This window comes from Crocodylus siamensis, chromosome 4 (assembly GCF_052110815.1).
Source record: "Crocodylus siamensis isolate JL-2025a chromosome 4, ASM5211081v1, whole genome shotgun sequence".
In the NCBI taxonomy this organism is placed as follows: domain Eukaryota; kingdom Metazoa; phylum Chordata; order Crocodylia; family Crocodylidae; genus Crocodylus; species Crocodylus siamensis.
This window is the reverse complement of record NC_143398.1, coordinates 131,836,743-131,908,831: the sequence shown is the minus strand read 5'-3', so window position 1 is coordinate 131,908,831 and position 72,089 is coordinate 131,836,743.

Genomic DNA, 72,089 nt, shown 5'->3' with positions numbered 1-72,089 from the left:
TTAAAATTTTGTTACCAATTGTTGTGGCTGAATATGTGGAATTATGCAATCAAATGGATTATACAAGTTCTCTAAAATGTTGCTATGCCCGAGCTGTCTGACAGAATCATTGTAATAATCTTTACAGTGTCATATATTTCTAGAAATTGAAATGTAAAATAATAATAAACAAACAGATGATTGTGTTGATAAAAACTATCAGGTGGTATGAATTTAAAGAGTTTCCTGTAAAACTTCCATTCTACTTATTTAAATGAAGTATGAAACGTATCCGTAAAAAGGTGGTCTGAAATGGAAATTAGTACAGAAATATTCCTGTTAGGAGTGTTTTGTTTTACTTTATTTTTTAAAATAGACATTCAGGAGGAAAAACCCCCACCAAAATATAAAATCACTTTTATATATTTTTAAAGAGCAGGGAGCTGGGGTGGGCTCTCTCCCCTCTCCTTTTTTCTTTTCAGATTTCAGTTTTAGAAAGAAGTGAATACATTTCAGAAAAAAATAAAGCTATTCTAGTTTAGAAGTACGTGTATGTGCCACATGCATGTGTGTATTACTGTTGTATAGTTTCAGTAAATTTCTTTTAAAAATGAAATATTAATCTGATGGGCATGGTTTTTATTTCTTAAAAAACCCAGATCTTTAAAGAAAGTATAGAGGAAGGCAATGTTTCAGAGGAACATAGAATCATAGAAAATGAGGGTTGGAAGGGATCTCAGGAGGTCATCTAGTTGAACCCCCCACTCAAATCAGGACCATTCCCAACTACATCATCCCAACCAAAACTTTGTTTAGCTGGGTCTTAAAAACCTTCAAGGATGAAGATTCCACAACCTCTCTGGGTAACCTGTTCCGGTGCTTTATTACCCCCTTTGTAAGAAAGTTTTTTCTAATATCTAACCTAAGCTTCCCTTGCTGCCACTTGAAAGCATTGCTCCTTGTTCTGTCATTTGCCACCACTGAAAACAGTCTAGTTCTATCCTCTTTGGAAGCACCCTCCAGGTAGTTGAAGGCTGCAATTAGGGCTGTGTGAAGCTTTGGGTGCTGATTTGATTCAAAGGAGATTCGGCTGGATTCGGTGGCTGAATCTGCAAATTCAAATCAAATCAGGAGAGCAATGAAAAGGTCTTTTTTAAAGGGCTGGGAGCTGGGGCTGTCAGGACAGCCATGGGTGGGGGAGGGCTGAGAGAGCAGATGGGGTTGGTGATCTCATGGCAGAGCCCCCCATGTAGCATGGGGCAGTGGGGATTGCCCCCCACCTGGCAGTGGCTGGTGAGTGGGGGCTTTTTTTGTCTTGTTTTGTTTTTTCAAAGAACCAGGAGCTGGGAGAGTAGGCGGGGCAGCCATTGAGAGTAGGCAGGGGATGGGGCCAATTCAGAGATATGGCTGAGTCGGCCATGGCCAAATCTCTGAATCAGATTCAGCCAAATCAATTTGGGACAGTGATTTGAATCACAAAGGTGCCCTGTGACTAGTGGGTTCCCCCAAGGCTCTGTCCTTGGACCGATATTGTTCAACGTCTTCATTAATTTGGGGTCTCGGGGCTTCCCTCCACAGATGGGCTCAGGTGGCCGTAGCCGAGTCTGGCCCCAACTCTCCTCTTCGGGGCTTGCACCGCCACAACTACCTCCAGTGTACGCGACCCACCCTAAGGTGAGGGCTAGGGGTTAAGGCACCCCATCCCGCCTTTCACCGGGGTGATCACTGGCCTGGCGTTTCCTGGGGGCTCCCGTGCCACTGGGAGCCCCACCAGGCCACCCACTGCCAGCAGGGTGTAGTTTCAGGTCGTACCCAGGACCAGGAGCCTCCTACCATACCCTACAGTTCCTCCCTTACCTCCAGATGAAACTTAGCAGCCCTCAGACCCGGCAGTGTTGTTGTCTGACCTCTAGCAGCCAAACTGCCTTTTTATATAGGCAGCCCTGAGCCTAAAATGGCTGCCCTCATTAGGCACCTGGAGGCTGCCAGCTCCAGGGCCTTAAAGTGGCAGGCACACCTAGTGCCCTGCCACAGCCACCTATAAGTTTACCAGGGGTGACCACCAGTATCTGGGGGAATGTTTGTTCACCAGAGCGCCCCAAGGGATGACAAGGTCGAATGGTCACAAACTCCTGCAAGACCTTTTCAGGCTGGACATAGGGAAGAATTTCTTTACTGTCTGAGCCCCCAAGGTCTGGAACAGCCTGCCATCGGAGGTGGTTCAAGCACCTACATTGAACACCTTCAAGAGTAAATTGGATGCTTATCTTGCTGGGATCCTATGACCCCAGCTGATTTCCTGCCCTCTGGGCAGGGGCCTGGACTGGATGATCTTCCCTTCCAGCCCTAATGTCTATGAAATCTACGAAATCAGCCGAATCCAAGTCTGAAGCAAATACTAGCTGCTTTGCACAGGCCTAGCTGCTATTAATCTCCCTTTAGCCTTCTCTTCTCCAGACTAAATAAGCCCACTTCCCTCAGCCTCTCCTCATAAATCATAGTATTATAGTATCATAGTAGGTAGGGTCTGAAGGGACCTGAGCAGATCATCAAGTCTGACTCCCTGCCATGGCAGGAAAGTGCACTGGGGTCAAATGACCCTGGCAAGGTGATCATCCAGCCTCCTTTTAAAGACCCCCAGGGTAGGGGCCAGCATCACTTCTCTTGAAAGCTGGTTCCAGATCCTAGCCGCCCTGACAATGAAGTAGCACCTCCTGATGTCTAGTCTGAATCTACCCTCTGCCAGCTTGTGACCATTATTTCTTGTCACTCCTGGTAGTGCTCGGGGGAACAGGGACTCTCCCAATGCTGGCTACTCCCCCCTGACCAGTTTGTAAATGGCCACTAGATCCCCCTTCAGCCTTCTCTTTTGGAGGATAAACAGGTTCAGGTCCCTTAGCCTCTCCTTGTAAGGCCTGCCCTGCTGACCCCTGATCATGTAGGTAGCTCTCCTCTGGACCCTCTCCACGCTGTCTACTCCTTTCCCATAGTGCGGCACCTAGAACTGGACGCAGTACTCCAACTGTGGCCTGACCAGTGTCGCATAGAGGGGGAGGCTCACCTCCTTGGACCTGCTTGAGATGCATCTGTGGATGCATGACAAGGTATGGTTGGCCTTTCTGACCGCATTCATGCACTGTCGGTCCATGTTCATTTTGCCATCAATAATGGCTCCGAGACATTTTTCTGCCTCTGCCCTAATGAAAAGGGAGTTCCGCAGCCTGTAGGTATGCTGCTGGTTCTTCTTCCCCAGGTGCAGTACCTTGCATTTGTCAGTGTTGAAACCCATCCTGTTCTCATCCGCCCACCCCTGTAACCTGTCCAGGTCCAATTGCAGCCTATTCCTCCCTTCTAGCATGCCCACTTCCCCCCACATCTTAGTGTCATCTGTGAATTTGAACAGGGTGCTTTTTACCCCCTCGTCCAAGTTGCTGATGAAGATGTTGAACATTGCGGGCCCGAGGACCGAGCCCTGCAGAACCCCACTGCCCACATCCCTCCAGGTTGAAAATGACCCATCCACCATCACTCTCTGGGTGTTGCCCTCCAGCCAATTAGTGACCCATCTGACTGTGTAGGTACTGATGCCACAGTCTCCTAGTTTTTTAAAGAGAATGGGATGAGAGACAGTGTCAAAGGCCTTCCTAAAGTCCAGAAAGACTATGTCCACTGCAACACCTGCAGCCAACCATTTTGTGACCTTGTCATAGAAGGCCACCAGGTTGGTCTGACAGGTCCTGCCTCTAATGAACCCATGTTGGTTGCCCCTAAGCATAATCTCCCCTGCTGGCCTCTCGCAGACATGCGCCAGGACAATTCTCTCAAAAAACTTACACAGGATTGAGGTAAGACTAACAGGCCTATAGTTTCCTGGGTCCTCCTTCCTCCTTTTTTTGAAAATGGGAACCACATTGGCCCTTTTCCAGTCCTCTGGCACATCGCCAGAGCACCATGAATGCTCATAAAGCTGTGTCAGGGGTCCCACAATGACCTCTGCTAATTCCCTCAGTGCTCTGGAGTGGAGATCATCAGGACCTGATGATTTAAATATGTCCAGTCCCTCCAGAATTTCCCTGACTAGGTCCTCTCTGACCCTAGGCCTGGGTGCGTCTCCCCTGCTGAGAAAAATGGAGGCAAAGAAATTGTTAAATAGGTTAGCTTTGCTATGCTGCAATGACCAGATATCCTGGCATGTCCTGCAGAGGCCCCACGTTACCTGGTACTTTCTTTTTATCCACTATGTATTTAAAAAAGGACTTCTTGTTGTCCTTGATCCAGGTAGCTAGTCCCACCTTGACCTTCCTGACTGCCCCCCTACAGCCCCAAGCAACCGAGGTGTAGTCCTCCCTGGTGATGGCCCCTCCCTTCCATTGGGTGTACACCTCTTTTTTAGCTAGGAGACATTCTCGTATGCTTTTGGTGAGCCATGGGGGCTTTTGTGCCCTCTTGCCCCCTTTGATCCATGTTGGAATTACCTCCCTTTGGTCTTGAAGGATTGTTTCCTTAAGGAACAACCACTCTTCTTGGACACCCAACTCCCCTCCCCCCTGTGACCTCAGTGTCTCCCCAAATATTCTCCTTACCTCATTGAAATCTGCTCTCCTGAAGCCCAGGGCTGCTGCCTTGCTGCAAGCCTTTGCCACCTTGTGCTGGATGGTGAATTCCAGCAGGCGATCATTGCTGTCACCCAGGTGGTCAAGCACCTGCAGACCCCTCACCAGGTCGTTGCCTGTGGCCAGGTCCAGATCCAACAAGGCATCTCCCTTGGTGCCCCAACCACCTAACCATTTTCATTGCTCTCCTCTGGACTCTCTCCAATTCTTCTACATCTTTTCTGTAGTGGGGAGCCCAAAACTGGACACGGTACTCCAGATGTGGCCTCACCAGTGCTGAATAGAGGAGAAGAATCACTTCCCTCAATCTGCTGGCAATGTTCCTATCAATGCAGCCCAGCATGCTATTAGCCTTCATGGTAACATGGGCACACTGGGCACATAAGGGCAAACAACACAGGAGGCTGCAAGTGACCTGAGGCTCTGCTCCCTCCTCTCCCTTTCCCTCAGTTAAAAAAAAGGGAGGGGAGAGTCAATTGCTCCAGAGTGCAAAGGTAAGTTGGAGAGGGGAGGAAGAGCAGCTCCAGATCCCCAAAACCTCCATCTCTCAGTTAAGCGGGCTGGCAGAGGGGACAGCTTTGGCTCCAACTCTGGCTCCAGCTCTAGTAGTAATGAAGCTAAACAAGAGGCTTGCAGAGACTGGGTTCCCAGCAGAGGTTGTGCAGGGGAAGACCCAGTGGAGATCTGGCAATGTCCTGGGACCCAGAGCAGGACTAAATGACCAGACAGGTCTCCCTTCCTGTTCCTGTGAATAAGTAACAAAAAGTAAAATGTTTCAGAGTAGCGCTCATTTAAAGAGATGCTATTTTGCAGTACTTCAGCTGCTTTTAGAACACTGAAAGGGCACATTGTGAACGAGCATATCGCTCGCCTGTCGGTTTGGTCCCAGTGTCCGTTCTTTTCTTATAACCAGCCCCTCCGCTGTCCCCTCTGTGCGTGCCGTGCTCTCCTGCCATGACTTTGATGTTTTTCCCGGTTCAGTTGGATTTTTGTGCGGCGTGTGCAGGAGTGTCCAGAATTGAGACTGGTGGTCCATGGGACTTCTGAGGGCTCCTCCTCCCCTACACCCTCACCCGGTCCTCCAGGATGAGCATCCTTATCGCTCTTCTAAGCAATCTCAGTCCTTCCTCACCAGAGGTGTTGAGGGATAAGGTCCCTGGTACTTCGGACCTTCGTCTACGAAGTTCTGGCCGTTTCCTTCCCCCGGTCCGCTCCTCTCCCTGTAGCTCTTCCAGAGGAAGGGTCCCGCGTCCCTCCCCTGCTCTCATATAGTGGGGTCACCACCTGGAGTCCATCTGCCTTGGCAGGCACCGGGGTTCCGTTCTGCCCTTTGCCCACTGGATCCTGCGGCTCCTGCACGCCCCCGTCGCCTGACTCACCGCCAGATCCCCACTTCCTCGCCGGGTGTGCCTGCGCCGCTTTGCTGCTGCTCCAGAATGTCCGGGCTTCCTGCTGGGTGGTGCATATCCACTCCTCCACTCCCTTGTTGGTGGCTGGTGGCCACGCCGACAGCTTGGGCTCCGCTGCTCCACACTGGGCGGAGTGGATCTGCCCCTCTGCTCCCTTGCCGGCGGCTGGGGTCCACACTGGCAGCTCGGGCTCCGCGGCCCCACGCTGGGCAGAGTGGATCCACCCCGACACTTCCGGTCCTGCTGCTCGCCGCTCTGGGTCTGATCCCAGGCTCTCTTTTAACCTTCTCGCCTCATCCGGGTACCTGGAGCGGGTAAGTGGTTGCTCTGCTCCCTGCGCCTGGGCTGAAGGAGCCTCCTGGGGTCCCCTAGTCTGGGTAACTCCCGGACACACATAAGCTGGTCACTAATCAGGTGGCCACTTTAAACATGTCAGTTGTTACTGCCTTACAGGGTGGAGACGGAAGTTAGTCACAAGACTGCTTCCATGTCTCCCTGTTGCCCTAGAGAAAAAGTGAACAGTTTCAAGGTCTATACTGGTATATATATGCCAGGAACACACTGGAAGGATGGAGCCTGCTCTTCACCCATATCATGCTATAAAGTAAGGGTTACCTGCATGTCCCCACTACTTGTACCTGAATCCAAGACAAGCCATGATCTAACACCACTTCTGAAGATTCTTTTAAATGCCAGTAATAACCAAAATATATTTCTAGTTTTTTTTAACCCACTTCTTCCTACCTCTACTTTTTCTGAACTTGGAGCCATGTCTCAAATGGAGGTATTAAATTTTATTTCCAGTGATTCTTTTAATCTGTTCAGTGGTGCTCATTCCTTCTGCCAAGTCTCTCTGTACTAAAAAAAAGATCAAACAAGAGGCCTTGAAATACAGGTGAGAAGTACAACAGAATGAAGCTCTAGCTCTAAAAGAAAAAAAAAATCACAAAAAGGTTTCAACATATATAATAACCTGAAACTAAGAACATAATTAAGCTCTTTTTGGAGTCCAGTTTAAACAAACAAAATCTAAGAAATCCAATAACCTGCTGCCCAGGAAAATAGAGTAAAGCACACAAGAGAACAATAATCAAAACACTCCCCAAACTACTACTTGGTAAGTATTAACAAAACTAATATTTTTTTCCTTGAGCAACAAAATAATTCCTCATTTTTATAAAAGGAAACAAGCAAGCTTCTTTGTTTCTCAGAAAGGTTAAATTTAAAAGCAAACATAAAAAGCCATAGCACATTTCAGGCAGTGCATTATATAAAGTACAAAAACACTTCTTGAGTACTGGAAGCATTCAGGCTTCAGTCTCATGCTTGTACAACGGCCCCATCATGTGTTAATGATTACATATATTCATTCACTACCAAAAATAGTTTCCTTGAGAATTATGCACAAAGAACATTTGTCCATGGTAAGTTTCAAGTCTGGCTATTCTGCTTAGGTTACAGTTTCTGATTCTACAATAGTAAAAGAAATGAAAGGATAAAAATCTATTGTGCACTGGCAGTTTACCTTCTTGTCAGAATATTATACCCATTTATTTCCCTTTTCATTTTTCACAGAGGTCAGAAAATTAGCAGCACTAAAAGTTGATATTTGCACTTTATCCACAGAGAAGGTTAATGTAATAGGTAGGTCACAACCAAACCCTAGCTAGTTAGCTTTTTAATCCACTCAAGCAATTTAATGTGGGCTGTTTGTGATTATTTCCTTTATATATGGAAATGCAGAAAAATCCAGAAAAGTTGAGAGTTTGAGTAATTATACCATGATAGCCTGATTGTTAAACTAGCTGTGAAGGGAAAACATGGAACAAAGTACAGCTTTAAAATAGTTTGTTGCATTATAACAGCAAAATAAGAATACCCATTTTTCTAATTAGACGTTGTCAGGTTAAGTCCTATATTAACCAAGATGTACATATATTTTGAACACACAGCTAAGCACATGGAAACCTTTAGACAATTTCTCATGCTGCTTTGAAGCCCCTTTTCTTGGATGTGATGAAAAATTGCTCCATTCCTGCTTGGAATCCAAAGGAGAACAGGAAGGAACGTCTGAGCTCCATAGAGATTCATTTTTATTTACTTACAGGACGTGGCGGATTCGAAAACTGGCTTCATTTTTCAGTATCCTTAAAGGACCTAACTTTTTTTGGCAGGGAGCTTTGTTGGAACTTCAAGTTCAGCCAAAATAGACAATAAAACAGTTAAGAGGCATAATGCCAAAAATGCAATGGCAGCAGCATCCAGAGTCTAATTTCCCCCTCCCCCAAAAATGATTTACACAGGAAGATGTAAAAAGCAGAAAATTTCTCTTTGTCCTAGAATGAACTCTTCATATTTTAAAACAGCTTTTGAACATATCAGACCAACTGAAAGTAAATTAAAAGAGTGAAACTGCTCCAGTTTAGCTGACAGACCTTTTTTTAAATCCACATGTTTTATCATTATGTTCTTTTGCATTTCATACTGTTCTTCTTCTTGGGATTAAACCTCCCCCCCCATCTTGTATGTGCTAACAACATGTGGAATCTCTCACGCAACACAATATGAAATTTAGGTTTAGTAACTTTTAAAAAAAACAAAAAACTTTTTCACAATGCCCAGCCTTAAATCATTCTCCTTGTTGGCAACAAGCCTATGCTAGTCACAAAGCCAAAAATACCTCAGTAACAGAAAGCTTAACACTCTCATTTTGTTGTAAAAAAGGCTTTCTCTGCAACTTTGCTTTTTCAGAAAGTCAATACTAAACTATGAACAATACCATAAAAGTAAGGGCCAATGACTTAAAAAAAAAGGACTTCTTTGTGAGGATACACACAATTTTTTCATATATCTGTAACAGAAAGCCAGGCAGGATGGGGTTGGGAAGTTTAACCGAGATTTACAGTGAAAGAGGGAGAGACAGAGAGCAGTTTTAGAGATGCCATTGTCTTCCTTATTTCACATGCAGTTTGAACCTGCATAATTAGTGGAAAAGGAAAGTGCCAAAAGACTAGATAAGACTTTCAAATTAATAAATACCTGAATGGAAGAACAGCACCTCCAGAAACCTAACTGCAACTAAATGTGATACAAAAAATGGCAGAAGGTAGGCTGGCTAATTAATTAATTCAATGAACAGTTCCTTTTGTGAGTAAGGAAATAGGATAAATATAGGCATTACAGTTAGGGTAAGATTACACATTAATAATCAGGTGCTAATTCTAAGGAATGGTAGTCTCTGTTAAGGTTAACTGGTGCTAGTGATCAGTCACATGTTCAGGATTAATACCTTCTCTAACGTGCATTGCTCAGACTTGTTGCTAGAGGGTTGGTAAGTGGGGCTATGGCTAAGGAATGCAAGTCTGCTTCATGCCTGCTCTGCTTACCAGCTCTCTAGCCACAGTCTAGGCCAAGGAGGTGTGGGGGAAGAACCAACTCCCCCCTTTCCCCATTGTCATTTGGAGCACTCCCTCTGGCCCCCAAATCACCCTGCTGCTCCCCATCAGCCACCAGATCCCCCTTCCATCCCTGGATCTCCTTTTCACCCCCAATTTCCCCTTCGCCCCAGATCACTTCCCTGCCACCCCAGTCAATCTGAGAGCATAGGTGGCAGCAGCAGTGGCAGGGGGAAGGGATAGTTTCCCTCCCTGTCTGCTCCCAGACTCTCTGCAGTCCATGCTGCCCCTGCACACCTGAGTCCAGGCCCTGCAGCTGCCTGGCAGCTCCTTGCCCACCTCTCCCTCCCTCCAGCTTCTCCAGCTACAGGACCTGGCAGGGACTGGATCTGGGCACTCAAGAGCAGTGAGGTCCGCAGGAACCCCAAGAACAGGCAGGGAGAACAAGCAAGGACAGGAAACCCCCTACAGCACCTCCACCACTCTAGGGGTGGCAGGGCAGTAAGCCAGGGGTGGAGGGGCATAATTTGGAGGTAAAGGAGGTGATTTGTGGGGGGAGGGAAATATGAGGGGCAGAGGAGGCAGTAGCTCCCCACCCACTTACTGCTCTCTTCCCCATTCCGATCCTGCCTGTCTTCATCCCTCCCCCATGATCCTTCTCCCCCTGGCTGCTCTACCTCTTCCACCCTTTCTCCCTCCCTACCCATATGTTCCAGGGCTGTAGAGTCCTAGATGATAGCTAATCCACTTGAGAACAGTTCCTCTTAGGATACTGGAGGACTGCAAAGTGGTGGTTTTATCTCAGGTGAACAACAAGAAGTTAACTCAACTCAAGCTAGATAGTCTAGTTCAAAGATAATCCTGGCTTAAAGTGTCATAATTTTAAGCTGCCTAAAAGGCAATAGTCAAGCAATAGTGGGCATGTCTACACATGTATTTACGTGTGACTAAACTTAATGCACCTTTGCTTAAGGCGCATTAAAGTGATTTAGGCACATGTCTACATGTGGACGTGCTAATGTGCATTAAGTCACACTAAATTTAGGTGCAAATAGCTAAATCATATTAGCCTATGTGCAGATGCACTAATGCACATTAATGCAGTTTGCATTAATTGACCGCATGAATGTGCATTAAACATCTACACATGAACTAATGTGACTTAGCTAGTCCCACCTAAATTTGATACTTGCTTTGCGCAGGTATCAAATTTAGGTGGAATTAGCCTAAAATCACTAGTTTTAGGGTGCATTAAGGGCAAGCACGTGTGGACATGTGCCCTTAATATGCCTTAAAATGGCAATTTTAAGCTAATCACACTTAAAAGAGATACGTGTAGACATGCCCAGTGAGCCTTAATGTGTGCTCATTCAAGTTTTAAGGGCTTTTAACAGGATCTAATGTAATGTGTAATCTCACCCTTAGATAGACATAAACTTGATTAGGCCTATCTAAATCACAGTTGAGCAAAATATGGCCTGCGGGCTGGATTTGGCCCAACAGGCCATTTTATCCAGCCTGCAGGGCCCCTAAAAAATTTGGAAAATTAATTTTATCTTCCCCTGGTTGGAGTCAGGTACAGTAGGACCCAAAGGAAACCATGGCAGGACCCTGCAACAGAAAGGCCTGCCTGGCCCTGCCCCCTCTCCCTCGCCCCAGTCTGAAGCCCCTGTCTAGCAGAGGCTTCTGGCCTGGTTCCTTGGGGCTGTTTGTGCCTCCCTACACTGGAGTGGGAAATTCAGATAAGAAAAAGGGAGGCGGGGAGGTAGGGGAAGACCAGTTCTTGGGGCCAGGCTGGCTCCTGCTGAATCCTGCCATTGTGGCCATGCAGCTGAGACCCAGGTGGTGCAAAGCGGCTGGCGGGTGGGCAGGAAAATGGGGAACATGGTGTTGGGTGGCAGGGGGAGTGGAAACAAGTGAGTGGGCGTGCGGGAGCATAGGGCCTGCGCTGGTGTCCCAGGACCAGTGTCAGTGGGGCCCAGAGTGGGATGGCAGGAGCTCAGGGTGCAGGCTGTCAGGGGTCTATGAAGATGTGCTGGGCTGCACCAGTAGGGAGAGAGGGGATCTGGCCCAGCTTCATAGAGCCCCTGCCAGCTGGGACCCCACACTCCTGCTGCCCCACTGTGGGCCTTGCTGGTGCTGGCCTCAGAGCACTGGAGCAGGCCCTATGCTCCAATCCAACTGTCACTGGCTCCCACATATGCACTCACTCCCATGTCCCTCCACCCCAGCCGTGCGGTACAGGCAGGGACCAATGCACGCAGCCCCGACCCTGTATGCCCTACACTCATGCATCTGGGCTGTGCAGTGGTGGTGCAGGACAAACTGTTGCTCTGCATGGGGGGAAAGTGGCCCCCCCCCCCCCGTGTTTGGTGCTACCTGTGGCAGCTGCTTGGAGTCTGTGCGCATCTGTCCTGCATCTCCACTGCATCACCACTGCCTCTGGGCTGCCCTGTGGGGCAGTGGTGAAAGTGCAGAGCAGACACAGGCAGCCCTATGTGGGCTCTGAGTGGCTGCACAAGGAAGCACCAGTAGTGGGAGGATGATGGGCCACTTTTCTCCTGTGCTGAGCAACGGTTTGTCTTGTGCTGCTGCTGCTGAGCCCGGGCCCCACACCGGCTCCAGGCTTGCCCATTGGGGCTGAGCAGCAGCAGCTGGGCAGGTACTTCTGCTTGGTGTGGGGAAAACGGCCCTTTCCCCCTTGGTGCTGCCAGGCAGTTTTTGCAGCAGCTGCCTGGAGCCCATGCCACCCGGAGGTGGCTGCTTTCGCTGCCACCTGTGAGCTGCCCTGTGGCTGCTCCACATTGTTGCTGCTGCCACACTGGGCAGCCCAAAGACAGCAGTGAAGGAGCTGCATCACAGTCTACCATGGCTCAGGCTCCAGGCAGCCGCAGCAAAAACTGCCTGGTGGCAGCAAGGGGAAGGGAGTGCTTTCTGCATGTTGAACAGCAGTTTTAGCCCAGTTTCTGCTGCTGCTGATCAGCCCTGATGGATGAGCCCAGAGCTGGCACAGGGCATGCAGGGTTGTGGCTGGATGTGCTGGTCCCTACTGCTACTATGCAGCTGGGCAGTGTAGAGAAGGCTCAGGGCACTCTGGGGCTGCATGCTGTTGGCAGTGGTGGGCAGGCACTGCAGAGCACGTGGGCTCTGGACTGTTGCAGGGTGGGAGTGGGTACATGCAAGGAGCTCCCATGAACACCCCACATACCCTCAAACCCTTCCCACAAACCCCACAGCCACACCCTCCTGTACACACAATCACACACCCCACAAATACCATACCCACACACATATCCATACATCTCCACCAACCCCACACCCTCCCACCCATACCCCCAACACCTCTGTATACCCCTGTGAGGGGGCCAGGACCCCGGGGGACCCGGCTCGAGCGAGAAAGCCCGGGGTTCCGTCCAGCTTCCGGGATTCGACCCGGAAGTCCAGCCGGGGATTTAAAGTTTCCCGGAACATAAACCGGGCCGGTGTGGGACCGGCCCGGGCAGATAAAAGGAGCACCCCTACCCTGGTTAGAGGAGGACGGAGGATCCGGCGGAAACCTGCCCCGGGACCAGCGGAGCCGGGCGCGGCGCGAGGAACGCCAGCAGCAGCGGAATCAGCGGCGGCGGATCCGGAAGCAGCGGAGCCGGGAGCGGCGCGAGGGACGCCGGCGGCAGAGGCAGCGGTACCGGTAGCAGCGGAACCAGGATCGAGGCAGCGGACGCCGGCTGAAGCGAAGCCGGGAAGTGCAGAGCCGGTAAGCGCCGAACCGGGAGCAGCAGGGCCGGCGAGAGCGGGGCTGACAACGGCGGAACCGGGAGCCACGTGGCAGACTCCGGCTACAGCGGAGTTGACCGCAGCGGAGCCGGGAGCAGCGGGGCATCCCGTCGGGACGCAGGTACCAAAGGGATCAGAGGCGGTTCCGCCGGAAGAACCCGGGAAGGGAGCCTCGGCCGGAGGGGCCCTTCTCCGGCTACTGGTGGCCAGTTGGCCACGGAAGAAGACCCGCGGGCAGGGAGGCGGACTTTGTAGCCCCCCCCGGGTCTAGAGACTCAGGCCCTTGAGGGCAGGACAAATCCTGACCGGAGGGGCCACTGGTACCAGGGACACTAGGTGCTGGGCGGACTCCGGGGCGGGTCCAGCAGCAGGCGGGTACCCTGCCAGACTTGTCCGTCAACAAGGGAGCCCCAACGGGGTCCCATAACCCGGAGGCTCGGGCGAGGGTGTAGGGGAGGAGGAGCCCTCAGGACCCCTGGACTTTGGAGTCTGGGTACCCTTTTCTTTTGGACCGTCAGCGCCCCATTTGGGTGAACCCCTTGATCCATCAAGTCGTGGCAGGAGAGATTAACGGCAGCACGAGCGGTCCGGCGCGTATCCACTCCTCTCCAGGGGCCATTCGGGGAATTGGGAAACTCACAACCAGGTGACCTACCCCAACCCCCCACAACCCCACACACTATACAAGAGTAAGATTGCATTTTGAGCTATTATGCAATACATATACAGCACAAACACACATAAATCAGGACAAAAATATATTTTAAAATTGAATTAAATATAGTATTATGGGTGTTTGATTTTTAATATATAATTTGGTTTTTTTCCCTCTTCTAAAGATGGCAAACTCTCTTCTTCGAAAGGTACTTTCAGGGGCAAAGGAAGGGACTTCCGGTGGCAAAGGTTAGAGGTTAGGGGTAGGACTTCTAGTCCCAAGGTGATGACAAGGAGGTGGGGATACCTGTCTAGGGGCAGGGTTACCCATCCGGCCCTCAACAGCTTGCCAAAATTTGATAAGTAGCCCTCTGCCTGAAATAATTTCCCATCCCTGATCTAAATGCCCAGCTGTGCAGGTGTTCAGAGGTGTTAAATTAATTAAAGCTAAATTAGTTCAGTTGAGTAGGTGCACTAATTTAAAACAATACTGTATTAATCTGATTTAGGAAAGGGTTAACCTGATATCCAGAACATTTGTATGTGTTTGCAGTGCAGCCCTGGGGAAATCCCAGCTGCTTGTCTCAGCTCCAGGGCTGTGCTTATCCCACCCTCCCCAACCCTGACTGAGCTATTAAGGCCCCCCGATCTCTTCTCCCCTGTGGATCTCCTCCCCTTCTCCCCATGATCCTGCCTGCACCTCCCTGAACCCCAACCTACTTACAGTTTCCCTGTGTGGCTCCTGGAAGTGGCAAATGCATATACATGCAGCTCCCCAGAGCGGTGAATTGCTGCACATGTCCACTCTCTCAGTATAGGTGCAGGTAGTTTAGAGTAAACCACCTAAACCTACATTGGGTATGGTGAACGCTTCTTTGCATCCATAAAGTGCAACTAAGGGATTGACATTAAAAAGATTAAAGAGTATGCCATTCCAAGGAATAGACTACATGGATGAGCATGCTTTTAGTTAAAAGGCACAGACACCCAAAGAAAGAACAAAAGCATTTGTCAATCTAAGCAGTACAAAGAAATTGTCTGGTTTTTGAAAATACAAATAGGGAACTTTTGGAAAATTTTGCCTGAATTTAGTCTGGAACAGGTTTGGTGCAGCTAACACAGAATTATATGTGCAAACATGCAATTCAGTAAGAGTAGTCAAATCATAATGCAAATAAGTAAAACAAAATTCAAGGGGGAAAAAAAAGAAAAAAAAAGGAAGAAGCATCATAAAATTGCCATATGAGGTCAGAATTCAAGGAGTTAGAATGTGGCAGCTATGATGAGTGAAAACATAAGACAAATGATATATGGCCAGCCAGTAAAAGCATGTGCTGGCAATATGAAGGAAAAGGAGAAATATTAAGAGTCAAACCAAAGAAATTGAGGAAATAGCCCATTGGACAAAATTTTGCAGCTAATTCAAACCCAATCTGCTATTTAGTATTTCAGTTTTACATGAATTCCTTAAAACAGCCCAAGGAAGTCTAGAATTTAGCTCAGGTAAATACCAGTGAGGATCTAAATAAGCCATTGCCAGCACTCGGCAATCCTTACATTTTTCCTGTGTTTCCAATTTTTCAGCTTTTTCAGATGATGCCATCTAGTTATAGTCCCCATGGAATGCTGCTCTAGTTACACAGACACAACTGGAAGTTCATAGCAAAATATTCTAGGTAGTTTTCAGGTACTGATATAGGTGAGATAAAATAGATGGAAAGATTGTATATTGAATGTACAGTGCAGCATGATCTTCATCATTTCAATCTTGTGACAAACATAAAACCACTAGGATTGATAATAAATAGTAAAAACCTAGCATGTCTTGTATGCCAGATATTGTCTGTGCACATCATGAGTTTTAAAATCCTACTGGAAATATTCAACAGAACAACCCAAAGGTGGTTGACTTTTTCCTCAAGGAAGGTACTGGTGATAATCAGATTCTCCAGATGCTCTGGCTGATGAAACAGCACATCTGAGTGCCAATTGGACTTATCTCCTCTCTTCACTACACAAATTGTAACCAATGAACACAGCTACAAACTATATACAAGTTACTAAAATATGGTTGAAGCAGTTACTTTACAGGAGCCAGGGCCATTGGCCTTGCAGAATGATATAATAGAACTAAGGAACACCCACTGAAATTAGCACGGAAGGTTTTAAGTCTAGCAAAAGAAAGTACTTTTTTACATGGCACATAGTTAACATGTGGAACTCATTATCACAAGGGGTCATACAGGCAGATAGCCTGGCTAGGTTCTAAAAAGGAACCGAGAAAATCATGGATGACAGATCCATTGATAGCTATTAAATAAAAAACCCAGGGGTGTATCTTCTGGCATGTCTAAAGCAAGATGGTGGATACCAAGAACTCCTACCACGGTGGGAGACGGGCCTAGTTACTGCCCAGGAAACTGTAAGCCTCCGTTATAAAAGTGAGACTGCTAAAAGTGCAGTAACAGGATTCTTAGGATAACAAAAGAGAAAATGGGTACTAGAGTGAATGTAAAGGCTAATGAGTGTTTTGAGGGGTGGGGGAGGGACATTAAGCAGAGAATACCAGCCAGCACCAACTGCCCCTTGAATGTCTCCAAGGAGCCTGTGGACTCTGTGCCATGAAACTCTGCTTGGAGATGTGCATAGAAGAGCGACAAGAAAAGAGCCCCAGTCACCCTGGTTCTCCCTAAGTCAAGGCCTCCTTCCTGGTCTGGTGGATGGCATGAAGGGAGCGGACTATGGGGTCCTGGGACTTGGTGGGGCCATGTATGAAGAGTAGTTAAAATAAAAGATGTGGAGATAAATGCAGCCACAAGTTCAGAAGGAGGTCCTTGAAGAGATGGTGAGGGGCTGCAGCTTAGCATACTCAAGGTAGGTGTGTGCCAGGGTCTCCCTCTGTCGACAGAAGGGGCAGGAGTTGGGGGAATCAATGAATTGTGCCAGATACAGTCTTTGTGCAGATGGCTGCATAGAAGCTGTCAACCTACAGGCTGGGCCCTCCCTCTCCCCAAAGGTACCTCACCATTTGGTGTCTGGGCAGGATAGAAGGGCAGGATAGTAAATGATGTGGATCGCACATGTGTAGAGCTGGCAGTGATAGGCTTTTCAGAAACAGACCAGTTGTATATCTGCCAACCTGCACAGGTGATATGCTGTGGAGTGGAGTGCCATGGAGTCTGTTAACACAGGGGCCTCACAACAAGTTTCACAGGCCTTGGGGATATGGGCAGTTGGAGACTGCCCTTGAGAAGGACCTCTTGGATATAGACAAAGTAAGTGGGTAGCAGGATGGCCTTGATCTCCTGAAATAAGCAACAGGACACGTGTAGCATGGCCAGTACAGAGGGATCTGCCCACCCCTGCTTGGCGAAGTCTAGGAGGTCACTGATATAGGTGATGGCCAGGATGATCCTTCAGTACACCCAGGGCATTTCTGTCACTGGTACCACCAGCTACATTCATTTCAGCAGAGGCTTGGCTAGGAGGTTTGCATCTTAGGCCACTGTATTGTGATCTGGAGGAAATAAATCTCCAGACCCCAAGGAGGTCAGTTAAAACTCTGGCAGTTTTCCAAAGCCTCGTATGGGGAGAACACTCAGGTAGAAGTGCTGTTGATCATCGTGGAACCCTCTGAGACAATGTTGCGTCTGATCAGGCACCTGACTGCTGGCACTGTAAACAAGTCTCTGCTGGGCCTGAAGACAGAAGGCACAACCTCTGAGTGCAGATCAGCCCCTGCCTCCCTTTATGTAGGGGGAGGCCCAAGACACCTTCAAAGACCCACTGTCTTCCTGACAGACCTCCAGTGCCCATCTCTGGAGACTGACCAGGACATCTGTAAGCACAGGCAGAGTGTTGAATTGCTGCCAGAGCATGAACAAGACAAGCTGGTTGATGACCACCACCCTCTTGCAGAGGGAGAGACACTGGAAAAGCCCTGTCCATGCCAGTCAGATACTTCAGCTTCTAGTCGGTCCCAGTGCTCTGATGGGAAGGAATGGTTGAGGGACAGGTAGATCCCCAAATACAGTAGTGATCCTGCGCTCCACTAAATGACTCAGAGTGCAAGTAGAAGCAAGCCAACCTGCTACCTGTCATTCATTGTTAAGCCAGAGCTCTTGACCTAGTTGATGCAGGCAGAGGAGGCTGATGAGTAGATACATTAGCAAGCCTTCACCTGTAACAGGTTGCTTGGTTCCTGGATGTTGAAGAGCATGTCAGTAGTGTATATCAAGACTACCACTCTCATAGGTGGCTGCACAAGCACCAACCCCATCATCAGCTTCAGTAGGAAAGATACTAAGCATTTGGCAGTGATTGCACAGATCTGGCCCAACAATGAGCAGCCTTGATGCACTTTCTGCCCGAAGGGGATAGGCTCTGTCAGCATCCAGTTAACTTTACAGCAGTTAGAGAAACTGTATGAAGTAGGACCAAAGCTGAGGGCTCTCAGGGTGCATGAGAGGTACCCATAATCCATTCAAACACTGTCTCCTGGTTAAAGGGGCAAATAACAAAACAGCCTGAGAGTGAACTTGAGCAGGTCTCAGACCAGGTACAGGTTGTCGAAGATGATGCACCTTGGAACTGTGTATGCCTGGTTGGGACCTCTACATCCACCAGCATGGACTTTGACTGCAACAAGATGGCTTTGGCCATGACCTTGCGGTCTATGCAGAAAAGAAGCTAGTTCCTCATTTTACAGGGGTCCCCCCTTTTGGGGCAGCAGAGTCCTCCTGACTAAAAAGGTTGCTCCTTGTCCCCTTTGTACTTGGCCCAGCACTGGGCTCTCCCCTCTGTATGGGAGAGGGAGGGTAGCTAGCTGGGAGAGTTAGTTAAGGATGTCTCCTCAGACTGCACCGTGAATGACAATGTTGGATCAGGGGGCTGTGGAAAGTGCTGATAGGGCTGGTTGTATATGTTGGGGGTAAGGGGCAGGGAAAGGAGCTGGGGATTAAAGGGCTGATGACCAGCACCCTCTGCACAGAAAAAATGCAGACACACACAGGAGTGGGTTAAGGCTCAAAGCTGGCTTCCTCCGATGAATTACAAAAACTGGGACGTGGGGGAGGGGAGCACAGAACTTACCACAGAAGGGTAGACAGAAAGATATTACAGCAGCAGATTGTGGTGAAGAGGCCTCGCTAACATTGCTGGAGGGACCCCTCAAACTGGAGCTCCAGTGAAGGGAGAGGAGGCTTCACCTACCAGCCAGGAGGGGAGGGCACTATGGGTCAAAGCCCAGCTGGGAAGCAGAAGCCAGCAGCTTAGAGATCTTGCTCCCAGGTTCAGCCAGCCAGATTACAAAAAAACCAAGAAATAGATCTATGACCCTGGTAGACATGGTCCTGCTACCATAGTCTTATGGAAGGGACAGAGTAAAGCCACAAAGAGTCCTAACAAGAAAGAATCGTTGAATTCCAATAATCCAAGCTAACTAAAAACCAACCTCAAGGACAAAGGATAACCACTTCTTGGCAGGTGGGGAAGCCAATCTTATCCATGGTCTATAATTTGCTGTCAAATATGAATCCTTATAATATAAATTAAGGAGGGGAGGATGTGGTATGTATACATTTTTTAATGTTTTTAACAGGAATCCAAACAAACAGAAAGGACTTGGGGTGTAGGAACAATGAAACATGCTTTAATTTTAGGGCCATTGCACAGTCCTTACTCTAATAAAGTGGCTGTTCAGAGTTAGAAGAAACTGAATTTTGTGTGGCTATTTAGCACTGTCACATTCTCCAACCCAAACACTGAAAATGGTAAAAGTCCATTTCCATTGCTTTTTTATTTACCAAATCATATAAGCGTGTTGCCAAAGTGACAGTAGAACAGTAACTAGTCTAGTGGGCCTGTACCCAAGAAAACAAACTAGGACCAGAGCAATGGCAATCAAGCCAGTTGTCTGGACAGCAGGCAGAAAAAGCAGCCAGCCAAATTTAAATCAGCTGCCTTTACCCATTTGTAAAGTGAATGGTCTGATTGTAGTAGCCATAGTAACACATATGTGTGATTGAAATCGGTTGCTTAATTATAATTTAAAAAGAGATCAACCTTGTCCCATTTCCATATTCATACTGGGATGCCCAGATTAAGAACTATATTCCCAAGACCCAGAGAGGCTGTTTCAAGTTTCTGGGTTCAATAAGTTCCCCACACCTCCTACCTGTATAGACTCTCCAGGTGTCCCACCATTATAATTGTTTCCTATCTTTGAGGGGGCTTTTCAGATACAGATACTTTTCCCATGATGGGGAGCAAGTTATATCACCCCTTCCCTGTGGACAACTTTATAAAATAGTGAAGAATTTGTTGAATTTTTTTTAGTGAACATTATTTACTCAATGGTAAATGATGACCACTTTGATATTTATATATGTATTCATGTTGTACTCATACAGAATAAATTTAAGCTTCTTCTTATATGCACTTAGGTGTATATGCTTTGATGAGACTATGCATGGTAGTAAAGTATATGTATGAATGCATGGAGCACTGGTTATTTAAAACGTTTATTATTAATAAAATATGTATTCATGATTCTAAAACAGTCATACCAGCCCTACATAGTTTCTATACACTTTTCACCAAAAAACAAACTAATAAAAGGTAGAATTGGGAAGCAGACCCTTCCCCAGGATTGTATATTTCATTACACGTTTTTTTCTGGTAGAACACGGTACAGGCCATGAGACATCTTCTCTAGCCTTAATGGCATCACAGGGTTCTTCTATAGTCTAGCCAAAATGAATACTGAAATTTTATTTTCAATACATTTTAAACAATCACCACAAAATGAAATGTAACCACACTTTTCTTGTATTTGTTTCTTATCAAATATTCCAGTGAATGGGTTTACTCACATTAAGGTTCATAAAAGCATGTTCTAAATAAATATAGAATATTCAGAATTAATAATCGCAAATGTTCACAGTGGAAAACTGATGTGGCAGAAACTGTGATTTTATGAGCCCATTAAAAGTTATTTTCACATATTGAATATTATGCCAAGAGTTATCTGCAGATTTTTTTCAGTGATCAAAAAAAATAAAGAATATGATTAAAATTGTGTTTGCTTCATAGATAATCTACAAATAATAGCAAGTGAAATGCATTCAATAACTTGTTATGAATTAATTCTAATAAGCCTCGTCATATGCCATACACCAATTTTCATTATTTTGGAATTACCATATAAAGGATGAATAGAAAAATTATGTACTGTACCAAAAACTTGGATATTTAGCACTGCTCTACAAATATTTGGCATAAGATTTTTTTTAATGGAGAGCTGTATTGACAAAAATATGAGCAATAACTTTATATAGAACCAATAAACTAGGGTAAAGTTATGTTAAACTATGGAGCACAAAAGTGCACACATTAGTTGACCGTATGGGAATAAATAGGGCTAGTACAAGGTGGACAGGGCTTGTACAAGGTCCTCCACAATGAAGAAATTCTACATATGGGTTTGCCTGGGTTTCTATTGCTCTTTGTACCAGCCCTGTCTAGGCCAGTATGGAAGAATGCATTATAGGAAACCAAAAAAAGCCAAATAAGGATCACATATTCACACTTACATGGATCCAATTACTCAGTATCCTGTGCAACTGGCACAGCAAAACTGCTGTAATTTTTCCATCCATTTTGCTGGAACAGCAGCTGGAGAGGACAGAAGAAATTTTGCACAAGCCACAAACATTAGCCCTCAGTTGAGGAATGCTAGATTTAACTTCATTTCTCTAGTCCATTTACATTCAGTGCATACAGGCCATGTCTACTTGTTTATTGCTATTGACTGTGGAGTGAAGCATCACCATCTACAGGTGTGATGGTATTAGGCCACAGTAAACTAATTAATACTGCCATCAGGGACAGGACTATCTTAGAGTGAAGTAATTAATTGCAATTCAATGTACATGTATGCACTTTCAGCACTCTTGTGCCCCAACCAGCCCCTCTGCCACCCATAGCCCAAGGCAGAGCAAGGCAGGAGGGACCCTGGTGTAAACTGCTCTGCCATGGCTCAAATTGCTACTGTCCCCAGGTGCATGTGTAGACACTGCACCTAGAAGTAATTTACTGCTGCAGGGTTTATTGCTTCAAATTAATTGTACGTATAGGCACTGTGAGGGAGTCGGGCCTAGGAGCGGCTGTGAACTCCCTAGTGCCCCCTACCGTCATGTAAGGTGGACTCAGCACCCTCGGATTCTTGCCCGCCACGACCTTGATGACCATTAAGTTTATATGGGAGGCTGCCTTTATCCCCCTGGTGAACGGTACGTATGTTCCTGCCCCTACTCCATATGGGGTACCTCTGTATGCCCCTGCCTTAAGGGCTATGTGTGCCTCCAAACCTCCCCTTTAGCATGCCCCAAGCCTCACAGCTGTTCTCCGGGATGTTGTGTGGTCCCCTGCCCTCTGGTGCTCTCTCCAGCACCCCGGGCTCGTCACCCACCTGGCGCCCCTGGGCCTGGCTCGTAGCCACCGCCCCGTTACCGGTGCCCCTGGGCCTGTTACACTCTTGGGCTACTACTCAGCCCGTTGCCCCACTCTGGGGCCTATCACTCACCTCTGGGCTTCCCTACCCCTCTCGGTGCCTCTGCCGTGCCTCTAGTGCCTCTCGCCCCTCTCGGGGTCTCTGCCGCACTCTCCGTGGCTGTTGCCCCCCTTCTGGGCCTACGCCGCACTCTTGCACGTGCTCGCCACCCCTTCTGGGGCCTAGCCCTCTTGGGGGCCTATGCCGTGCTCTCCGCGGCCGTTGCCCCCCTTCTGGGCCTATACCGTGCTCCTCGCGCTTGGGGCTCAGGTGGCCGCAGCCGTGCCTGGCCCCTTGACCCTTCTCTGGGTCCTTTGCCCCACTGGGCAAAACACCGCCCTTACGGGCTGGGGTCTGGAACCCTGCACACCGTGCCTCTCCGGCGCAACACCACGCCTCTCTGGCGCAAAGAGTAGTGCCCCACTGGCACCGCTGACTGTGCCACTACTGGGCACCCGGGACCCCCAGGTTATTGGGGAGCTCCCGTGAGGCCTCCTCTCACCCCTACAGCCTCACCCGGTCCTCTGGTGACTATAACTGAAACCTGGGCCACCTGGCTACAACATAAACAAAACAGAGCCTCCCCGCTCATAAAGTAAACTCCAAGCCCCTCTAGGGCTTGCAACCCTACCTCCCTTTAGGGTGTTCTCCTCCCTAGCATCCTTGCAGCCAGTCAGTGCGGCAAGGCTGCAACCACCAACTCAGACTGCTCAGCTCAGCTCTGCCACGGAGCTCCTGCTCCTGTGGCCGCCAGAAGGGAACTGCTGGTCAGGCTCTGGCCTGGGCTGTTATAAAGGGCCCGGCCCTGCCCCCTTCCAGTCACCTGACCAGCTGGTTGCCATAGCAACCCACCGCTGCACTGCCCTGTCGATTGGCAGCTCGGTTCCTTTTACTTACATGGCACAGGACACCCTGGTGCTCCTGTGACAGACACACGCACAGATTCTAAAATCCTGACAGTGGATTTCTTTCTTTGTTCACTAGTTCGGTGCATTATTGTGGAACAGTAAGTTAAATATAAAATAATGGAAAAAGAGGCAATGAATAAGGACTTACGTTCTATTTCACTTTAAATTCATAAGAGGAAAATGCTTAAATTTTCAATATCCTATGGAAGTTGATTCCTACTAGCCACAACTTTCACTGCCAATGAAACAACTGGAGAAAAGGTAAAGAAGGGAAAGTAAAGAAATTTAAATAACATAGTAAAGGAAATTGATATGCATTTGGTTCCAGGGATACATGTTAAATGCATAGACACGTGCTGGCAGAAGGCCAGTTCCTAACAGAACACAAGCCTCAAAAGATTTGAGTTCTGTTTCTAATTTCAAATCCATGAAGTTTAAGTGGATTTGAAATTAGGCAAAATATGTTCACCCATTCCTATTTATAACAGGAAAGAGACACCAGCTAGTTTCAGTTTGGGGTTGGGAAGAGATCAGGGGCCACATCTACAAAGCAGCTGACTGTGCAGTTATTTTTGTGCAAGTCATTTAGTACTTGCTTAGCTAAGTACTAAATGACTGCACAGTAACCAGTGTTACCATGCAGTCCCACCACCACAGGGTTATTTTTAGACAGTACTGCGCAGTAGCTTGTTATTATTGAGTTGGCCTGTGAAGTGGCTAGTATTCGCTTTGGATTTGGATTCAGCTGATTTTGGGGACAGTGATTCAGTTTGGTGATTCAAATCACTGTCCCAAATTGATTGAGCCAAATCTGATTAGGAAATTTGGCTGCTACCGAATCTCCGACTCACACAGGCCCCATCCCCTGCCCACTGCCCCAGCAATGGCTGCCCTGCCTGCCCCAGCTCCCAGCACTTTGAAAAAAAAAGCCCCAACTCACTGGCTGCTGCCTGGTGGGGGGGGAGTGATCCCTGCTGCCCCCCACTGCCCCACGCTGTGTGGGGGGCTCTGCATGAGCCCCCTGATCCCCCCTACTGTCCCAGCCCCCTCCATGTTTGCCTCACCTGTCCCAACTCTGGCTCTTTAAGAATAAAAATGAAAAAAACTCCATCCTCACTGGTTCCTAATCAGTGGGGGGCAATCCCCACTGGCCCCCACTGCCCCACGCTGTGTGGGGGGCTCTGCACAATCCCCCAGAAGCCCCAAGGCTGCTGCAGGTGTTGGTGAGTCAGGGCTTTTTTGTTTTTGTTTTTTGTAAAGGGCCAGAGCTTGGGCAGGCAGAGCAGCCATGGAGGGGGATGGGGGAGCAAGGCAGCTATGGGGGGGGGCTGGGGAGTGGGGGGGTTGGGAGGCTCATGGCAGGGCCCCAATGGAGCATGAGGCAGTGGGGGGCAGCAGGGATCTCACCCCCACCAGACAGCGCCCAGTGAGTGGGGACATTTTTTTAAAGGTCTGGAGCTGGGGCCAGGTGGGACAGCCATAGGGGTGACTGGGGAAGCGGGCAGGGTTTGGGGCACTCGGAGGGGCTGGGGGAGCAGGCAGAGGATGGGGCCTGGCAGGGGTCCCCCCATGTCTCCTCCCCACTCCTCCAGCCTCCCATCCCCCACCCCCTACTTAACAGCTCTGAGTCCGGCTCCAGCTCCCTGCTGCAGTGGGCAGGAACTGCCCGAATTGTTGAAGCTCTCCAAATCTTTTCTGAATCGATTCGTAGAGCTTCGAATCGATTCGGGCCTTTTTATTGGTCCCCTGATCTGATTCAGATTTGGAGATTCAGCCACAAATTGGGACAAATCTCCTCTGAATTGAATTAGCACCTGAAGCTTTGCACAGGCCTACTGCTGAGCAGTAGTCTTGCCATCATGGTTTATGCCTAATGATATTGCAGCACTGTAGCAAAAAGCAATGGTACAGTAGCATGTTGTGTGGACATGCCCAGGGTGTAGTAGAATTCTCTCCTAATCCACAATATGAAACATGGCAATGCGTGCTGTACCATCCTTCAAGTAGAGCATAAAGGAGCAGTAGCCTGTTTGCTTGTCTGTCCTGGACAGTCATAAAATATGATGGTTTTCTGGTTGCCCCAAAGGCTTGCAATTGCTTGTGGTGGCTTAAGTTTAAAATGGGACAGGGGTCTGTTCAATATGCAATCCTTTTTTAGAAAACAAGCATGTCAGAACTGTCAACCAGTCTGGTGCAACCAAACACAAATGGCCTTTTATCTTTTTTCCCTTTTTTGTATGTCTTCAACCCATCCCCAACCCTCTTTGTACACTGCACATCTGTCAAGACCCCTTCCCACCAACAGCCCCCCAGCCTGACACCCAAGAGAAAAAAACAATATATAGTCCCCTCTGAGAAGTTTATTAGTGCCACTGCTCAAACTGACCATAGCTTCTACACTATACAAGATTCTTCCACAAAGACACATTCTCTAGAATACCTTGGATCAACAAAGGTCCATGTAAAAGTGCATATTTAGTGTGGTAAACACAGAATGCCAGGTTTGTTAATGATAAAGAGGAGCAAGAAACCGTCATTTCTCAGCTCTCTTCTTTTAGTTACTGGTATTTCAATCAGAACAAATTCTTTGGCAAGAAAGTCACCAAAATGATCCAAGAACTCATGCAATACATCTGGCATTCTGCCATTGTATAAAAGGGAGGGGAGGGACAACAGATTTGAATTAGAAGGATTCAGGGCAGTGTTTATGCCAATAAGAAGGTGCATTACATTTTGCGAATAACCAATGGGGAATTTCTGTTCTAAAACATTTTACTCCTTCTCCTGCCCAGAATATATTACAAGAGAGAAGAGGAGGGGCATTAAGGTTCAATTGGGAGATTTTTTTTTTCTTCCTTGACATATTTTATCTCTTCTATGTCCTTTTTAGGAATTATTTTAACCAATTCATGGGTTTATAAAGTTGCCCATTGGATAAAATGCAGAAAAAACCCTTAAATACCAAAAATACCAATACTTACCATTATGAATGGGAATTAAGTTAGCTTGAAACTACTCAAAACCATGAAATGGTTCACCTAGATCACATTGCGAGTTCCCAAGCTACATGCACTTTCAATGTGTGTTTTCACATCATCGCAAGAGTCATATTACAGTTTATAATGCCGTGAACCTTCAATTGGACGCAAGGGGTTTGTCCAGATGAGCCCACACATGCCTCTTGCCGCATCTCAAAGCAGTTTGAAACTTGGCAAGAGACATGCAAGGAACAAAAAAACTGTTCCCCATGCTGCATATTTGCAGCACAGGCTCAAAATTTGATACCTGGATATCCAGGTATGGAAAAACCACCCTGCAAAAAAAGCATGGGAGGTCATGGTCCATGAGCAACTGGAGGCTCAGGTCTCATAGTTTGATAGTCCTCCAAAGAGATGCTTTCATAGCCAACCAGACAGTCTCTATGCCTGCCTCTTGCTCCGAAGCTGCAGCACGCTGCCTGCCCATGCAGGGCAAACAGTGATGCAGGCTGCTGCCACATGGACCTGGGCTTCATTCCAGGGAAGTAGAGGGTGGAGAGTGGTTGAAGCGGGGGCACTGTGAAGGTGCAGGGGACTGTGACAGGGGGCAGCTTGGGAGGGGTGGGTCCCCTGCCCCCCCACAGGGTCCACATGTTCCCCCTGCATGGCTCTAGCCTCCCCCCCACACAGCCCACAGCTCACCCACAGCAGCAGCAGCAGCAATCAGGGTGCTCAGGACCTGCCTGGCACAGTTCCCCCTCATGGCATGGGGCAGCACAGCTCAGCCCAGGCCGCCTAGCACCAGATGCTGCCTCTGCCACATCGCGTGGGCCTGGCCTGGCTCAGTGTGACAGGTGGTCCCTGAAAGCAGTGCGGGGCCCTGGGTGACAGATCAAGCAGCCAGGAGCTGCCCAAAGGTGCATGGCACCATGCTGAACTGGGCTGGGATTGCACAATATGCTAGAAGCAGCGCTGGGTGCCAGGCGGCTCGGGCTGAGCCACACTACCCCATGCCATGTGGGAGGTTGTGACAGGAGGGCCCCGAGCACCCCAATGGCTGCTCCCAATGGACACTGCTGCTGCAGGTGGGCTGTGGGCCACATGGGGTGGCTGGGGCAGTATGGAAGAGCATGTGGGCCATGAGGGGGGGCTGGAGCCATGTTGGGAGGCATGTGGGCCCTGTGGGAGGGGGCTGAGGCCCATGTGGGCCCTGTGGGGTAGCATGTGAGCCCTGCAGGGGAGCATGTGGTCCATGCAGGGGGGCTGGGGACATGTGGAGGGGCAGGTGGGCTGCCTACAGGGGCAGTCCATGTGCTGTGTGGGGGTCTGTGCCCTGTGGGAGGCAGGGGACCCACCCCTCCTGATCAGCCCCCACACAACTACCCAAACACCTCAGGACCCCCACACATCCCCCCACACCATTTCTGCAAACCCCACATCCCCACATCACACACCCATCATGCCCAGCTGCCAGACAGGATGAGACTTGCTTGCAGGAGCTGTGGCTGCAGGGCTCCAGGCACCACATCATAGTTAGTGAAGGGGTCATGGGGACCTCTAACTGTTCTATGATAAGAAAACCAAAAGCAAACATCAAAACATACATTTAGAGTTTATTTTATTATGATGATAGAGACACTGGTAGGCTTCCAACACCTCTGTTGCAGCCACGCAGTCCCCATCTGGGTCTGGCAGGTGAGCATCTTTGAGGCCAGATGCTGTCACAGGTGGCAGCAGGTCATAGCCAGGCAGCATCCCCCTGCAGACAGACTGCTGCAGCGGGTAGAGGGTGCAGGGAACTTTTGGTTAGGTCTGCTTCAGCAGTCCATCTGGCACAAGGGGCTGATTCCTTGGAGTCTGTAACTAGTGTCCCTAGATACCAATTGGCTGGACCCCAGAAGGTCTTGTCTATTTTACTATCCAATTACCATGGGCAAGGCCCACCTGGCTAACTAGCCCCTGTAAAAAGGGGCTACGAATGGAAAAATGGAACAGCTACATTCTTGGGATTACTAATGAAAAAAAACAGGATAGGAGTGTTGTGCGAGTCAAAGGGTCAAAATGTGAAAAGAAGTGCTCCTGAAGGGGACACCAAGCAGAGTCCCCTGGGCTGCACCCACCGGTCCTCAAAGGCATCCAAGGAGTTGGTGGACACTGCCCACTGGTAGTTGCCTGGAAGCAGCACAGACAAGTGAAAGGAAATCAGTCCCACAGTCTCTGGGCACCTTCCTGGCCAAAGCCTCCTTCCTGGTCAAGTACAGGGCTCACTTGGCCAGGGCCAGGAGGTGGTTGACCAGGAGGTCCCAGGACTTCGTGGGGCCATGGATGGGGTGATCAAAAACAAAAAGGTGGGTGTGAAATTTAACCAGAACCTCAGGAGGAGGTTCTGGTGGTGGAGGTGGAGGGTCTGCAGCCTGGTGTACTCAAGGTTCATGTATACCAAGGTCTCCCTCTGCCCGCAGAAGGGGCAGGAGACCATGTTATCTGTGAACATGGAGAAGCCACCAGCTAAGGCCCCCAGTGGCTTGTGGGATGAGGATAGAGTACAGACTCAGCCACTGGGGTGTCCCAGCCACACCCCCACTGAGCAGGTCCCGCCACGTGGTGTCTGGGTGGGATGTGAGGGCACTATGATGAATCATGCAGCACATGAATATGTAGAGGTGGTGGTGATGGATGGTGGATGTCTGGGAGTGGCCCAAACTGGGAGATCCTGGGAAGCCCCTTCACCCCGGAACTGGGGGGCGGAACGAACACTCACCTGCCATAGGTCCCCGGACGGCGCGGCCCGCTTAAAGGACGGGTCAGAGTCAAGCCCGGGTAGGAGAGCGGTGGGACCGGGGGTGCCAGGACCGACACCGGCTGCCAGCAGGAGAGCAGCCGGACTAGAAGTGCCAGGAAAAACACTGGCTGCCGGGAGGAGAGCGGTGGGACCGGAAGTGCCGGGACCGACACCGGCTGCCAGCAGGAGAGCGGAGGGGCAGATGTACACCGCCTGACATGGAATCCAGACGTTCTGGGGCAGTGGTAAGACACCCCTGGGGTGATCCGCGGAGGAGCCGGGGTGCAGTGGAGAGTCGGCTGGTGAGGGCGTACAAGGGCACCAGGTTCCAGCAGGGGAAGGGCGGAGGAGAGCCGTGGAACCCACCAGAGTGCAAGGACCCCAGGCGGCAACCCAGCTAAAAGAAGACGAAGAAGGGGCATGAGGCCCTTCCCTTGGAGAGGCAACAGCGGTGGCATCAGACTTGGAGGAGGAGACGAGTGGAACTCCTCCCACAAAGACCAGAAACCTACGGGACGTCGTCCTTCAACACTTTTGGTAAGATTGGATTGATATTTGACTTAGAGTGAACAGGACGTTCACCGGAGGCACGGGCGAGGGTGTAAGGGTGGAGGAGCCCTCAATTAGCTCAAGGACCACCAGTCACAATTTTGGACAATCTTGTACGTGCCGTACAAAATTCCACCGAGCCGTGGAAAACATCAAAGTCATGGCAGGCGAGCTCGGCACGTGCAGACTGAGATGGAGAGGGGAGTGGCTATGAAAAGAATGGACCTTAGAGTAACACGGCCAGACAATTGACATGTCCACAGTGGAAAAGCAGACCAGTCTAGTTTCCTCCAGCCAGCTCAGGTGGTGGAGCAGGGAGTGCCATAAGGCTGGGTGAGGCACCGTCTCCATGACAAACTTTGGTGGGCTGGAGGACATGGGGCAGGGGGCACGGGGACTGCCAATGTGCAGGATCTGGTAAACAAAGGCAAGGACATTGGGAGGTAGGGCAGATTTCACCTCCTGGACCAGATAGCAGGTTGCTTGCATCGTTGGTAGGCCCATGCAATGAGGTCCACCCACTCTTGACTATTGTAGTCCAGGAGGTCTCCAATATGAGTGACACCAGAAAGGATCAACCCATCAAAACCGGGGTGCATCTGCTGTCAGCACCTCCAGATGGGGGTTCCAGGGGAGGGGCTCGATGAGCAGGTTGGTGCCCTGGGTGAGTGTTGCAGGGAACGTAGAGGCAGAGACCAGGCTCCAGACCCAGAGGAGATCCTGGAAGAACTCTGGCAGCCCTCACAGGTCCTGCAGGGTGAAACCCTGAAGGCTGAGGAGATGCCAGTCATATTGGAGCCCTCGGAAGAGGTGGAGGAAGGCATGCCCCAGGAAGTTCCATGTCATGTGGCTACCGACACCATATAGCAGTTGGTTCAGGGCCTGAAGGTGGAATTTCAGGACTTGGCTGTGGAGGCAAACCAGGCCCTGGCCACACTCCCACAAGGGGAGGCTCAGGACCTCCACAACAACCCAGTGCCATCCTGGCCAGAAAAACTCCAGTGCCTATCTCTGGAATCCTGCCAGGACCTCAGGGGGCACAGATAGGGTCCATACCAGAGCATGGACAGGACAAGATGGTTCAACACCAGCACAATCCCACACAGGGAAAGACACCTCCGGAGCCCTGCCCATGCCTGGAAATGCTCCACCACCCTTGCCTCCAGCTGGTGCCAGTTCTCTGGTGGGGAGGGATCTGTGGGGAACAGGTAGACCCCCAGGTACAGCAGCGAGCCTGGGCTTCAGTGGATCCCGTGGAACACGGGTGGGAGTGAGCCCACCTTCCACCTACCATCAGGCCAAAGCTTTTGACCCCATGGACCTAGGCAAAGGAGGCTGTTGAGTACAACATCGGGCAGGTCTCCACCTGCTCCAGGTCACTTGAGCCCTGGGCTGCAAGGAGCATATGCTGACAGGACCAGCTATACTGCTGGTTTCTGGAGCATCAACCCCACCACTTGCCTCCTTGGGAGGACAAGGAAGGGCTCCAGGGCCAAGGTGTACAGCTGGCTTAACAGTGGGCAGCCTTGACACAGCCCTCTCCTGGACAGGATGGGCTCTGTCAGGGTCCAGTTGCACTCTGCAGAAGCGTACAGCACCTGGAGAGTCTGCATAAAGTGGGGACCAAAGCCAAAGGCCCTCAGCATGCCTGTGAGGTACCTGTGATCCACTCTGTCAAATGCCTTTTTGTGATCCAGGGATAGGAGGGCAAAAGACAGCCCTCTCCTGGCACACTAGCTCCAGGAGGTCCTGAACCAGGTATAGATTGCCGAAGATGGACCATCTGGGTGCAGTGTATGTCTGGTCAGGATGGATCATGTCCATCAGCACAGACTGAAAGTGCAGCGAGATGGCTTTCACTGCCACCTTGTAGTCCATGCAGAGGAGGGACATGGGATGCCAGTTCCCTAGGTCACGGGGATCCCCCTTCTTTGGCAGCTGAGTCAACATGGTCCTCCAGCATGACAGGGGGACCACACTTCCCTTGAATTCAGTCCAGACCACAGCAAGGTTCCAGCCAAGGATGTCCCAGAAGGCCTGGTAGAACTCTGTGGTCAGCCCATTGATGCTCGGCACCTTGTTGCCAGGCATCAGGCGGAGGGTGGCCTAAAATTTGGCCAGGGTGAGAGGAGCCTCCAGCTGGTCCTGGTCACCCATGCTGACCTGCGGATGTGCCTCCCACAGGGTATGACAGGCTTTGGCATTGCTTGGATCTGGATAAAAGGCTCTTCATAGAAGGCCCATGTGCACCAGTGCATCTCACCTGGATCCATGTGGGGGGGTGCTGTCACCTGCCAAAAGATAGGTGATGTACTTCTTGGCCCCCCAGGGGCAGGGAGGGCAGGAGTAATCAGTCAATTAGGGAGTAATTCAGTGCAGGTGTGATGTTGAGTGGTGCAGGGTGGTGCAGCAGGGAATCTCCCTCTCTCCTGAAAGGGGACAGCAGCAGCACAGACAGCAGCAGCAACAACAGCAGTGGTGGTGTCAGCCATCCAGTTCAGACATGCAGGGTGTGCTTCAGGTAAAAGTAGAGGTGAAGGCAGGGGGTGGCCTGCTAAGGCAGCTGGGGCAGGCAAGGCACCTTTAGGCTCTGGAAGTGATGGTGAGGGAGGGGCCCCACACGCAGTGCTGGCTCCCTCCCCAAGCTGTCCCCCAACTGCGACTTGGTGGTGGGCTCGGCAGCAGGCCAAAACAGGGGTGCAGAAGCTGGAGTGTGGTGCTGGGGCGCAGTGCAGTGCAGTAGGCCCCTCTCTGAGGCGGGGGGGCAGCAGTGTGCAGCAGAGGACCCTCGGGAGGCAGGGGCAGCAACAGCAGCAGCACAAGTCCAAGGCAATAAGGGGTGCAGTCAACTTACTCCCAAAAGCTCTGTGAACAAGCCAGCAGTAGCCAGAGGCAAGAAGGAGCCTGACCATCCTCGTCTCGGAAGCTCCTAAGACCAAGCAGCAGCAGCAGCAGCCTGGGACAGGAACATGTATGGCTAACTTCCCTCCAGAGGCTCCTCCCTCAGAAGGCCCTGAGGCTACTTGCCAGGGAAGGTTTTTAGACTGGGGCCAGCACAGGGCAGGTTTCTTTATTGCTGAGGTCAGCACAGGTGATGGCCCCAGGCTCTAGCTCCCCTTCATTGCAGATCCGGGAGGAGCTGGGCAGGGTTATTTTGTCCCAAGTGGCACAACTTGCCCTACACCAAAGTGCATGTCTGGTCACCTGCACTGAGGCAAAAATCCCCAGCTCAAATTTGTGCCACATTTGGCTCATGCAGATCAGAACTGTATACTCAGAAAGATATCAACTAACTTTCAGGGACTCCCTATGGAAACACACAGATCAAGACTGAAGAAATCAGCACCTAAAGAACAAAATCATTACTTCAACATTTTTATGTCAGTTTATCTAAAAATGAGTAGAATTCTTCAAAATGTTTCTAAATCTTCAGATCTGATGACAAAGGCCTTGAAAGAAATAGCAACCCATGGAAAATGTTTACTCTGCAAACTTACAATAATTCAATGAACAGTACAACATGTAGAGGACAAAATGATAAATTTTGAAACCTTAATTTCTGAACTTTCTATCCTACCAGTGAGCGGACGTGGAAGACGGCATGCAACGTGCATCGCAGAGACCAACTGGCGGCTTTGGGAATGGTGTCTTGAGGCAGGCTTTGGCTTCCTCGACAATGACCAGCACATCATAGTAAGAGACATGCTTGAATGGGATGGGCTCCACCTTTCCCCTAAAGGTAAGCATGTGCTGTCTTCTAGATTGGCAGATCTCCTCTGGTGGGCTTTAAACTAGGCTGGTTGGGGGAAGGGGAAGATGAGGGCGGAGGAAACATCGGACTGCCAGACCAAGCAACATCCACAAGTACAGCCCAGCCTAGGCTGATAAGGAGAACATATACACAGGTAAGCAACAGGGGCCAGGGTAATGCTGAAAGTAGGGGTCCAGTGCACACGTCCACAGGAGGCCTCAAATGCCTCTTACACAAACACTCGTAGTATGGGAAACAAGCAAGAGGAACTTACCCTCCTACTAGCTGACACCAACCCAGACATAATGGGGATCACTGAAACGTGGTGGGGCCCAACGCATGACTGGGTGGTGAATGTCAAGGGCTATAGGCTGTACAGGAGGGACAGGATAGGAAGGAAAGGTGGGGGCGTGGCACTCTATATTAAGGAGGAATATACATCCTCGTCAATTAGCAAAGAATCAGAGGAGGTGCTCTGAAGTGCTTTGGGTTAGAATACAAGGCAGTCGAGGGGAAAGAGACTTAATGGTGGGGGTCTACTACAGACCTCCCAACCAAGGAGAAGAGCTAGATCAGGAATTCTTAAGTCAGCTCACAGAGGTAGTGAAGTCAAAGGGGGACCTGAACTTCCTGGACATCTGCTGGGAAGAGCAGTCAGCCAGGTCTGACCACTCATGTAAGTTCCTAGCCAGAATGCAGGACCTCCATACAACCCAGGAGATGCACAGCCCCACCAGGGGAGATGCCTTGTTGGACCTGGTGCTGGCCACGGGAGATGACCTGGTGAGGGGGCTGCGGGTGCTCGACCACCTGGGTGACAGTGATCATCGCCTGCTGGAATTCACCATCCAGTACAAGGTGGCAAAGGCCTACAGAAAGGCAGCAGCCCTAGATTTCAGGAGGGCAGACTTCAATGAGCTAAGGAGAATAGTCGGGGAAGCACTGAGGTCCTGGAGGGGGTGGGGAGCCAGGTGTCCAAGAAGAGTGGTCACTCCTTAAGGAGATGATCCTCCAAGCCCAAAGGGAGGTAATCCCAACGTGGATCAAAGGGAGCAGGAGGGCACATAAGCCCCCAAGACTCACCAAAAGCATCTGGGAATGTCTCCTAGATAAAAGGGAGGTGTACACCCAATGGAAGGGAGGGGCCATCACCAGGGAGGACTATACTGCAGTTACTCGGGGATGCAGGGGGGCAGGAAGGAAGGCCAAGGTGGAGAGGGAACTGGGACTAGCTTCCCCGATCAAGGACAACAAGAAGTCCTTTTTTAAATAAGTAGGGGGCAAAAAGAAAGTTCCGGGTAAAGTGGGCCCCTGCAGGACACGCTAGGAAATTTGGTCGTTACACCAGACGACAAAGCCAGCATATTAAACGATTTCTTTACCTCCATTTTCCTAAGCAGGGACCAGAACAGTCACCCCCCCGCTGGGCCCCCCTTAGATCCCAGGGGAGGTGCACCTAGGCCAAGGGTTAGTGAGGAACTAGTTAGGGAACTTCTGGAAGGACTGGATGTATTCAAATCAGCTGGTCCAGACGATCTCCACCCTAGAGTACTGAGGGAATTGGCCGAGGTCATTGCGGGACCCCTGGCATGGCTTTACAAGCACTCGTGGTGCTCTGGTGTGGTGCCAGAGGACTGGAAGAGGGCCAGTGGTTCCCATCTTCAAAAAGGGGAGGAAGGGGACCCGGGAAACTATAGGCGAGTTAGTCTTACCTAGATCCTGGGCAAGCTGTTTGAGAAAATTATTCTGGCACATATCCACAAGGGGCCAGCAGGGGAAATTATGCTTAGGGGCAATCAACATGGGTTCATCAGTGGCAGGTCCTGTCAGACCAACCTGATGGCCTTCTATGACCAGATCACCAAATCCTTAGATGCAGGGGTAGCAATGGACATAGTCTTCCTGAACTTTCGGAAGGCCTTCAACACTGTCTCTCATCCTGTTCTCATTAAGAAACTGGGGACTGTGGTGTCGACACCCACACAGTCAAATGGGTTGCCAACTGGCTGGAGGGCCACACCCACAGAGTGGTGGTGGATGGGTCATTTTCAACCTGGAAGGATGTGGGCAGTGGGGTTCCGCAGAGCTCCGTCTTCGGGCCCGCACTGTTCAACATCTCCATCAGTGACTTGGACAAGGTGGTAAATAGCACCTTGTTCAAATTTGCTGATGACACTAAGACGTGGGGGGATGTGGGCATGCTATAAGGGAGGAATAGGCTGTAATCAGACCTAGACAAGTTACGGGGTGGGCAGATGAGAATAGGATGGGATTCAACACTGACAAGTGCAAAGTGATGCACCTGGGGAGGAACAACCAGCTCCATACCTACAGGTTGGGGAACTCCCTTCTCGTCAGTACAGAGGCAAAAAGGGATCTTGGAGTCATAATTGACTCCAAGATGAACATGGGCCGGCAGTGTGGGGATGCAGTCAGGAAGGCCAACCACACCTTGTCATGCATCCACAGATGCATCTCGAGCAGGTCCAAGGAGGTGATCCTCCCCCTCTATGCGGCACTGGTCAGGCTGCAGCTGGAGTACTGCATCCAGTTCTGGGCACCGCACTTCAGGAGGGATGTGGACAGCATGGAGAGGGTCCAGAGGAGGGCCACTCACATGATCAGGGGGCAGCAGGGCAGGCCCTACGAGGAGAGGCTACAGGACCTGAATCTGTTCAGCCTCCACAAGAGAAGGCTGAGGGGGATCTAGTTGCCTGTTACAGACTAGTCAGGGGAGACCAGCAGGCATTGGGGGAGTCCCTGTTCCCCCGAGCACTGCCAGGAGTGAGCAGGAATAACGGTCACAAGCTGGCAGAGGGCAGGTTTAGGCTGGATATCAGGAGGCGCTACTTCATGGTCAGGGTGGCTAGGATCTGGAACCAACTTCCAAGAGAAGTGGTGCTGGCTCCTACCTTGGGGGTCTTTAAGAGGAGGCTAGATGAACACCTTGCTGGGGTCATTTGACCCCAGTACTCTTTCCTGCCATGGCAGGGGTCGGACTTGATGATCTGCTCAGGTCCCTTCTGACCCTAGAAACTATGAAACTATGAAACTGTACAGATAAAGAAGGAGGAAAAAGTCCATTATCTTAAAATGTAGTTGACTTGGAAAACAGACGATGTATGAAATGAGCTTTTGCTGGGTTTCTGTAAAATGTGAAACCCTAAAAATTGGGTATTATGTTGTAGTTAAAAATACAAAACCTATCAACTCATCTCTACTCTAAAACAATTAATACACCCACCCCCAATGAAACCATTAGAATTCATGGAAAGATCTTCATGGAAACTATGTGGGTGAAATGAAACAAAAACTAAGCACCAGAATGAAAGATCAAAGAACAAAATAAAGGACTGAACATAGGTAGGAGAACATGTCTCACAGAGAAAAAACCCAGTCTCTGTCCTCACAGTCTCTGTTCTCAAGGGAAACTTACAAAGTTCCTTCAAAAGAGGGCCTGGGGACAACAATTAATTACAGGATGCTGAGAACCAGGGATGTAACACAGATACTGGAGTATATGGCCTATTATAAATGTACTTGATGGCCATTAATCTCTGCACTCCACAGGTAATAACGACCCTCTTGAATGGTCTCACTCTTCCACTTAACAGGTGATCCTTTACACTGCCTTTCTCCCTTCTGTCAGTTAGCTGAGTGTCTCTTATATCCTATTTTTATTTACGTATGGAATTGTGCACAGGTTTTTGTTCTATCTGCTATATAGCTTAGGCTGCATCTGCCTTTTTCTCAGAGACCTGAAGAAGGGTATTTGGTACATGAAAACTTGGTACCATGTAGTTCACAGATTCATAGATGTTAGGGTTGGAAGGAACCTCAATAGATCATTGAGTCTGACCCCCTGCATAGGCAGGAAAGAGAGCTAGGTTCAGATAGTTTTAGTTGTTCTAATAAAAGATATTACACCCACAAAAATCCTTGCATCTCACACATTTCCTGGACCATTATGGCTACATCATTCCAACACTACCAAACCTTAAAAACAATTTAGACAAATCTTATTTAGAGGGGAGATGATTTTATCTCTTGTTCGCCCATCAATAAAATATATTTGTTAACTTCATATGCTCACATAGTTTTGAAAATTTATAAGATGACTGGAGTGTGCAGAATGAGTCTATGGAAAAACATAGCAACACCCAGAACTCCTGTATAAAAATTCCTCATACCCATTTTGTTTGATCAGACCAGCAGCTGTGCTCAGATTTACAAACAAGCCAGGAGACATTAACATTAAGCCTATTTTGTTCTAGCCAGCAAGGCCCAGATTGGCATATACTTTGGCTTCTCCAGAGGAAGTTAATGGCTCCAAATGCTCTTAATTAACTTATAGGAATAATGGCAGAAACACGTGACACCTAAACTGGATGAACCAGATTTGAACACAGAATGAGACTTGCCTTTCTGAACCTGTTGGCTTTTTAAATAGGCCTGTTCAAGTTTTTTTCCATAGTTACTTGTAGTCATCACCATGAATGTTGCCCTTGTTGAGACAGCAAACTCCTTGCAACTGGATCAGCATCATCCTTTGCATTTGGCAGAACCTGATCCCAACTGGGGCAGCAGGATACTACTGCTACATTTAGGTTAAAAATAATTTTAGATGGATCACATTATAAACATCATCATTAGCAGCAACTTTATGTTATAAAGTGGCAAAAATCTCCAAAAGAAGTTGAGGTTCTATTAGGCTAGGTGATGTATAGACACAGATATAGTTTGTCTTGGACTCTCAGGTCCTTGTCCAGGAAAAAGTGTGTGTGAGTGCATATGGTGGTTTTCAGAATTTTAAAGATGCAACAAACTGAACAAACAATGGTTAAGAAAATACAAATAGAAGGAAAAAGAGGGCAAGGTTAATGATAATAAATATAATCATGAAGTTAACTTCAGGTTTTCAACTATTTTTTATTATTAACAATAAGTTTAGTAAAATGTATTAAAACCAACAGTCTACTAGATAAATTTAAAAGCTATTATGCTGGGCTATACCATGAAATAGCCCCACTATCAGTTAGATAAGGGGTGTCCAAATAGTGGCTCATGAGCTTCATGTGGCCTGCAAGGGGTTAGTATGCGGTCTCCAGGGTCACACCCGGCCACTATTGCACCAGGGTTCAAGGGCTCCCCCTCCATCCCCCGACTTCTGCTGCATGCCTCCACTCCAGGGGACAGCAGGGCACAATATGGCCCACAGTACTGAGGAAGTCAGTAGCCTGGAGCATCCGTGGGGTGTGGAGCCACAGGGGAGTCTGCAGGCAGCTGAAGATAAGGCATGGTGCAACAGTGCGCAGCGAAGCACATGTGGTACAGCAGGGTAGGGGAGAGCAGTGAAGGGGAGCACCCTCTCACATGCACACAAGCAGGGCACAACTGAGAAATATAATTCTGATATTGGGTTCAATTTTTTATTTTGCTACTTTCTCCAATAATTAACCTTATGAATAAGAATTAAGTTAGCTTGAAACTGCTCAAAACCATGAGATGGTTCAGCTAGATCACATTGTGAGTACCCAAGCTACGTGCACTTTCAATGTGTATTTTGATATCATAGCAAGAGTCATGTTACAATTTATAATGCCTCGACTCCTCAATCAGACCCATGCAGGTCAGAACCCTGTGCTCAGAAGAGCACCAACTAACTTGCAGGAACCCCTATGGATACAGGAGTCCTTCCAAGCAGATCAGGTTGCAGAAATTAGCACCTAAATTTAAGAACAAAATATGGTTCAACATTTGGTTCAACATATTTTATATGTCATTTTATCCAAAACTAACTTATTAAAAAAATAAACATAGGCTTTTTAGCCAAAATATCTCTGTAAGTGCTTTTTACAATCTGCAGATCTAATCCATAGGTTCTCAACCTGAGGGTAGCAGGATAAGAAGGAAAGCACAAACAAGTTGCACAATTTCTTCCTTTGTAGCAAAATAGGGGGGAGTAATCCAAAAACTACTGTAATATGGAGTTATAGGCTGCAAAAGTGTTATAAATCCCAGTTGCACCTTATGAAAGGACCATTATACTGTCAATTTAATGAAATATCCATCTCAACCCTCAAAAAAAAAGTCCTTTAGAAAAAAGTGAGCTCTTCTACCATTTCAGTGCTTCTACTCAACTCATATATTCATGTCTCCTGACTCTAGTAGCTTGCTTTCACTTCTCCATATTCATGCTTATAACCCCTTCAAACTCACTATCTCATAAAGTATCTTTGAACCCCTGAATATTGTGTTCCCTGACTAATAGGGAAGAACTGGTGAAGGATGTGAAGGTGATGGAAAACTTGGAAAAAAGCAATCGTCATATAATAGAATTCTACATCCGAAGATGGGGAAAGCATGAGATAGTCAAAACCAGAACTCTAGATTTCAAAAAGGCATATTTCACATGACTCACGGTATGTCTACACGTGCAATTAATGCGCCTGAATTTTCTTTGCAGAAACTTCAGGCTCATTAAAGTGCTCCTGGATGCACATGTACATGAACACCCCTGTCAGGAGCAAATTGTTCCTGACAGGAGCAGCCCAATCCAGGACTGCTTCTGCCCTGCTCTGTCCCCCCGCAGAAGCCAGAAGAAACTCCAGGATCCCCCACATGTCGGTCCTGGGGCTGGCAGTAAGCATGGGGACCAGGCCTGATCCCCATATGGCTGGGAGAGCAATTCCTACTCTGCAGGGATATCCCCACATAGCTGGCAGTAGTGTCCCCACCAAGCGGGGATGGCTGTCCTGGCCATGTGGAGATTGAATCAGGACCTGATTTCCATGTGGCTGAGATGCAGTAGTCCTGGCTGCTTGGATAACTCTACCAGCCACATGGGGATTGGGACAGGTCCCAATCCCCATGTGACAGGGAGACAGCTGCTCCTGAAGCTGGCACAGCTCTCCTCACATAGGGACTTAGCCAGGCAGTAGTGGGCCCCCTGCTGCCTGACTGGGAGCAAATTGCTCCTAGTCAGTGTCTACATGTGCACTACTGTGCAGTAGCTAATGCAGTGTTAATCTAGTACCTATATTTCCTAGCACTAGTGAAGAGTGCATTAACCTAATTACTGCACAGTAAGTCTCACACATGTGTAGATATTGATGCTTTATTGTGCATCAGATTAGTTTAATGTGCAGTAAAGCATCTCATGTAGATACACCTTCAGGGAATGAATTGGCATAATGCCATGGGAAAAAAGACTGAAGGATAAAGGTACACAGGAGGGTTGGGAGCTTTCAAAGAGTACAGCATTTGAAGCCCAACAACAAACTTTTTGATGTGGTGGAAGCAGAAGAATGGCAAGAGACTAATGAGACTGCACAAGGAGCATCTAGAATGCCTCAAATGTCTAGAATGCCTCAAATGCAAAAGAAAAGCATACAGGTAATGGAAAAATGAATACCAAGGAAACTTATCAGGAAATACAAAGAACCTGCAGGGGCAAAATCAGGAAGAAAAAGATAAAGAATGAGCTGCACCTAGCAAGGGAGGTTAAGGATGACAAGAAGAGGTTCTATAATATGTTGGCCAGAAAAGAAAGACCAAGGAAGCTGTTAACTAGCCAGGGAAAACTCTTAATAGAAGATGCAAATAAGGAAGAGCTATTCAACAGCTACTTTGCCTCAGTCTTCACAAAAAAATTAAACTGCAACCAGATACCTAATAAGGATTATTTGGATAAGGAAGGGGACAAGCTGAGGAATGAGGTAACTAGAGAGAGAGTCAGGGAGCTTTTGATGGATCTGAAGAAATTCAAGTCAGCAGATCCTGATCAACTTCATGCCAGAGTACTGAAGGAACTGGCAGAGGAAGCCTCAGAACCCTTGGCAATGAAATTCATGAATTTGTGGGAGACAGGCAAAATACCAGAGGACTGGAAAATGACCAAAGTAGTGCCCGCCTTTAGAAAAGGAGGACCTAGAAAACTACAGACAGGATAACCTCACCTCAATACCTTGGAAGTTACTGGAGTGTATCCTAAGGAAGACCATTTGCAGGCATCTGGAGAAGGAAAGGCTGATCACAAGTAGCTAGCATGGATTTGCTAAAAACAAATCATATCAAACAAACTTGACCTTTCTTTCACAAAGTAACTGCTTGGGTGGATAAAGGGAATATTGTGAACATAGTATATCTAGATTTCAGTAAACCTTTTGAAAAACTACCATGTGACCGTCTCATAAACAAATTGGAGAAATATTGGTTGGACAAACTTGATATGAAGTGGATAGACAGATATCTCAGTAGCCACAAGCAAAAGGTAATTATTAATGGATCCATGTCAAAATGGCAGGAGGTTTTGAGTGTAGTCCCACAAGAGTCTGTCCTGGGCCCAGTGCTGTTTACTGTATTCATTAATGATTTGGATGCTGGCATAGAAAGCTTCTTGAGCAGGTTTGCAGAAGACATGAAACTGGGAAGGATTCCCAACACACTGGAGGATGGGAAAAAATTCAGAAGGATCTCAAGAGACTGGAAAGCTAGGCTGGAGCTAACAGGATAAAGTTCAATGTGGACAAATTCAAGGTGCCACACAAATACAGAAATGCATATACAACATGGGTGACACCTGGCTGGACAGAAGCACTATGGAGAAGAATCTGGGAGTCCTTGTAGATTACAAAATCAATATGAGTCTGCAGTGTGATGCAGAAAAGGCGAATGTTGTTTTAGATGTATCAATAGAAGCATTTGACACAAGAGGTGACCGTGCCTCTGTACTCAGCATTGGTTAGGCTTCATCTAGAGTATTATGTGCAGTTCTGGGGTTCACATTTTAGAAAGGACATAGAGAAATTAGAAAGGGTCCAGAGGTGAAAGAAAAAAATGATAACGGACTTGAAAGGAAAGTCATATGATGGAGATAGACATGTTCAGCTTGCAGAAAAGGCACTTAAGAGGGGACAGGGTAGCAGTCTTCAAATACAATAGTGAGAAGTTGTGTACCCCAGACATACCTTAGTCATATTTTTCCCCCTTTTCTTGGCAGAATCGCCTTTAGGAGGCACATCTAGCATCTTACCTATGCATCTTGAGATGCTGCTACCACAATGGCGGCACAATGGCAACACAGCTCCGTTTGATTCCGCCCGCAAATCTTGAGAGGCATTCGTGTATAATGCACGTATATATGCGAATCTTGTGAGCACTCATGTATATACGTGAATGACGTGCATCTCGAGGCGCATTTTCCAGTCTGGACCCCAATAAAAAATTGTGTAAATGCGAGACGCACAAGTTGGAATCGCATAAATCAGAGGTCTGCTGTATCTGAAGGGCTGTCATAAAGGAGAAGGAAAACCCCTTTTTTCTCTTGCTATAGAGTAAGGTGTGGACCAATGTCTTGAAGTTGCAGCAAAGTAGGTTTAGATTGAACATCAGGAAAAACTTCTTTACTGTTAGAACAGTGAGGCTGTGGAATAGACTTCCTGGGGAAGTTGTGGATTCTCGATTACTGGAAGTGTTCCAGAAAAGGTTGGACCACCACTTGTCAAGGATGACACAGGCATAACTATGTATAGGTTCTACTATCTTCTGGGCACTGCTGGCTGCCACATGGGGTTGAGAGGGAATTCCTCCCTCCCCTCTCTACACCAGTCTCCCTGCTGCTACATGTGTCAGGGTTTTATTAGAGCCTTCCTGAGCAGCATTGGGAGTTAGCTGCAGCCAAGGCTGGAGATTTTCACTGGGGTGTGACTATGCTCCTGTTGGGACTTAAACCCAGAAACTCCTAGAGAGCGGGTCTTGTCTCTTCACTCAGGGTCAGATGGATTACCATATCTGGGGTCAGAAAGGAATTTTACCCCATGGTCACTGTTATAGGAGGTTTCCTGTTTCGTTCGGGCACTTTCCTGCCATGCCTTGATGGGAGAATAAATAAAGATTAGTGACAAATGAAGTCTAACTGAGGTTTTTCTCTTAACCTTTTTTGATAACACTGTGATAACACTGAAGTCCCAGATATGCACAGTCTCTAACCATCTTTAGATTAGGCGATTAGCTCTTTCTAACTATCTCTCTCTTTCTTTTCTAGGAAGGATTAGTCCCGACCCTCTGCTCCATCGAGATGCTGCGGTCTTCTCTGGTAAGTATTTAGGCAAGCACCCACCTCTCCGGCAGCCTCTCTGCTCACTGTGGTGAGGTGCTCCCCGTGCTGTGCCTCCACACAGGGAGATTCCTCAAACTTCTTTCTCTTTCTCTCTTGTCCCCTTCCGGGGGCTGATCTCTTGCAGCTGTTTCCTTTTATCTCTGCTCTCCCATTTCAGAGTGCTTATCCTTATTAATTACAGGTGAGTTTCTTCTCCCAGCCATAGTCTCGATGGATGACATCACCTGCTTGTCTTTACTCTTATACTCCCTGCTGTTCTCTCTCTGCTTTTAGTAACAGGGTTTGCTAGCTCCCTGTTACAGTCAGGATTGTGGGGGGTTTGTCTTCCTCTGTATTACAGCCCTCTTCCTGGTATCTCTTGGGTGTATATAACAGGACATTGGCTATCCTGTCCCCCTGCTTTACCTGTGGTAGGATTATGGATTGTGTTGTGTCAAAGCTGACTGTGCACTTTTGCTAGATATTGGATTGGTATGGGATGGTTTGCACAGGGATAACCCTGCCTCAGGCAGGGGACTGGACTAGATGACTTATGGAGGTCCCCTCCAGCCCTACTTCTCTATGATTCTATACAACTGTCCACTATGTGCCTAGTATGTGCCCACCATGCCTGATCCCCATGTTCCCCCTATTTTTGTTATCTTTATACATTATTAAAAGTAGATTGGAACAGGATTATGAGATTACCACAAAAGCTGGATATTAATTATTATTTACATATTATTAATTCAAACAGTACAAATACAAAATAAGAAAAAGACACCAGAGAACTTAGGTCCAAATATACAGTACAGGCAAAGGATGCTACTGAAACAGGAGCAGAGACATGGCATAGATTTCATAGAAATTAGGGCTGGAAGGGACCTCAGAAGATCATCGAGTCCAGCCCTCTGCCCCAGGGGCAGGAGGTCAGCTGGGGTCATAGGATCCCAGCAAGAAAAAAATCCAGATTTCTCTTGAAGGTATTCAAAGTAGGCGCTTGAACCACCTCTGGGGGCAGCCTATTCCAGACCTTGGGGCTTGGACAGTAAAGAAGTTCTTCCGTATGTCCTAAAATGGTTTTCCAGGAGTTTATAACTGTTCAACTTTGTCATCCCTTGGGGCACTCTGGTGAACAAGCACTCTCTCAGATCCTGGTGAACGCCCCTTATAAACTTATAGGTGGCCATCAGCTCGCCCCTGAGCTTGAGCTTTTCCAGGCTAAAGAGCCCCATGGCGCTCAGCCTGTTGTCGTACGGTCTGTTTTCTTGACCTCTGATCATGCGCGTGGCTCTTCTCTGAACTCTCTCAAGCTTCTCCATGTCCTTTTTGAATTGTGGAGCCCAAAACTGGGCGCAGTACTCCAGCTGCAGCCTCACCAAGGATGAGCACAAGGGAAGAACGATGTCCTGGGATTAGCTTGAGAAGCATCTATGGATGCAAGCCGGGGTTTTTGCTCATTTTACTAGCCACAGCATCACACTGAAGGCTCGTGTTCATCTTGTGGTCAATCCTGACCCCCAAGTCCCGCTCATCCATAGTGCTAGACAGTGTAGCACTGCCAAACCTATAAACATGCTGCAGGTTTTTCCTCCCAAGGTGGAGAACCTTGCATTTTTCAGTGTTAAACACCATCAGGTTCTCATCTGCCCATTTCCTGAGCCTGTCAAGGTCAGCCTGGATTGCCTGACATACCCCGCTGTCCTCAGGTATGGATGCTTTACTCCAAAGTTTGGTATCATTGTCGAACTTGGCCAGTCTGCTTCTGACTCCAATGTCCACATCATTAATGAAGAGGTGGAACTATATAGGTCCAAGGACAGAGCCTTGAGGGACCCCACTGGTCACAGAGCACCATGATGACTGACTTCTGTCAACCACCACTCTCTGGGTCTGACCACAGAGCCAATTCCCCAGCCAGTGGTTGATGGTGAACCCAAGGTCACATTTGGCCAGTTTTGCCAAGAGGTGATCATGGGATACCAGATCGAAGGCTTTTTTAAAGTCAAGATATATGACATCAATCTCCTCTCCCTTGTCCAGGTGATAGGTCACCTGGTCATGAAAGGAAATGAGATTGGTCAAGCAGACCTACTCACAACAAATCCATGCTGGCTATCCCTCAGGAAGTTGCCAACTGCCAGTCCATTAAGAATAGCCTCTTTAATAATCTTTTCTAAGAACTTCCCTAGGATAGCGGTCAGGCTGATGGGTCTGTAATTTGCCAGATCCACTTTCCTCCCTTTCTTGAAGATCAGCACCACATTGGCCTTCTTCCAGTTATCGGGAACTTCACCAGAGCACTAGGAGTTCTCGAAGATCCATGCCAGGGGCTGGGCTATGATGCTAGTCAGCTCCTTGAGTACCCTGGGGTGTAAATTGTCAGGGCTGGCTGACTTGAAGGTGTCCAGCCTCTCAAGGTTTTCCTTCATGAGGTCAGCATTGATGGAGGGCAAGGAGTCACCTTCACCCAGGTGTCCTTGTCCCGTAATGGGCAGGGGCGTCCCATGGGACTTGTGAAAGACCGATGCAAAGTACCCATTTAGTAAGTTGGCTTTTTCCTGGGCATCAGTTGTCCCTTCTGGTTTAGCAGGGGTTCAATGTTGCCCTTGCTTTTCCTCTGGCTCCCCACATATCTAAAAAAGGACTTTTTATTGTCCCTGATACTTGTAGCCAGTTGGAGTTCCATCGCAGTCTTGGCTTTCCTGGTTCGCTCCCTGCAGGTCCAGACTAGCGCAGAGTATTCCTCCTTGGAGGTGGATCCCATCCTCTATCCTTCGTAGGTCTTTCTTTTTAGATGCAGGTGGTCTGCTAGTTCCTTGTTGAGCCAAGGGGGCTGCTGTGCCCTTTTGCTGTTTTTCCTCTGAGACGGAATAGCCTTAGCTTGTACATTTAGAATAGCTCCCTTGAGGAGCAAACACTCTTCCTGGACTCCCCTCCCCTTGGGGTCATGGTCCCTTAGGGCCTCACTGACAAGTTTCCTGAGGTTGTCAAAGTCAGCCCTCCTGAAGTCGAGGACCTCTGTACTGCTGACTGACTTGCCAGCTTTTTGGCAGATAGTGAAGGTGATCAGCTTGTGGTCACTGTCACTCAGCTTCCCTTCTATCATTAGGTCACTTATTAGGTTGTCACTGATTGCCAGCACCAGGTCAATCAGCACTTTACCTCTCATTCGCCCGCAGACTTCTTGAGTCAGATAGAGCTAAACCACACACTTGAGGAAGCTTTGCGACCATTTGGATTTGGCCGAGCGCTGTTCCCATGAAATGTCCGGGTAGTTGAAGTATCCCATGACAACCATGGACTGGGAACACATGGCCCCAGCCAATTCCCTGGTGAACTCCTGGTCAATCTTTTGATTCTGGGAGGGAAGTCTGTAGTAGACTCTCACCATTGTATCCCCTGTGCCGTGTTCCCCATGGATTTTAACCCAGATGGTCTCTAGTCGTCCACCCTGGGCACCAATGTCAGCTTGTAGGGATGTGTAGCTTTCCTTGACATAGAGAGCTACACCCCCGCCCCTTTTGTCCACTTGATCCCTCCTATACAGGGTATAATTGTCTATACCCGTGGCCCAGTCATGGGTGGAGTCCCACCAGATCTCCATTATCCCTATGACATCGTAATTGTTTGTGTTGACCAGAAGGACAAGTTAAATCATTCTTCAAAGATAAGTGGATGTAAGCAGATATTAGGTCTGTATTCATTCACAGTCTGGGGCTCTAGTCACTAGAGATCATACTGTCTCACTGACTGGAAGAGTTGTGAGTAATGGGTCTGGAGAGGCAGTGGGACTTACCAGTTGTCCCCTCTAGCCCCATTGTCAATTTCAGTACTCTGGTCCCAATACCCAGCCTGATTCCCTAGTCCTATATCCCCACTCGGTTTCCTAAAATTTCCAGGCTGAACTGATTTCAATTTTTTTACTTCAAATTTTCCCATTTAGGTGCCATACACTCTGCTTTCAGTGGGAAAATGAAATGTAACTTAAGCAATGAATAGCTAGTAGATAAGGATGTCAGATTTCTAACTGTGTAAGTCATTCATGTCCAGATCCAGTGCCACAAGAGATACTTGCTCTTAAGCATTCTTTGTTCAATCAAGATTTATTATTAGACTAGTGAATTGCCCATCAAGAATGATAGGGTGGGGGTGGGGACGGAGCGCTGCCTCTCAGGAGTAAGGGAGGTGGGAGCGAAGCTTGCATGAGGTGGCCACTGCCACCACCCACTGCCACTGCTCCGCATCCAGCCCAGCCCCCCCGCCCTCCCACTCCACAGCCAGCCTTGTACCTCCCTTTGCTCTGTGCCTGGCCCCGCGCCCACTCCCCCACCCCTCAATATGGGGTGGTGGGTGGCTGCTTCCATGCACCGCCCCTTGCTTCCGCCGGTCTGCATCCAGCTGTGCACCTCCTCATCACTCCACATCTGGCCCCATGCTACCCCTCCACCACTGCTCTGCATCTGGCCTCGCACCATCCACTCTTCTACCCCTCTCCACTCCACATCTGCCTGGTCCACTCTGCTGGAGCCACATCTTGCCTGTCATTCTTTGGGCATTCTTGATGCAACACTGGCTGAAGCCATGCTCCATCCGGAGCCATACCCCCCAAGACTGTTACAAACAGACAGAAGGACTAAGCCCTTTACATATATATATAGATTGGAAAGTTTTAAGCTCCTACCTATCTAAAATAAAGAATAGATATTTTACTGTTTCTCTTATTTAAATAAGAAAAAACAAACACTTAGAATAAGAATATTGAATTCTAAATGTTGCAGGGAATCTTGCAGAATGTAAAAGACTAAGGACTAGATAGCTTAGGATACGACAGAGGAGAGGGCAGCCCGGGATGAGCCCTCCACTGCTGAGTGGCAGACGGTCTCCCGCGCCAGAGCTATTAACCATGTTGCGGCACCAGTTCCTCCTGTCCATCTGGAGAACAGATATGAGGCCCTGGCAGCCCTGGAGGAGGAGGGAGCAGTGGAAGATACCAGGGAGGAGACTTTGCGCACACAATGTCCTGTGCGGGTGGCGGGAGTCAAGAGGCCTAAGAGGAGGAAGCGTCGCGTCATCGTGATTGGTGACTCCATCCTGAGAGGTACGGAGGGCCCCATCTGTCGCCAGGATCCCTCAGCACGTGAGGTCTACTGCCTGCCCAGAGCGAAGATTCAGGATGTGAAGGGGATGCTCCAGTCCATCATCCAGCCCACCGATTATTACCCCATGGTCCTTGTCCATGTGGGTACTAACGATGCGGCCAGGAGAGCCCCTGATCGCCTGATGGAGGACTACCATGCTCTGGGAGGCGTGCTGAGGGAGATGGGCGCACAGGCGGTCTTCTCTTCCATCCTGCCAGTGAGCAGTCGAGGCAGACGCCACGAGATGTGCATAGCGGAGACCAACTGGAGGCTACAGGAATGGTGCTTCGAGGCGGGTTTTGGCTTCCACAGCCATGACCGGCACATCGTGATGAGAGACATGCTGGGATGGGATGGGCTCCACCTTTCCCCTAAAGGTAAGTGTGTGTTCTCTTCCAGGTTGGTGAATCTCCTTCGGCGGGCTTTAAACTAGGCTCATCGGGGGAGGGGGAAGATGAGGGCAGAGGAGACAATGAACTACCAGGCCCAGCAACAGCCAGCGAGCCCAGACCAATGGTCAAAAGGGAGAAACAGGTAAGTGATGGGGGACGGGGCATTGCTGAGACTAGGGGGTCAGTGGGCACAACCGTTGGAGGCCTCAAATGCCTCTACACGAATGCTCGAAGTATGGGGAAGAAGCAGGAGGAACTTGCCCTCCTCCTAGCTGTCACCAGCCCTGACATAGTAGGGATCACAGAAACGTGGTGGGACTCATCGCATGACTGGGCGGTGAGTGTCAAGGGCTATAGGCTATACAGGAGGGACAGGATAGGAAGGAAAGGTGGAGGAGTAGCACTCTACATCAAGGAGGAATATACTTCCTCGTTAATCAGCAAGGGGGTAGAGGGGGGGCACTCTGAGGTGCTCTGGGTTAGAGTAAAAGGCAGTCCAGGGGAGAGAGACTTAACGGTGGGAGTCTACTATAGACCTCCCAACCAGGGAGAAGAGCTCGACCAGGAATTCTTAGGTCAGCTCACAGAGGCAGTGAGGGCTAATGATGTGGTCATCATGGGGGACCTGAACTTCCCAGACATCTGCTGGGAGGAGCAGTCAGCCAAGTCTGACCGCTCACGTCGGTTCTTAGCCAGAGTGCAGGACCTCCATCTAACCCAGGAGGTGCACAGTCCCACCAGGGGAGACGCCTTGTTGGACCTGGTGCTGGCCACGGGTGATGACCTGGTGAGGGGGCTGCGGGTGATGGGCCACCTGGGAGACAGTGATCATTGCTTGCTGGAATTCACCATCCAGCGTAAGGCGGCAAAGGGCTGCAGCAAGGCAACAGCCCTAGACTTTAGGAGGGCTGACTTCAACAAGCTAAGGAGGATCGTTGGGGAAGCGCTGAGGACCCAGAGGGGAAGGGAATCAGATGTCGAAGGGGAGTGGTTGCTCCTTAAGGAGACGATCCTCCATGCCCAAAGGGAGGTAATCCCAACAAGGGTCAAAGGGAGCAGGAGGGCACATAAACCCCCATGGCTCACTAAGAGCATCCGGGAATGTCTCCTTGCTAAAAGGGAGGCATACACCCAATGGAGAGATGGGGTCATCACCAAGAAGGACTATGTTACAGTCGCCCGAGGATGTAGGGGGGCAGTCAGGAAGGCCAAGGCAGAGATGGAGATAGGACTAGCTTCCCGGATTGGGCACAATAAGAAGTCCTTCTTCAAATACATAGGGGGTAAAAAGAGGGTCCCGGGTAATGTGGGGCCCCTGCAGGACACGATGGGCAACTTAGTCATCACGCCAGATGACAAAGCTAACATATTTAACGATTTCTTTGCCTCTGTCTTCCTAACTAGGGACCAGTTCAGCCACCTCCCTGCTGGGCCCCCCTCGGGCCCCGGGAGAGACACGCCTGGGCCAGGGGTTAGCGAGGAGTTAGTTAGGGTACTTCTGGAGAGGCTGGACGTGTTCAAGTCCGCTGGTCCGGACGATCTTCACCCTAGGGTTCTACAGGAACTGGCCGAGGTCATTGCGGGACCCCTGGCGCAGCTCTATGAGCACTCGTGGTGCTCTGGTGAGGTGCCGGAGGACTGGAAGAGGGCCAATGTGGTCCCTATCTTCAAAAAGGGAAAAAAAGAGGACCCGGGAAATTACAGGCCAGTTAGTCTTACCTCAATCCCGGGTCAGCTCTTTGAAAAAATTATCCTGGCACACATCCAGGAGGGCCTTGCGGGGGAATGCATGCTCAGGGGCAACCAACATGGGTTCATCAGTGGCAGGTCTTGTCAGACCAACCTGGTGGCCTTTTACGATCAGGTCACCAAATCATTAGACGCAGGGGTTGCTGTGGATGTAGTCTTTCTGGACTTCCGGAAGGCTTTCGACACTGTCTCTCACCCTGTCCTCATCAAAAAGCTGGGAGACTGTGGTGTCGATGCCCACACGGTCAAATGGGTCGCCAACTGGTTAGAGGGCCGCACCCAGAGGGTGGTAGTGGATGGGTTCTTCTCGACCTGGAAGGACGTGGGCAGTGGGGTTCCGCAGGGCTCGGTCCTCGGGCCCGCACTGTTCAACATCTTCATCAGTGACTTGGATGAGGGGGTAGAAAGCACCCTGTTCAAGTTTGCTGATGACACTAAGATGTGGGGGATGTGGGTGCACTAGAAGGGTGCAATAGGCTACAAGCTGACCTTGACAGGTTGCAACGGTGGGCGGATGAGAATAGGATGGGGTTTAACACTGATAAGTGCAAGGTGTTGCACATGGGGAGGAAGAACTGGCACCACACTTACAGGTTGGGGAACTCCCCTCTTGCCAGCACGGAGACGGAAAAGGATCTTGGAGTCGTCATTGACTCCACGATGAACATGGGCCGGCAGTGTGGGGAGGCAGTCAAGAAGGCCAACCGTACCCTGTCATGCATCCACAGATGCATCTCGAGCAGGTCCAGGGAGGTGATCCTCCCCCTCTATGCGGCACTGGTCAGGCCGCAGCTGGAGTACTGCGTCCAGTTCTGGGCGCCACACTTCAAGAGGGACGTGGACGATATGGAAAGAGTCCAGAGGAGGGCCACTCGTATGATCAGGGGTCAGCAGGGCAGGCCTTATGAGGAGAAGCTACGGGACCTGAACCTGTTTAGCCTCCACAAGAGAAGGTTAAGGGGGGACCTTGTGGCCTGCTACAAACTGGTCAGGGGGGATCAGCAGGTATTGGGGGAGTCCCTGTTCCCCCGTGCGCTGCCAGGAGTGACCAGGAATAATGGTCACAAGCTGGCGGAGGGTAAGTTTAGATTAGATATTAGGAGGTGCTACTTCACAGTCAGGGTGGCTAGGGCCTGAAACCGGCTTCCAGGGGAAGTGGTGCAGGCTCCTAGCCCGGGGATTTTTAAAAGGAAGTTAGATAAGCACCTTGCCGGGGTCATCTGACCCCGGTGCTCTTTCCTGCCAAGGCAGGGGGTCGGACTAGATGATCTACCTAGGTCCCTTCCGACTCTAGCTACTATGATACTATGATACTATGATCTATTTTTGGTAACATTAGTGGTTTTCTGGTAACATACATAGTGGTTTAGCAGTACCCACAGGGTGTGTCTACACAAGATGCATTAATGCACATTAGCCTAACTTAATGCATATTAGCGGTATATGTCTACACATGTGCACCCTTAATGCACAGTAAAATGGTGAATTTAGGCTAATTAGGCATTTATACACATACCATTCCCCCCCCACCCCGAGATGTGCCAGAGATCTACCATGGACATGAGCTTATGTGAACTGCACTGTGCTGTACGCGGTTGTATAAATGGTGAAATGTGCATCAGCACACAGGAAATGGCGGTGGTGTACTTTTGAACTAAAACACCTTTTTATGTGTTTTAGTTCAAAAGTGCACCGCTGCCGTTTTCTCAGCACTGATGTGCATTTTGCCACTTATACAAGTACAGTGCCAGATGCTTTTCAAAGCACCCAGGGCTGCAGCACTTACATGTGTAAAAATACCCATTGTGCCTAAATTTGATACCTGCAGATGCAGGTATAAAACGTAGGCACTATTAGTTAAAGCACGTTAGCGCATGTGTAGACGTGATCTGGCACTAACTTTAGTGCTAGGTCTGCCCTGCCGCTAGGGGGTTGGCCTGAGCCCAGCCCCAGGGCTCCTGGCTGGGCACCTCTCCTGCTCCAGGCAGTCCCTAGCTGCAGGGTATAAAAGCCCTTAACCATTTTGTGCCTTGGGGAACACATACCAGGAGTCTGCAGGGCACTGTTCATCTGTCCAGGAGCTCAGCTGGCCTCATTTACCCACCTAGACAGGCCACATGATGTCTCTGCCTGGGCTGTTTCCCTCCAGAGTGCTGCTTGGTCAGAGGTGAGTGTTGCAAAGGGCTGCAGCTCGCTGCAACCCTTGCCCAGCCCTGAGATCCCCCTTAGTGCTGCTGCCTGGCTGTCTCTGGCAACAGGGCCAGAATCTGCTTCCTGCTGCTGCTCACATGCAGCTGTCTTTTCAGGTTATCTGGAGAAGTGCTTCTCCATGTGGCTCACTGTCCCTGGCTGTACCCCTGCGCTGGGTGCTGCTGGCAGCTGTCCAGGGTCAGCCATGCAGGGACAGTCATGCAGGAGCCCAGAGAGCCAGTGCAGGAATCATGTCCACCATATCTTCCCCATTGATCTCCAGCCCCACCCATGTATGCATGCCCATCCCAATCACCCGGGGCCCTAGTTAGACCTGGAAGGAGGTGTGTGACCTTGTGGTGCTGTGGGGCCATGCCAACATGCAGGGGCTGTTTATGCAGAGTGGACGCTTGAACACCCACATTTTTAAGGCCATCTCAGGTAGGATGCATGCATGAGGCCACTCCTGGATGGTGTAGCAGTGCTGCATAAAAGTCAAGGTCTTGCAGACACAATGGATGGCTATGATTGACTTCAATCATTGGTTCAGTTGTGCCCCAAAGACCCTGCCCTTAATGCAGGAGCTGACCCTCATTTTGGCACCCCAGGAGCCAGGCCACATCCCTGAAAGTGTCACCAGAAGAGGCAGTCTGCGTGTGTGTGCGTGCCCTGCCCTGACATTTCCCATGTGAGTGTCCTAAAAGTGGTGCTGGCAGTGGACATGGGGTAGGGGGTATGTAGGTGGTGGGACAGGTGGGTTGGAGCGGGAAGTACAGGAGGACGGGTTCAGGCACAGCCTCCTGCATCTGGTGCCCTGGCCCCCACGGGTGGGTGTGGCACATGCTGACCCTGAGCTCAGCACACAGCTTCTGGGCAGGGAGGAGGCTTGTTAGGGATCAGAGCTTCCAAGATGGCTGCCAAGTGCTGGCAGCTGGCTCTGGCTTCAACATGGCTGCCAAGTACTGGTAGCCATGTGGCTGGAGACTGTAGCTCCCCCCAGTGGCCACATAGCAGAACTGAAGGGACTTGGGACTAACTTTAGTGCCAAGCTCACTAACTTTAGTCCCAAGTCCTTGCACGTGTAAACATCTGCCAAAAAAAATCACTTACTGTGTTTTAGCTTAGTGTGCATTAAATGTAGTCATGCTTATTTGCACTTATAGATGTGCCCACAGGGTAAGATTCCACAGACATTGCTCCAAAGGCACAGACATTAATCCCAGTTCACAAAGGTTAGGTGCCAGGAAACAGAAACTGTACAAATTCAGTAAAGTGTTTACCCAAAGAGCAGGAAGCCTCTCTCTCACTCATATGTAAACAGGGAAAAAATCACTGTAGAATGTACCTACAAAATGTATAGCATATGGTGAGAAACACAATATTTTTACAATATGTAGAAACTCAGCTCTTTTGTAACCCATATTGAAAAATGTGTTTCATATTTACTAGGTGCCACTCAAAAGCTTTGGCATTTCATTGCTATTGAACTTCAAACTTCATTATTATATTGAGGTGTGCTAGCAAATTTATGCACCATAGTGCAAAGTTATAGCGAGCTATGTGATGAACAAGCTTGATGCATCGCTATACAGTTATTGAGGTGTTTGAGGGTATAGACAGATATAACCATTGCACCAATAGCAAAAGATAGCAATATAAGCTCTTAAAATGTTTCTATTGTGCTCTGTAACCTCTATGGTGTCTTCATAATTCTGTAGCAATAAAACGTAGGGAAAAAAATCCTCCAATTGTTATCCTGCTTTATTCAGGGGGAGACAAGGCAGCTTAGCTAACTTGAACTACTTGATGATCATACTGTCTTAACAGTTAGACTGAATGTTTGTCAATAACACAAGATGTCCTCCTGAAACATAAGCATCATCCCTTTAGGGGTTTATGTATCAAAATCTATTTTGTTAATTATTCTAAAGCTATTTATGAGTAGAATCAATTTTTAAATCACTTATCTTCTGTGTTATAGGAAATGTCCTCACAGTTCTGCTGTTTTCAACATTGTACAGTTCAATATCTTGAAAAATTATTTTGAAAGTGAACATTATAAAAGGGTGTGGGTTGGCAAAAAAGAAAATAAAGTTATAGAAGACATTGAAAAAAGTTAGTAGCAAAATAAGCTTCTTCAAACCACTAAGGTGTTGAAAGGAGAGTACTTTGTGCTGTCCTTCACAATCCCATTTCCAGGATTTGCACAATTCAGTCTCTTTCCAAGTTCCCTATGGAGGCAGCAGCATTTGCCCTTGGTACATATCATAAAACCAATGCCTTCAAAAGTGCTTATGTTTGGCAGTCTCAACAGTAGACAGGGATCAAATAGATAAACCAACCAAACTGCATACTATTGCACAACTCTGGTATTTTATATTATAAGCAAAAAATACCAACTCATCCTTAGATCTGAAGTACAAGTCTTCCTCCTATAATTAAGCCTTTAAGAACAGAAATAAAAGGCTTTTTACAGGTGAAAAATCACTTCTGAACATGTTTAATTGCACACGCTAGGGATGGACATTACGCCAAAACTGGTTTAAGCGATCAGAAATTGGTTTAAACCTGTAACAGAACAGATGCTCAGTGCATGTAAACCAGTTTGAAAATGGCTGAAACCAGTTTGAGATAAACCTTGTTTAATGTAGTATCAGACTTAACTGATTTGGCTCAAACCGGTTTATGAGATGTCTGTCCCAGGCCCCTTGGTTTAAGATGAACCACACCCCCCCAGCATCCCGGCATGTTCTCTGGGCTGGATGGGGGGGTCTCTGCTCCACAGCAGGGCTGTCCCCTCCCCTCTGCTCCTCTGATCCACAGCAGAGCTGATCCTTCCCCTCTGCTCCCTGGCTGCAGCTCCAGAGACTGCATGCGGCTTCTCCCCTCCCCTTACCATTCCCTGTTAAGCAGGATTTCCTCCCTCCCCTCTGCTTTTCTGAGAAGGTATCTGTGTATTAGCTAGCAGACCATATGCTGGCTATGGTCTGTGCTGAATCAACAGGCAGAATCAACAACTAGATGGTAATGTCCCACTGTTATTTTCTTAAACATGGTTGTCAATGCCTTACTGGGCTAAACAGAGCTCTTGTCACAGCCTGGCCATGCCCCTCTCAGCTCAGTGCTGGGGAAGGTGGTGGGGGGCTGCTGTTCTAGTGCCCCCTGGCTTCTAGCCTGAGCCACTGCAGGCATGTGCCTGCATTTCTGGGATGTCTGTCTGATTACAAAACTGATTTAACCTAGCCAGGTTAGACTAACCTGCAAAGACTGAATCAATTCAGGCTCAGGCTTTTTGAATGTCTGTCCCTAGACTTTTAGGTTTTAGCTGAAGCTTAAGTTAAACCTCTTCTCTTTTTTCACACTGCCAAACATTGTCCCAATAACTTACCCAAAGAAGACTGTGTTGTAAATGCTTATGTGAAACACAACACTTTACACTCAGAAAAATCTATTTCTATTGAATATTAATCAATGAGATTGCTAGTGAATATGGTCATCACTGCAGACATACAATGGACAGCAGGCAGTATAAAATATAAAATAAGACAAAGTCATTTATGGCAGAGATGGATTTTTCTCAATTGTTAGAATACCACCTTGTTTCATGCACAACTTTTGATGTAAAAGCTGACACTTTGAGAAACTAACTAAACAAGGTCTATTCTAATACAAAACAGATTACCATACATTGGCGTTGGATCCTTAATTTGTGTTCATTCTGTTACTATGTCCACAGACTATATTGATATTTAATTTTTACACAGGAAAATGGAACACTTCCAGCAGCTACTCAGTAGTGGTGGGAGCAGCAGTTAAGGCAACTCCTTTATTATAGCAGTAGTTCATAACTTGATGACCATTAGAAGACCTTTCATTTAGAAGTTAGACAAAATCCAGGATTAAACATTTGAGCTGTCAATTAATATGCTGGTTGGCAGATCAAAAATGTCAGTAAATGAGCAAGGTAAAATGGCAGTTAGCTACAAGATTAAATTACTTACAATGATTTTAATTAGTTCAAATTATATAATTAAAAACAATTCTAATTTTAAAACTTTTAATTTGAGAAGAGTTTAACTTTTTGTGTTTTTACTCTTAAAGTTACTATTAATAATCTTGGGAAAAGTCATTGGTTTTCATAGATTTCATAGACATTAGGGCTGGAAGGGACCTCGGAAGATCATCGAGTCCAGCCCCCTGCCCAAAGGGCAGGAAGTCAGCTGGGGTCATAGGATCCCAGCAAGATAAGCATCCAATTTACTCTTGAAGGTGTTCAATGTACGTGCTTGAACCACCTCCGCTGGCAGACTGTTCCAGACCTTGGGGGCTCGGACAGTAAAGAAATTCTTCCTTACGTCCAGCCTGAAACGGTCTTGCAGGAGTTTGTGACCGTTCGACCTCGTCATCCCTTGGGGCGCTCTGGTAAACAAACGTTCCCCCAGATCCCGGTGGTCACCCCTGATAAACTTATAGGTGGCCATCAGGTCACCCCTGACCCTGTGCTTTTCCAGGCTAGAGAGTCCCATGGCTCTCAGCCTGTCATCGTAAGATCTGTTTTCCTGACCTCTGATCATGCGCGTGGCTCTGCTCTGGACTCTCTCAAGCTTCTCCACATCCTTTTTGAATTGTGGAGCCCAAAACTGGACGCAGTACTCCAGCTGCGGCCTCACCAAGGCCAAGTACAAGGGGAGAATGACGTCCCGGGATTTGCTCGAGAAGCATCTATGGATCCACGCCAGCATTTTGGTTGCTTTACTAGCCGCAGCATCGCATTGCAGGCTTATGTTCATCTTGTGGTCAATAATGACCCCCAAGTCTCTTTCTTCTGTAGTGCTAACCAACGTAGCACTGCCGAGCCTATAAGGGTGCTGCAGGTTTTTCCTCCCAAGGTGGAGAACCTTGCATTTTTCGGTGTTAAACACCATCAGGTTCTCGTCTGCCCATTTGCTGAGCTTGTCCAGGTCAGCCTGGATCACCCGCCTATCTTCTGGCGTGGATGCTTTGCCCCAAAGTTTGGTGTCATCGGCGAACTTGGCCAGTCCACTCCTGACTCCAATGTCCACATCATTAATGAAGATGTTGAACAGGATGGGTCCCAGGACAGAGCCTTGAGGGACCCCACTGGTTACAGGGCACCATGATGAGTGACTGCCATCAATCACAACCCTCTGGGTCCGACCACGAAGCCAATTTCCCAGCCAGCGGATCGTGGTGGAGCCAAGGCCACAACCGGGCAGTTTGGCCAAGAGGTGATCATGGGATACCAGATCAAAAGCTTTTTTGAAGTCAAGATATATGACATCAATCTCTTCTCTTCTCCCTTGTCCAGGTGATAGGTCACCTGGTCATAGAAGGAAATGAGATTGGTCAAACAAGACCTACCCGCAACAAACCCGTGCTGGCTGTCCCTTAGAATGTTAGCCTGGGCCAGTCCCCCAAGGATGGCCTCCTTAATAAACTTTTCTAAGATCTTCCCCAGGATAGAAGTCAGGCTAATGGGCCTGTAGTTAGCGGGATCCACTCTCCTCCCTTTCTTGAAGATCGGCACCACATTGGCCTTCTTCCAGTCTTTGGGCACTACACCAGAATGCCAGGAGTTTTCAAAGATCCGTGCCAGGGGCTGGGCTATGACGCTCGCCAGCTCCTTGAGTACCCTGGGGTGCAGGTTGTCAGGGCCAGCTGACTTGAAGTTATCCAGCTTCTCAAGGTGTTCCTTCACGAGGTCAGCATTGATGGAGGGTAGGGGATCCCCCTCACCCAGATTTCCCTGTCCCATAGCAGGCATGGGCATCCCGTGTGACTGATGAAAGACTGACGCAAAGTACCTATTTAATAGGTTGGCTTTTTCCTGGGCGTCAGTTGTCAGTTGCCCCATCTGGTTTAGCAGGGGTCCAACGTTGCCCTTGCTTTTCCTTCGGCTCCCCACATATCTGAAAAAGGACTTTTTGTTGTCCTTGATGCCTGAAGCTAGTTGGAGTTCAGTTGCAGCCTTGGCTTTCCTGGTTTGGTCCCTGCAGGACCGGACCAGCACAGAGTAATCCTCCTTGGAGGTGAATCCCGTCCTCCATCCTTTGTAGGCTTTCCTTTTTAGCCACAGTAGGTCCGCTAGGTCTCTGGAGAGCCAGGTGGGCTGCTGTGCCTTCTTGCTGCCTTTCCTCCGTGTTGGAATAGATTTAGCTTGTGCACTGAGGATCGCTTCCTTGAGAAGCAACCACTCTTCTTGAATTCCCATCTCCCTGGGGTCATGGTCCCTGAGGGCCTGACCGACTAGCCTCTTGAGCTTTTCAAAGTCGGCTTTTCTGAAGTCAAGGACTTCTGTGTTGCCGACTGACTTGCCAGCTTTACGGCGGATGGTGAAGGTGATCAGCTCGTGGTCGCTGTCACCCAGTTTCCCATCAATCACTAGGTCGCCGATTAGGTCGTCCCCCGTAGCCAGTACCAAGTCAAGCAGCGCTTTGCCTCTCGTTGGCCCATAGACTTCTTGAGTCAAGTAGAGGTCATCCACACACGAGAGAAAGCTTTCCACCCGCTCAGATTTAGCTGAGTGATCTTCCCACGAGATGTCCGGGTAATTGAAGTCACCCATGACAACCAAGGTCCTGGAGCAAGTGGCCTCAGTCAGTTCCCAGGCGAACTCCTGGTCAAGCTCGGGACTTTGAGTGGGAGGTCTGTAGTAGACTCCCACCGTTGTGTCCCCTGTGCCGAATTCCCCACGAATTTTTAGCCAGAGGGTCTCTAGCTGTCCATGCCGGTTGCCAACATCAGCTTGCAGGGACATGTAGCTTTCCTTCACATAGAGAGCTACACCCCCGCCCCTTTTGTCAGCACGATCCCTCCTGTACAGGGTATAGCCCTCTATACCCGTGGTCCAGTCATGGGTGGAGTCCCACCAGGTCTCCATTTATTTTGTAGGTGTTAATAAATATAAAAACAACTTTAAGAGTTAATTATGGTTAGTATCACTAATTCCATATTGTATTTACTAGTGTTTAAACTGATTTCCTCCCCTTCCCAGTAACATTAAGCTACTTCCAGCATCAGTAAATACAACACACTAGGCGTGTCTACATGAGATGCTTTACTGTGCATTAGTAAATCCAATGTGCAGTAAAGCTTCACTATCTACACATGCATGCACATTTCATAGATTTGATAGACATTAGGTCTGGAAGGGACCTCAGAAGTTCATCAAATTCAGCCCCCTGCCCCAGGGGCAGGAAGTCAGCAGAGGTCATAGGATCCCAGCAAGATAAATACCCACATTTCTCTTGAAGGTGTTCAAAGTAGGTGCTTGAACCACCTTTGGCGGCAGTCTATTCCAGACCTTGGGGGCTCAGACTGTAAAGAAGTTCTTCCTTATGTCCAGCCCGAAAGATGAAATGGTCCTGAAGGAGTTTGTGACCGTATGACCTGGTCATCCCCTGGGGCGCTCTGGTGAACAGATGTTCCCTCAGATCCTGGTGAGCACCCCTGATAAACTTACAGGCAGCCACCAGAACACCCCTGAGCCTCCGCTTTTCCAGGCTGAAGAGTCCCATCGCTCTCAGCCTCTTGTCATAAGGTCTGTTTTCCTGACCTCTGATCATGCACGTGGCTTTTCTCTGGACTCTCTCAAGCTTCTCCGCATCCTTTTTGAATTGTGGAGCCCAAAACTGGACGCAGTACTCCAGCTGTGGCCTCACCAAGGCAGGGACCTTGGTGCGGAAGGCCTTGGGGCCCTTGACTACCTTGGTCCAACCCCTTGGCTGGACAGAATGGGAGGTCCCCGCGTCCTCCCTTTTCCTGGAAGGTGACCTTGGTCTACCCTCCACTTCCAGGGGGCGAAGGGCCTGGTAGTAGGAGTTGATCTCCTGCTTACCACCCCTGATGGCATGCAGTCTCTGGACTGTGGCCTGGAGCTCCCCCAGCTGGTGCACCAGAGACCCCAAAAGGGAGCAGGCCTCACACAAGGGGAGGTGGCCATGATTCCAGACCCCAGAGCCTGAAAAAGTGTGAGGCAGCCCCCGCAGCTGATAGCCAGAGGCTCCATCTGCGTGGTGCCAGGAACAATGGGCTCTGTCTGGGCAGAGTCCTCTGAGGTGCTAGAGGGGGCAGCCACAGACCCTGAGGAGACGCTCGGGTTGCAGTGCATGCCCACCTGCATTTTACTGGTGGTAGTCTGGCTAACTGTGACTGCCTACCCTAGAGGCTCACAGGCAGCACCATGGGCCCTCCTGCTCATCTTTCTATGCGAGCTCTTGTGCTAACTCACACGCTGGGCAGACAAGTGCACCTGTTTGTGCAGCCTGTTTGGCAGGCTCTGGTTGAGTGGCTCCCTGGGGGCTGGGTGAAGTAGAAGCTGGCGGGGTCATGTCCCTCCTTGGCTCTCACTCAGCTGCCCCACAGCTGTCTGGGTTGAGATCCCTCCCTCCCTGTCACAGGCCCCACCTACCTCTGGCTGTGCTGGAGTTCTGGGTTGGGGTCCCATTGGGGGGTGGGACTGGGGGTCCCAAGTTCTACGGGGGTGCAACAGGCTTCCACCTGTGCATCTCACTCCAGAGCCAGGGACAAACTGTGGCTAAATCATCAGCGGGCCCTTTTTAAACTGTGCATATGTGCAGAAGGGCTCGCCGATGAGGCTGCACTGTTCTAGGGGCTTTGGGGTCCCTGCCACATGGAAGAAGGGGGCAAGTGAGTGCCCCCACTTCTCCTGTCTCACGTGCCAGGTGGGACTGGTTGCAGACTCCCTGGGGGCTGGGCCAAGTAGAAGCTGGGGGGGGCGTGTCCCTCCTTGGCTCTGACTCAGCTGCCCCGCAGATGTCTGGGGTTGGGGTCCCTTCCTCCCTGTCATGGGCCCCACCTACCTCTGGCTGTGCTGGAGGTCCTGGTTGGGGTCCTGCTGGAGGGTCCTGGGGGTCCCTAGGCTCTACGGGGGCGCAACAGGCTTCCACCTGCGCATCTTACTCTGGAACTGGGGACAAACATTAAATCAGTCTAATGTGCCATGTGCTAGTACCAACATGTACAGGTACTAGATAAATGGGACACTTGCTAATGTGACATAGGACACATGTAGATGCTGACTGGGAACAATTTGCTCCCAGTCAGCCCAGGCAGCAGGGGACCCATAATTGCCTGGCTAAGTCCTGGTGCAGGGAGAGCTGTGCCAGCTGCAGCAACAGCTGTCTCCCCACTGTGTGGGGAATCAGGACAGGTCCCAATTCCCACATGGGTAGGAGAGCTGTGCTGGCTGCAGGGGCAGCTGTCTTGCTGGCCACATGGGGATCAGGGCTGCTCCCAATCCCCACATGGCAGGGAGACTTGTGCTGGCTGCAGGGGCAGCTGTCTCCCCACCATCTGGGGATGAGGATGACAGCTGTCCCTGTAGGTGGCACAGCTCTCCTTGCTTACAGGAGATTGGGACTAGCCCTTATGTCTCCTGCCAGCCCCTGGGCTGGCACCTGGGAGTGCCTGGAGCTCCCCTTGGCTGCTGGAGGCAGGCAGAGTAGGGCAGGAGCAGCCCTGGAATGTGCTCAATTTTCTCTTGGTGGGGGCGCACATATAGATGTGCACCCAGGAGCACATTAATGCTTTAATGTATTAGATTAAACTAATCTAATGCACAGTAAAGCATCAGTGTCTATATGTATGCACCAATTACTGCACAATAGATTAGTTTAATCCATCATTTTCTAGTACCTGTACATACAGGTACTAGAAATTGGTGCATTAAACTAATGCACTGAAGTGCATGTGTAGATGCTAACTGGGAGCAAATTGTTCCTGTTCATCCTAGGCAGTAGGGGGCCACAGGCAGTGGGGAAAGCTGTCTCTGCTTTACAGGATACTGCCTCCCAGCCACATGGACGTTGGACAGCTGTACTGGCTATTGGACAGTGTTCTCCTGAGTGCAGACATCTTTCTTCCACCCCATAGAGATTGGGACGAACCCCCATGCCCCCCTGCCAGCCCTAGACTGGTCCTGGGAGATCCAGAAAGAGCCCTAAACTGAACTGTCCCCATCGGGAACAAATTTGCTCCCAATGGGTGTAGATTTAAATGCATGCAGAAGCCCAGCTAAATGTGCCTCAATTCTCTGCATAGAACATTACCTTGCATTAATTGCACATGTAGATGTGCCCCACTGACTGATATTTATGTCTTCAGATAGCTGAGCCAGAGAAAGGGAACTTGGCATTTTTAAAACTATCAATGACAACAAACAAACCAACATTATTTATTAACTTAATTTTTAATGAGCTACTGTCATTTTATTGAATAAGCAAGCAGGTTGTTACCTTTAGTTAAACAGAGCTAATATAGCTGGCTTATATCAAGTATGTAGCCTTCTCTGAACAAGTTGTATTGTTCAGAGGCCCCAGGCAAAGACAGAGGAAGACAGCAAAGGAGAGAATGGCAGACCTCTGCACTGCCCAGGTGGTCTAGTAGTTGGGGAAGGAGGAGGGGGAAGCAAGGCACCCATGACTAGACTTCGGTTATTCAAAGGCAGCCTCCTAAACAAATTAATTTATGACATCAAGGTGTGGTAGCCAGGAGAGAGGAGCCAGATTAAGCAGTTGGGGTAGGCAGATAGGTGCTATCCAGCCACCAGAGGGTGCCATGACTACCCCTTGAGGTGCACCCTGTTACAGAAGAGTAGAAGGAACTGTTTGTATTGGCTAGACACAAGGCAATATTGGCTTTAATAAGATGCAGCATATTCATCTATAACTATTTTAATAATAAGCTTTCCCAATTTAAATATTATCCTTTTAATGCACTCACCAACTGAAACATAAGATGCCCCCTCCTTAATTGCTTATCTATAGAAATGAAAAGGCTTTTATCACACTAATCCCATACTTAGATTTTATATTTTGTCATACTGTAAAATGAACATTTAATTGAAAGATTTTTAATTTCAGATTTTATCGTTTAAATTCTGACAACCTGTTTGAAATGATCAAGATAAAGTGGACTGATTTATTTTGAGCCAATATATTGTCATAGAACAAAAACTTAATTTTACAATTTAACCCACTTCAGTTTTCAGAAAAATCTATGACTTTCAGAAAGTATATGATAACCAGTTTTTATATACTGACAATTTTTAGCTGAGGAAGTCATACCCGTGACAGAAAATATGACTTCTTTAAAAATAATAACAACAAAAACTTAGAAAGAACTCATTTAAAATTTAATTTTTTCACCTTTAAAATCTTTCATTTCAGTGTAACTGTCCTAGCGTAACATAGTGAACTTATACTGCTTTTTACTATATTTTGTCTGAAATCACATAAATGAAGTGCCTGAAGAGCATCCATCAGCCCCAGGGAGTGCAGCCTGGTGGTGGGAGGTGGGGAGAGCCAGGGATGCGCTCCCCACCGGGCTGAGCCACATGGGGTTGTGCAGAGCCACTGGGAGCACAGCCCTGGCTCTCCCCTGCCTCCCACCATCTGGCTGGGCTGCTGCTTTGAAACTTGAAACATTTCCAAACTTTTGAAATGTTTTGACTGGCCTCATTTCATTCTGAGGCTGTTTCAAAGCCCTCTTTCATGTCTATTTCACTGTTTCAAGCTCAAAATGAGTCGAAATAGCATCAAAACGAAACAGATGGCGAAGTTTCACGCAGCCCTACTCTCCACACTGGGGTTGTTCTAGTAGCAAGTATCCTTTATATGTCTGTTTCATGCCATCAGCAAACCACACATGCTTTAAAATGATTGTTTTTTTTATTGTTTAACTGATCAAGATTCCTCAAAACAAGCTGTTAGAGAGCAAAGGGAAGTCCTCTGAAAAACTAGAGGCAGAAAGCACCAAGGACGAGCTCCTCCCAGGCTGCTAAGAACTACTCCTACACTTCTGGCAGGGACAGGAGCTACAAACCAGCCTACATATATGAAGCCAAAGGACTGACTGAAAAAATGGGGGGCAGCAGGAGATGAGACAGCTAATTTTAAAGCCCGCCCCACTCTTCTTCCTTGCTTTCCTTCTGTTGGACCAAGCTCCTGAGGAAATGTTCTGCCCACAGCCATGTCCTACACACTGGTTTCTCCTCATCCAGGGCAAGCTGAAATAACTATCACCAGCTAGTCTCAGCACTCATCTCCCCCAGGGCCCTTGCCTGTCAGCCTGCACCCCACAGACAACCCTGCTCTACTTACCCCTCCTTTACCCAGCCCAGCCTGGCCCTCCCAAACAGTGCATGCCACAGCTCCTTTCTGCACACACTTCTCCCCAGAACTAAAAGCTTGGTCCCAGCCCAAGCACTCAGCAGCTACTCATGCTGTTTGCACCCCTGCAAGGTTTTAACACTCAGCCATACTTGTACCAGTCAACAGCTTAGATCCAGTCCCATCTCTTGCAGTTGTTATTTTCCCCCTCCCCCTCTGCAGAGCATGAGAAACTAGTTCAGTGCAGTCCATCAGTCTGCTTGCAAAGGGACTGGTTCCTCTTAGCAGCTGGAAGAGGTTCTGCAGCACATACTTTGTTCCCTTAGGGTGGTCCTGTCAACGCCTCACTTCCCACTACTTTGTCTTCCTCTTGCTCTGTGGCAAGGGTTAAACCACTGCTCCAGAAATAACCCAGGCCGAAGACTCCCAGATCAGAGCAGCAAACACCTTGCCCTGCATTTGCTGCTTGTGCTATATACCTGGCTGTCTTCAAATTGAGTTGAAGGCAGCAAAGAAGCAAAAGGGGCCCTGACTTCCTGAGCCAGTCGGGACAGGTCCTGGCATAGTTTCCAGTCAGGGCATCTCTGGAAAAGGCCCTGCCTGCTCCGGCTCTGAACACTGCTTCTTCTTCCCCCCTCAACTGCTCTGCTCTAATGCAGAGCTAACAACAGGTCATAAATGCTTCTACAACAAAACCACACAGATGGAAATGCAGCTGTCAGGTACCTCATAAGCACTCAGACCGGAAAGTCCAAAAACAACCAAAGAACAGAAAGGTGTCCTGCTGTTTACAGTGGACTTGAAGATCTGCATTAAATAAACTTCCAAAAGCAGGCTCTTTGAAATTGGTTAATATGATGTACAACTCCCCCCTCCAAAAACAAACAAACAAACAAAAACAAAATAGAACCTTAAACATTTTAAGGAAAAACTTATCTGTATATTATCTCTATTATTGAGAAAACTCTTATACTATTAAATAATTTGAACCTTTTTACACTCAAGGCACCCCTTGGAAAATGTCAGCTCTTTGTTTTCAATCATTTTTTGACTACGAAAAAAATAACAGAGCATTTTTTCTGTTGCAGAACGCAAAAAGACCACAATAGATCAGAATGCTTTGAACACTATGAATTCCTATTTAAAATATCTGAGCTTACCTTGTTTGCACACCCAACAGTGCCAACACTCTGTGGCATCCCAGGGCTCCCTTGAAAGGGTATCAAGGCACCCAAAGATATGCATCACCCTGGTTGAGAATCCCTGCCTGAAATACATAAAGTAGGTTTCTTCTGAATTAGTAGCTTTTTCAACTCTTCAGTATTTCTGATGAAAAGTGTTCAGTAATGAAGTCTAAAAACAAATGAAACATCTATGTGGAAATAGCAATCTAAATATTTTTCAGCCTGATAACTTTGAAGGAAGTATTTATTTTACAAGTTGGCATAGGCTGCTGAATTTGTCTTGGTTCCAAAACTGTTTGTTCCATAACCTTACTATTACATTTTGAAAGTACTTAGAGACCAGGAAGAGCAGTTTTAAGTGTTCCTCATATTAACTGAAATAATTAAATCTGCAAAATAATCATCTTACACTTATACAGTACTTTTAATCCTAAACCAGTTTACAAAATATTGCCCTGATATTGGCAATGTTTATACACAAAATATTGATATATTTTATGCTGTATGTTCAATAGTTCAGTTGTCAATGCTTCATCCTTTACCCGCCCTCCCCCTGCCTGGCAGCAGTGAGTAGGGGCTTTTTTTTCAAAGAGCCAGGAGCTGGGGCCAGGTGAGCTGGTGGGGGATGGGGCCTGTGTGATTTGGAGAGTCAGCTGATTCTCCAAATAAGATTTGGTCAAATTGATTTGGGACAGTGATTTGAATCACTGTCCCCTGAATCGACCAAACCTGAATCTAAAGCAAATACTAGCCGCTTCACACAGGCCTACTATGTATTATTAATAGGACTTTTCTGTTTCATATAGGAAAACTTTAAATAAATTAGGTATTCCGAACAGAGGATATGTTTCAATAGTGGCTAGGGGAAGAAATTTTGTAGACTATGTGATACTTAATTGCATTAACTTAGGCTAATGTGCATTAAAGTGGGTGCATATACATGTGAGCACCCTTAATGTACATTCAAATGGTGAATTTAGGCTATTCACACCTAAATGTGATATCTGCAAATACCCCAAGTCAGTCCACAGACAGTGCTTGAGGCATTTGCAGGTATCAAATTTAGGTGTGAATAGTTGGAGTACTGCATCCAGTTTTGGGCACCATACTTCAGGAATGATGTTGATAGACTTCAGATAGTCCAGAGGAGGGCCACTTGTATGGTTAGAGATTTACAGGACAAGCACTATGAGGAGAGACTGAGGGACGTGGACCTCTTCAGCCTCCGGAAGAGAAGCCTAAGAGGTGATCTTGTGGCTGCCTACAAATTCATTAGGGGGGCACAGCAAGGGATCGATGATGCTCTGTTCACCAGGGCACTTCTTGGGGTAAAAAGGAACAATGGTCACAAACTGACAGAGAGCAGATTTAGGCCAGACATCAGGAAAAACTTCTTCACAGTAAGGGTAGCGAAAACTTGGAATGGGCTTCCAAGGGAGCTGGTGCTCTCCTCTACCTTGGGGGTCTTTAAAAGAAGGCTGGATAGGCATCTGGCTGGGGTCATCTGACCCCAGCACTCTTTCCTGCATAGGAACTTAATGATCTGTTGAGGTCCCTTCCGACCCTAGCACCTATGAATCTATTGCACCTGCCTAACCCCACTTAATGTGCAATAAATTAGGTGCACTTAAGTGCATGTGTAGACACCACCTATATGATACAATAGATGTCTGTAAACTCTGGTTAGTTTTTCCAAGGTGTGAAGAACTGGAGACTACTTACCCAGGATGGTCCTCTGCCCAAGAGCACATGCCCAGCTGAAGCAACATGATCACACTACAGCAGGAGCTCCTAATCCACCCAGCTCAACTTTACCACCTTGCCAGGTGAGGAGGATTGGCATAATTAAGCAGCCAGGTCTATTTCCAGGATGGAGAGGAGAAAAGGAGGAGGAAGGCAGGTGAACAGCTAAGACAACATGAGCAGGTAGGGCAGAAGCCATCCGCTGTCCATGACTGAAGTCCCTGGGAATGGGGCAAGAGACTGATCCAGTCTTATGAGCTTGGAGGAACTCCCACTCAAAAAAAAAAAAAAAAAAAAAAAGGGGAGAGAGAAGAGAGACATTCTCTCTGTTTGTTTTTTTTGTGCTAATCGGCTGCAGTGGGTGGTCAATTAAGCTGGTGTGGCAGTAATTATGAAGGAGGATACCCTCTCCATTTACTCACAACTCCAGCAGCCAAGCATCCAGGATGAAGCTAAGTCAAAAAGAGAGGTTGTCCCAAGCCCCTTTGTAGTTGAGAAGGGAGCTCGGCATTGAGAAAGAAGAGGGAGATGTTTTCTTCCTGTTTGTTTCGTTGTGTTAACCGAGTGCTGTGGGCAGTCAATTAAGCTGGCATGGCAGCAGTCACAAAAGAAGGAAAAGAGCCCTGCTCACCCACAACTCTGGCAGCTAAATGTCCAGAGCAAAGACAGGAAAAGAGGGTTTGCTTCGAGTCCCAGTAGTTGGGAGGGGAACTCAGCGTTGAAGACAAGTTTTGTTTGTTTGTTTTTTCCCACCAGAACTAGACCCAGCAACAGGAACCAGGTGCCAGTCATTGTTGGGTCGGGGAGTCATCACCCTGCCCCCCTTTATTTAAACCATCAAAGTCATGGATGAGATACGAGACAGACAGGTAGACAACTGACTCAGCTATGCTGACTAGGGTCAGCATGTGAAGGAAGAGAACCAGTGAACATCAACTGGGCAAAGAGGCACGTGCCCATACTCGGTGATTACCTGACACAAGGAATGGAAATAATGGTGTATTATCCAGTAGTAACCAATTAGCAGAAGGACAGAGGGTGGAGTGGGAAATTAGAACAACGGAAAATCAAACCTGAGTGGAGAATTAACCCACAAATGGGTTAACCAGAGCTTACTGTACTCTAAAAGGCAGTTTAGAAAATGCTGTTTCTAAAAGCTAAATTGGTTTTAATTTTTAAGTGTCTTTCATGTATTTGAGCTGAGTTTAGTCAATGGAACTTTTTAGTCTATAAAAGTATAAGATGTTTGCATAAGATGTTTAAGACTCTTTTAATGATTTTGAAATGCAAAAATAGTTGAAAAAATATCGCTACATTTGAAAAGAACAATATAATAAACAACAAAAATTCTGCTAGTGGTATACACATAATGTACTTTACTCTTTTGTGGATCTTTTAGTATTGGCTATTGTCAAATCATTATTTTATATGCACGGAATGTAGCCGGAATTTCACAGACATGTTAACTGATATGCGAGTATACAACCATCCCCATGACCACTCTTTTGAAATACGTCCTATAATATATTTAACCTTGTATCATAGCAGGTAGAAAATTCTGTAGTTAAAACAGAGATTCAATTTCTTTTGAATCCCTTTTTCTAGTAGCTCTGAACTTTCTCTGTGGTTGAAATTCTCCATACTTGGATCCAGCATAAAGGTAATACTAAAAGTTTATGCCTTTCAAATTAGGTGACAGTTAGTTAAATACAACTTTTGTCCTATATTGTGGAGGGGGGTTATTTTGTTTGTTTTTTGCAGGGTGGGGTTGCATTTTTATACCCCAAAATTGGTTGAAGAATCTATTAAATGCTACATTCTTGGAATATTTTATAGTTCAGTAAACTAGCCCTAGTTTGGAGCTTTAGAATTGATTTAGTAGTTTCTGTTTTCTTTTAAAGACATGGAATGTTCATACACGACTTGACATAATAAAGTGTTGGCAGGTGGGGAAAAATAAGAGCTGAATGTCAGTTAGCACTGAATTGCTTCCATATTAGGCTGTTCTTACCTATGCAGTCTTTTAGAGCTTAGGGATTAAGACTTGGAGCTAAAGTGTACCTATCTTTCAGGTTGTTTTAGGAGCTGTGCTCTTCAAACATGTCAGCAGCTCCTTAGCACCAACCTGTATCTGTGAGGCAAAGTCGCACAAGCACACAGGGGAGTTAAAAAAATTATAAGACAGAATCCTGTAGGCTCTAGGAATTAAGTTAAAGAGCTGCAGCTTTCATGCTAGTGAAAGTTTAGCCATTTCCCTTGTGTATTTGGCTATCTTTCATTTCATGAAATGGAGGGTCTCATGGCCACCCACTTCTTAAAGTTCTTTTAAATGCTTAATGTTAGTTCTAAGTCTTTTCTTATAAAATCACTCTTAAGATTCTGCTGCCCTTTAAGAGTACTTTCAGCATTTTTCTTTTTTAATTTGTTAAGGTCACATGCATGACAGTTAATTTGAAAAAAAAATGTAACAGAATTTGTGGGAACTTGGACATGGTTCTTTGAAAACCAGCTGCTTTTAAGTAAGCCAATATAATCTCTATTACAGTCTGAGGTTGGAAACCCAGACCACAACTTTTGTAACAGGCTAGCTAATTTCAAGCCACTGGCACAGACTTCACTGTGCTTATGGGATAGGAGCCGAGTGGAGCTCCTTCTGAGGACCAGCTGCAAATGCTGAATGTCATGGCAAGCTATGAAGAGAAACCTAGGAGTCGCACTATTTCCTAATGAAAAAGCTACTGCTCTTTCCTAAAGAAAGCTTAGCAAAGAGGTAGTACCTCAGTAGTATTATGTAGATGGGGAATACAAGTATTTTTTATTAACCTCTGTATAATGTAATACATAAAATAGTCCTTGAATTAGGGACTGGAATGTATGTCTACCCCTCTCCAGGTTGCCATCCTAAACACTGGACTACAATCAATCATAGTCATTCATGCTCCTGCTGTCCTTGGCTCAGTGAATCATGAGGTCTTTTAGTCAAAGAGAAACAGCTTCAACAGCAGAATGGTCCCTTACCAGAATACAGCTCAGGTCCCTCTATTGGAAGGTGGGAAATCATAAAATATTAGGGTTACAAGTGACCTCAGGATGTCTTCTAGTCCAACCCCCTGCTCAAGGCAGGACCCTTGCTGACTAAATTGTCCCAATCAAGTATCTGTCTAACATGCTCTTAAAAATCCCCAATGATAGAGATTCTAGGACCTCTCTGGGTAGCTTGTTCCAGTGCTTACTCACCTTCATAATGAGAGAGCTTTTCCTAATATGATCTCTAAATTTCCCTTGCTGCAGTTTGAGATCACTAGTTTTTGTCTTGTCCCATGTGATCACAAAGGAAAGTCTACCTCCATCATCCGTATAATCACCCTTCAGGTATTTGAAGATTGTTATAAAATTTAAGGCTAAACTATACTAGTTATTTTAGCTACAGCATGGCTCCTGGGCCTCTAATAATTTTTGTCATTTTGTACCGGACTCTTTCTAATTTACCCTAATGTTCTTGAAGTATTGGGCCCACAGCTAGACACAGTGCTCCAGATGAGGTCTCACCAGTGCTGAACACAGTGGGAGAATCTCTTTCCTTGATTTACAAGTAATGCATCTATTAATACAGCTTAGTATGCTATTGGCCTGTATTATAACAAGAGTACACAATTGGCTCATATTCAGTTTATGGCCCACCGTTACACCCTGGTCCTTTTTGGCAGTACTGCAACCTCACCAGTGCTTTCCCAGTTCCTATGTGTGTTTGTGCAGTTGTTCTGTCCCAAGTGCAGGACTTTGCACTTGGCCTTGTTGAATTTCATCTGATTGCTTTTTGGACAATTTCTCCAGTTTTCCAGGTCATTCTTTGTCCTAAGCTTACCTTTCAGAGTATCTGCAATTCTACCCAATTTGTCATCTGCAAATTTGGTAAGTGAGTAGTCAATCCCATCATCCAAATCATTAATGAAGATTTGAAACAATACAGGTCCCAGGAAAGACTCCTGGGAAACCTCATGTGATACTTTCTCCCAAAAGGACATTGAGCCATTGATAACTACTTGCTAAGCATGATGATTTAACTAGTTGTGTTTCCACAACTCTCATTTGATTT